Source organism: Saccostrea cucullata, unplaced genomic scaffold (genome assembly GCF_032062105.1).
Source record: "Saccostrea cucullata isolate Sc308-1 unplaced genomic scaffold, CSIRO_AGI_Scuc_v1 ctg365, whole genome shotgun sequence".
Taxonomy (NCBI): Eukaryota; Metazoa; Mollusca; class Bivalvia; order Ostreida; family Ostreidae; genus Saccostrea; species Saccostrea cuccullata.
In genome coordinates this window covers 96,801-158,218 of record NW_026936150.1, presented here as the reverse complement: position 1 = coordinate 158,218, position 61,418 = coordinate 96,801, and the positions used below count along the sequence as shown (strand labels likewise).

Below are 61,418 nucleotides of genomic sequence, written 5' to 3'. Positions count from 1 at the left end.
CATCTTAATTTAAGAGAATTTTCGGTCGGAGACTGTGTGTGTACATGCTCGACAACAGCCCATTGTTCCCTTTAGGTACAAAACCGTCTCAATTCACATAGAATATACAAAAAATACACAGTGACAGGTGTCTTCGCGGCACGTGTCTCCACCTGATATGGCACGTGAGGACAGGTGTCCCTAATTACACAGGCCGACCATAGTGACTTTTTGAAAAGCGTTTTTTTTTTGGGGGGGGGGGGGGCTTCTCAAGAAAAAAAATAAAAAGCAACCCACCCACCCCAATAATAAAAACAATGATTTAATAAATTAAAAAAGACAATATTCATTATTAATAGTAAAATACTAGCATGATAATACTCAGCCCCAAGCCAATTCGATGAATGATTCTTATCTGACCAGTTTATATTAATATATTAATTCATATTAAAACAAAATCTTTATCAATTTCTAAACTTGTATTTAAAAACTTGAAACACTAAAAATGTAATTTTGACAAACCAATTGAAGTATTTTTTTCCTGACCAATTACCCCGGTATATAAGAAATGCCAACCTCTGGTATCTAACACAAATGCCTGGTAAGGTACCTTGATGTCTTGTGAATACATGTAATTATGTAAAAATAATTCTTCAATGTCAATTGCAAAATATTGGAAAAAAATTAATTATTTTATTGAGGAACGTCTCACCTGTCCTTAATCAGTAATCGTAACTTGACATATTTCTTTATTTACTTTTTAATCGATCTTTTTAGTAAACCTTTTCTGTAAATAATTTCATTAAATGTACCCTTCCTTAGCTCTTCCATTTTTTTCAAAGGAACATTCATCATAGTCAGCTTCAAGAAAGTGGGATCGGAATGATTGATTTCTACATAACTGCATGCACTTACTTTTTCCTATTCCACTTCACGCATTCTACACGAGTTTACCAAAACTTATGTGATAAATCAAATTCAAAATTAAATTAAATTAAATAAAATTCAGTTAAATAAAATTAAATTAAAATTGAATTGCGTTCACGGTGCTGAAATATTAAATTAATCACACAGAAATACACATCTAGTTATTTTAACTGTTTGAAGTTAATTATTTTGATACAGCATGTAAACACTTTTGAAATATTTCTATAATTGGTAAAAATATGGTAACATAATTAGATACTTAACTTTTTGTAAAATAAAAGGTAGGTTGGTTAGTATTGAGATATACTTTCAAAGTTTCCCTGCCTGGGAAACATGGGGAAAACTATACATTGGTGGCTTCCATGTCGGGAATCTGTATGGAAACCACTAAGGCATGTTTACATGGTTTCCTATCTTGGGAAACTTACGGGAAACCACAGGTTGGTTGTTTCCATATCGGGAATCTATATGGAAACCACCGGGGCATGTTTCCATGGTTTCCTATCTTGGGAAACTTACGGGAAACCACAGGTTGATTGTTTCCATGTCGGGAATCTATGTGGAAACCACTATGTGGTTTCCATAAAATGGAAACTATATGGAAACTACAGATGTCACGATTCCCATATGTTTCCATCGGGTTTCCAAATTTGGGAAACCTGGCTTTTCATCCTGTGTGCCCTTCTTTGATCTCTTTTTCTTTTCAAATCCAAGAAAAATAGGAAGACAATTTAACCAAACTTACACAACATCAAAAACCTTTTTTTATTTTGAAAAATATATGCACATTGTAAGATAAAGGCTACATCAATTGTCAAAAATGGAAAAAATTGTAACAACTTCATTAACATGCTACAAAATATTTAATAACAGACTGCCGCAATCAAAAGCAAGAATACATTTAATTAGATTTAAAAAAAGAATTAAGGCCATGGCAACCACAGAGTGTATGACACAGGGGGAGCTATTTCTGTCTGGATCATAAAAACAAAATAAATACACATAAACAACCCACAGATAATGTGAAAAATATAACTAAATAATATCTACACTGAACAGTCCAGAAAACAAAGATACAGCAAAAGCCTGGTAAAACTGGTGTAAAGCAGATATTTCACAGCTATAGGACAACTTCACAAACCTGATTTCACAAGTTTGCTTGCATGTTATTTAGCTTATCTTCTTTCATATCAAAACTTAATGGTGATATAAGTTAATTCTTGATTTGGAGCATGGTAAAGCTAGGTGTAATGTGCTGTGGCTTTTTTACTACAAGGAACAAGTTTGATTACTGCAGAGGAAATAATTGTTGTCAAAAAAAAATTCTGTGAGAAATACATGGGTGTAATTCATAGGTTTGTGTGAGAGGCTTGTTCTAGTCCCAACATGCCTCTCTGTGATCCAGATATTGCATGGATGATGATGTTTGGTACAAGATCAATTGTTTGATAAACTGCATTTCAGCAAAACCTTGGAACACTGTTGTAAAATGTACGGTATATTTTTCAAATGCTACCAACACTTAACAATATTCTTAATTACCATAGGCAGTAGGTGAGATTCTCTTACATGGATATTGCCCTCAAAAACACTCCATATTTTTTTTTACACATCTGTACTGAAACGGGAAAAAAGCACAAGGCAAACGAGAGTTGTCGTTGACATGAACAGTTTCAAGACAAAATCAAGGATTGGTGATAATATGTGTAACAAAATAAAACAGGAAATGTGAGACAGGACAAAACCTTGCTAAATACTATACTTATCATACAATGAAATAAATAATATGTCAGCTTTTAAAAATATATTTGACAAGAACAAAACAGGGTAATGAAATACATGTTCATGGCTTAATCTTGATTCAAAAGTTAATTTATACATGATTTTATTTCAATGAATTGGTGAATAATGTTAAAAAGGAATTAGGTCATGGATAAGACAATTGACTAGCAGTGATTAAAATAAATTGTTCCTCTTACAACTGTGAAACCAGCAGATACAAGTCAAAATAAAGTCATCTAGTACCCTGGAATACTTATACATACACACTGGAAGATATATTTACAATCTGCCTACCTCAGGACTATTGCAATACTGAACACATTTAGTCGACAAGTAATCAAGGATTTATTGCCTATTGTAAATATCAACTTCTTCAAAATTGATGGATAATAACAATCAATTGCAGTTGTCTGCCCTTAGACCAATAAACATTTGAATCCAAGCTGGTGCTCCGAGTCCAACACAACAATTGGATTTCTAACTGAATGATTTCTCAAGTAAACAGAATAAGAACCTACAGGTGTACATAATATCAGAAACCAGTATGTTCTCAATTCATGGATTCTCAATTCCCAAAATATCTTGATGTTTCAAAATGGACACAAGAAAATATGTACAAAGTGGAATTTTTAGCCGATACTTTTCTTTGGAATGTTGACATTTTTACAGAGATGAGAGACAACAAGATTCTTACCAGACAAGCACTAACAAGTGTAATTTTAATGCTGCTCAATAAATGTATGATGTTTAATTGAGACATACATCATAAAAATTGTAAAATTAACTAAAACAAACACAAAAACAAAAATAATTCATCATCATACACTAGAAAATTTAAAAAAAAAAGTGTGAGCCAGCCACTAGACACTTATAATTCAACATGACAATGCATCTTACAATTTAACATCATGCTTTATAAAACTGAGGACTTTTCCCAGTCTATTTATAGATCTGTGACCTGGTACCGGGTGGCCCCTGACTTCGTGGATGGGACTTGTGGTCCAGGTTGAGGATGGTAGGAACTTCCGTCGTATCGATTGGAATAATTATAATTCCCTCCTCCATTCATCATCGCGGGAGAGGCGGGGCCCGGAGAGGGGGAATCTGATTTAGACAGGGGAGGGGCCCGGGAGGGGGGTACATTCTGGGGATAGGACTCTAGAGAGGCGGGTGTGACAGCTATGCTGTTGCGTTGTTTGCCGTCTTTGGTGACTCTATTCTGGATGTTCTTGGTCACCGGGTCATAGAAAAAGTGCTCATCTGGGAACTGACTCTTAAGTCTGGTGATGTGACATCCGTGACAAAACAGGTGATTATCCAGTGGATAACAGCGCTTATCCGCTTCATCCGTCAGCTGTAGACCGCAGTCCTGTCAACAAAAACAACCACTTATATGTTAGATGTAAAACTCAGAGCTCTGTTTTAAATTGTGCAACTATCAAGTCCTAATTATAATATACATCATCAAAGTGCCCTCTACATTTCACTATCACCAAAGCAAACCAATTTCTCCACGTAAAAAGACAGTATTTCATTTTTCCATTCAAGCTTTTCTGTATAGCCTACTATTATCTATTTCGTATGTGTTAAAAATTTATTTTCCTAACATGCAAACCATTTTAGAACCAATCAGGTCAAACACACAGATGGCATGCTGAAGTTTGACAAAGGTTTTTTTAACAGAGAATATGTATTTATCATTTTTGCATGTTTTTCTTTCTGCTATAAAATATTTCCATCCTGCCCGTATCACTTTTTGTGGAGCAGATGTAATATTTATGAGTATTTTTCTAAAGCATCATGAATTTCTTAAAAAGCAAAACATTTTGTTATTCCTTGCACACTTACAAATGCAAAAATTTAGTAAAGAGATGTTATTTTCCATAATCTTTTGATTAACGCAACAGTTTCTCAATGTGTGAACACTGTTCATGAGAATGGAATTCAATTACATGTATAAGTAAGCCTTAAACTTGCTTTTTTTTTCTCTCTCTCTCTCTCTCTGCAGCAAGTTGAGCTTTAGTCACACAAGTTAAAGTTTAAAGCCAAGATGATTGGTCAAAAGCGGAACCGCCCATGCTGTTCTGTGTTCGTCTACACTACATGCATCATCAGTACTCTACTTACAACAATGAACAATGTGTTAAAAAATCTAACCCCCACCCCCACCCCATTTTTTTATGGGAAAAAAAACTATAACAAAGAAATATACAGCAGGAAACATAGGTTTCTATTTTTTGTGGAATATTAAAAACATGGAAAAGTTAAAATGCCTTTATGAAAAATCACAACAATTAAAAATGAAATTACATATATACTACATTAATCACAAATTAAAAATGTGTCAAACCACTGCAACCAACCAAAAAAAAAAGGAGCGAGTATGATGATGCAAAAACAAATATAAATTCACTGAAAGCTTAAAAATGAAGATGCTTACTCCTCAATGTTTCTGTTTTACCATGTCTATGTCTCTGATTGCTAAAATTTAAAAAATTTCACCATGGCAACCATTTGCTACATTTAAATGTATTCATGCACCAATTTAAATAATTGTACCGCATACTGAAAGCACTGAATAAAAGCTGGGGTAATAGTATAGAATAATACTGGTTTTGTTGACAACAAGTATCTTTGACTCTTAAATACCAAATATTTACTTTGATAAAGGGAGGTAAGTCAGACAGTCTTGTTTACCTCACAATGGTAACAGTCCACGTGGAAGTCTTTGTCCATTGATACAACTCGGACTGTCTCCTCTGTTCCCTGTCAAATACAAAATAAAAAACGCTAGAAGATAACACATTCACTGAGAAAAATGTAAATGGTACATTACAGAGTATGTGATGTACAAAAACATATTTTTTTATACAAGTGAAGTCAGAGTCAATTCAAGTCTATAGCTTGAAAGAACAGACTGAAGAAGTCATTTAAGTGATAACTGCTTTTTTTTTAAATTATTATTTTCCACATTATTTAAGCCCATTATTTTAGAAAACTTCAGTGTTTGGTTTACAATACAGATGCCGGTTTAAGAATTCTTTCAGCAAATGATTTTTTTCACATTTATAATGATAATCATCTCAATGAATTATTTATTTACTACTACATAGAAAAAAGTCTTTCATTTCTTTGAGAACTATTACATGTAGTATTTTGACTGGTAGATTTATTGTTCTAAATTTTACACTATTTTTTTTTTTTTTTTACATTTAGATGATAACAGAGATAAGTATTTTTTTTTTACTTTTGTAACTTTCCTGTTCAGTTTAACAAAAAGTTTTTGTTTAAGGGATTTTTTTCTTTTTTTTATCTAAACAATTTTCAAATATATGTGTCAAGAGAACAGGATACAATGTCAGAATATCTCTTTGAACTCAGTGGTATGAAATTGTCTTTACATTTTCTCTCGCAACAGATATTGAATATTTTGTTTTTGTTCAGATCAATCGTTTCTGCTTGATTGGCTTATCAATCACAAACAATGAGAGGAATTCTTTTAAGTGTTACTGGGAGACTATTTCACATCTGAACATTATGGAATACTTATATCTGACATGGTTTAATGTAACACTTTTTAGCAAGATCTTGACAGGACATGCTGACATTCCTCTCATGTTTTGTATCCTAGTTGTGTATTGTCTTATTGGCGGGGTCTCGTTAGAGACCTGAATGAATGAAAGTAGACAATGAGGAGAAAGGGAAGTCCCAGCATTCCTCAGTCAAGTACCAAAAAAAAGACTTCCTTTTTACAGGGCCAAGGTTAATGTACCACGGAGGTTAACTGCAATGGATAAATACTAACTCAACATTCATTTCAAATGAATGTCTCTCTAATTTCCATGTGACAGACCATGTGACCAATTGCTTAAGGATCATGGGACTTCTTGTCTGAAGTTCCTCATTTCAAATCCTTAATCTTTTTTCTTCCTATCAATCCTTACAAGTTAATTTGTTAAATGTAATTTTTTTTAACAATTATATCAGTACAGTTGTAATTCATTATCCATTTCTCTAATTTTCCCACCATTCCACCCTGCAGAATTTTAGATCCTCCGACTTACCTCTACTGGGGTGATTGCCTGGCCACATGCGGCACACTTGGGAGCATACACTCTGAAAAATAAATAATCACGTTCAATTCCAAGCACGTGTTACAGGAGAAACTCTATATCTTCATCATAAAAAAAGCTTCATGCCATTTTACTTTTTCTGTGGAATGCCATTCTCACTCTCTCACAGGAAATGAAAGACACAGGGAAATCTGGTCTTCATCAAACAACTTTTTTTAAACCCTCTGTTTATGAAGACACATACCCCAATTTTTCCCTTCTTGTTTTTAAATGAAGCACTTTTTGACACTAAATCTGTTTTTAATTAATATTAACTGCTTGAGTATTACAACAAAAAATTTAAAAACATTAATTTCGTTTCAATGATGTCAAGATAAAAGTTCTCTTTCTCAGTATATGACTAATGGTATCTCATGCATTTCTGCTATAAAACTCTCTTCACGGTTTTGTAATCTGATAGGTAATTGTGCAGTGACAAATTCATGATCACCGTAAATTTCTTTGATGACGGGCTCTTATCTACCTGAGCACTGTTTTTTTTAGTGATTGTGTCACAGCGCAGAGATCCTATTACTAACCACAATATAACATTTTTGACACTAGAAGAAGACTGTCAAGGCTAAAGGGTCAACGTTTCCATATTAAGTATAATATTAACATGTCTCTTCAAACCACAAAATCATCATTCAAACAGCTCTAATTAAGTGGAACTAAAAAATAAAATTCCGTTCAACTACATTCCACCCGATTGACTTGACATGATATATGCAGTAATATTTGATTTTTAGTGTGTAATCTCATTGCATGCATGTACAGGTCCTCTTATTTTTATATCATGTAGTAAGCATTAAAATTTTATCAGGATAAATTGAATATTACAATAACAGTTAATTTTTAAGACGTGGCTTTAAATGAGCAAATTAAAACTTTTCAAGTAAGTACAATGAAATGATGCCAGACAAGCCTCCTAGAATTGTCGCCAGTGTGTTAGGTGGTACTTAACCTAATGGGCCACGACAGCAAGCATCAACTCAGAATTACTCTGATCATTAGCCGCTTTATGAAAAACTGCTGAATTATTGCAATTGAGAGCTCTTGGCGTCAGTTTATTTGAATTCGGTCAACTTCGACATAAAAAATAACAGATCACATAAGAAAATAACAGATTGAAAGTCTCGCATGACTTCTCTACTTCCCAAAAATATTCATCATCCTATAAATTTCTAAAATTATTTCAACCCCAAATCACTGTATATTTATCACAAGGCTATATGTAATTTAGGGAAAATTCTTGACACACCTATTTTTTAACAATATATCTTGTATCAGTGCACACATCACACTACTCTGTGGTATGACTATACAGTGTGTATCTATATGATCTGAGATGTCATCTCGTTTCCCCATGCAGAAATGACTAAGAGGGAACATACATCTCTGTTTATACTACTGTCAGTGGAGTTATACTGACTACCTGCCATACCTGTATAAAGCCTTACCTGTGTCAGGTGTAATAGACTTGATCTTTACAAGTCACAGCCTCGGATAATTTAATGACCGGCCTAGCGGAGCTTGCCGTCTCTCACACTTTTTTATCATTCATAAAGAGCCTACAATTATCTTTTATAAATCAGAGAGCTTGAAAAAATGGCCCCAAAATGTATTGACACTTAGCCCTGTTCATCATTGATTGCTCTTATTTCCCATTAACCTGTCTGCCCCTGTGTATAATTGTATCCTCTCAGAAAATCAGGTATTTATAGTATGCATCATTTAATATAATAACTAGACTCTGTTATTTTTTATGAGTATAATGAGTTAACTTCGCCAAGAATCTTATTCTCCTCGGATGACATCAGTGTTTATTTATAAACAGTCAAAACAACACGCGTTGTGATTGGTTGTTTATTTCAATGTCAAGGTTCTTTGCCATCTTGCATACACATCCTAACATTTAAACATGGCATACACATGTGGAAGGAAAAACAAATCAAACTGTGGGAATACTTGTTTTGAATGTTTCAAATGTTTGAAACATCATCGTTTGGGCTATAAACTTATTTTATTTTACATTTATTACCATTTAACAAGCTTGTTCTGTGCATGAATAAAATATATATGTTAATGTGTCTTAAAAATAGTACTTTCAACAATGACTTTAATCATATCATACCTTGTATATATAAAGTTGTTTTATAAATTCCACACTGAAGCACTAATTAAAACTAAAGGAGATTTCTCAAATGTTTGTGAGAAAATTCTCTAGATTTCAACCGATATACGGGTGCATGTAATATAATCGTGCACGTTATTTTTTATGAGTATAATGAGTTAACAAAAAGATGACCTTGGCCCATAATTTACTTCTGAGTTGACAGTTAATAACCACTATCAATATAAATTCATCTGTCAGTCGTAGACAACAACTGTCAAAATTCAAAAAACTAAGAAAAAGTTTACAATTACTGTCAATACTAAACTATCATCACCGAGATGATATTAAAAATTTATGTGTAAGACCTAAGTACAACCACTGAATAATTAACCATGACTCTCCAAAATATAGATCTACAGTGACTAGTTTCTTGTTATTGTATGCAGAAATCATGTAAACCAGGGAAGAGCTTTCCTCCTTTCCTCCAAGACATTTGGTTTATATCTTTTCTATCTATTGGCAAGATTGAGGACCCACCCAATACTACTCAGCCTCTCTGGTAGGACTGAGTTTTATTTAGTGTATAGATTGGAATGTACCTGTGATAGTCAGCTATAGATCTAGTTTTAGTTAGTGTATAGATTGGAATTTACCTGTGATAATCAGCTATAGATCTAGTTAGTGTATATATTGGAATGTACCTGTGATAATCAGCTATAGATCTAGTTAGTGTATATATTGGAATGTACCTGTGATAATCAGCTATAGATCTAGTTAGTGTATATATTGGAATGTACCTGTGATAGTCAGCTATAGATCTAGTTAGTGTATACATTGGAATGTACCTGTGATAGTCAGCTATACAGTAGATTTTGTTGTCCACATCGATGGTAAATGGCACTCCATCCAGACATTCGTTACACACACAACACCTGAAGCAGCCCGGGTGATAGGCTTTCCCCATCGCTTGTAATATCTAAATAAAAAAAAAACATAAAATCATCAGAGAATTCATTAAACTATAAATTTAACATATTTTATATTTGGATTTGAAAAATTCTTTGAAGTGCAAAGAAAGTTTTAACTAAGCTTTAAGAATGTTTTTTATTAAAGGGAGCAAGAACACAACAATGTCCAGCTCTTGAAACCTTGTAATTTTGACTTTTTTGGGCGGCATGAATGCAGTTATTATGATCTGGGGTGTCAAGCTTTGAATCTAAATACAAACACAATTAATATCACAAATATCTCAAGTCTGTAGCCCGGGATTATTTCTGAAAAGTAAATATGCTCAGGTGATTAAAAATGCCGTTTTACATTTACTAAATTGAACAATTTGTTATCCTCGTTCCTTATATCTTGACCCCACTCTTCATGAAGTTGTCGATGTTTGCTTTTTTTAAGAACACCTGGAGAATCTTGGCAGCTATTGAACATGATAGAGGGTAATACATCGCCGACGAGAATCAATTTCTGCACAGTTTTATATAAGACGTAAAACAGTTAAACACCCACCATCTCCATGATCAAGTGGCCACAGACACAACACTTCTCCGCAGTTTGTTGGAAACCAGAATACTGAAAAAGATAGACATTCATACAACTCAGGATTAATGGAGTTACTTTATTTATAATAATCACAAGAAATTCTTTAACCAAATGTAAAATGTTTCTTTCTTTATATACATTCTAAAGTGTTCCAACTTTTGGCTCAGTGGACTCTTACAAGATTGAAGAGGTTACTTCTGAATTACACATGAGCTCAATTGTAAATCAGTTATTTAAAAATACACACTTATAAATCTTTATATGGAATGTTTTTATCTCCTGTAATGTTGAAAGCTAATTTTTATTTAATTGTACTCTTTAGGAATGAATAAGAAACCCCATTTTCCTAGATAATTTATTCTCCACATGGATAAAATTATGCAATATCATGTTGACAAAATTCAATGCATCCATCACTTATTTCACAGATGATAACTATGTTTAGCAAATTAAAAAGGGCTGATTGTAGGAATGCAGTAGAATTTTTGGACTACTGGAATTTGACCCTGTAAATCCATCACAATGCTGAGCTGGATCAGCACTGACTGTGTAATTATAAGCTGTTGTCTCTACTGCTATGAAGTTATCACCTTTATAGGTGACATTAGGTAACAATGGCAGCATTGTGGTCCACACACAAGATAGCATCACATATAGACACAATCAGCCAGTTCAAAACCCTCTTTGTGAAATTTAATGTCCAGGGTGTACTTTTAAACCTTTTGTAGCTTGAGATTTGTGGAGCAATGGATTACAGAAATCTCAGACAAGAGATTACAGTTCTACGATGTATCTGATAAGTCAGATATGTTATCGGCACAATTACAGACCTATACTGAAAGACTTCAGATAGGAAATAACTAAGTAATTAACACTGGGGAATTCTAATCAGTTCCTTGACACGTTTTATAAAGAGGTTATGGTTGATATGTAAACAGCCATCTTCTGCCTGCTGCACCTGAAAGGTGAAGCTGTCAGGGTCACTCGAGTGTTTGATTTGTCTTCCACCGACCCTTTGATGCGCTTTGTCTTGAAGGACTGAGGTGTCAATATCACAATTAAAACCCTTCAACGTTAGATTTGTCTAACGCCTGCCATTAATTCCGCAACATAACCTCCCTATTCAGATAATCACATAGCATGGGTGCATTTTCTAAATACTTTTAAAATATTTTCACGTTCAACATCCAATAATTAAATCTCTCCATGAAAGTCATCAGAGACTTCAACTAGTTCATTTTAAAAATTGTACTTCTTGGGGAATAGATTTGCAATATAAAAAGAAAAAACTTTGTTCTCGAGTTTGACCATGGATGACATTTGTTAATAAAATATAGTTCAATTTCAATATTTAAAACAATGAATAAATTCTCTAATACGTTGTTCCAAGAACAGAAGAAGAAGACCTTGGACTGAACAACAGTTTGTTATGGTCCCTACATGAGATGCATGTTAGATGGTCATGGCGAGATACTTTTGACTTTGCACCGCGATGTATATAGATACTTTTGACTTCTCGTAGGGATGTAATCAGAGGGGTTTGTACTTTGTGGAGTAACAGAACTGACTTACCAGATAGTCCTCTTCACAGTACACCTTCCCGTGGACATTGTAGAAGGCCTTCCCCCTCAGCGTCCGTCCTACAATAACCAAATCACATGTTAACTAGGAGCCAATATTACTCTTATAGCCTAACAATCAGTAATTACCTTTTTAAAGTGATGCAGAGGAAATATTACACTTGGGATCCTCAATCATTTCATGTTGGGCTCAATTTTCTTACTAAAAGCTTTAAAATCAGGTTATTTAATACATCAAATATCTCAATTATTGCTGTTTTTTTCGGTCAATAATGCTTTGTTCAATATTCACCAAGCCCGAAGGGCGAGGTGAATATGTACTTCGAAGATGGCTAAGACCTTGTATTGACTGAAAAAACAGCAATAATTGTTTTATTACATGATTCACTGATAAAATGATACAGCTCATTGCTTGTTTGCATTTTATTAAATCCTAGCCAAATACAAGAGAGAAGCACAATTAAAATGTGAATAAACCTTACCAGTCGTATCAATTTGGAATGTTTTTTTATCAATTTTCGTTGCCATGAAAAATATATAATGTGAGTCTTTTTTATAGGATAGATTTTGAAAGGAAGGAGTATTATCAAGGAAAACTGACTGCCAAAAAGTAAAAAGAAAATTGTTGTTCAGTAAAATTAAGTGTTGGAGGGGGTTTCCTGCATCCCCTCTTACCACACTCACCTAAAATATATAAATTCGCTTATGTTTTGTTCACATGAAAAAACAAATCATAGTCGTTTAAATAGCTTTCCAAAACAATTTGTATCAATTTGGAATTTCCCAATCTATTTTTAGATCAATGTAGAGGAAATAAATCCTTGTATTGACCTGGAACATCACGTGCAGGTCAATACAACGTAGTATTTTTCTAACATAGTTGGATCTCAGCCAATCAGAGAGATGGAAATTATTCAATCATGTAATAAAATCAATTATTAAGATTTCAGTACATGTAATATCATCTGTGTTTCACTAGCACTGCACAGAGACTCCCATGACAAAAAAACACTTTCAAAATTGCCTTGTTACAAATTTTTGCAAACTGTAGTTATGTTCCCCAAACGAAGTTGGGGAACATATTGTGTATTATTATTATTATTATTATTTTTCTTCTTCCTGGGAAAATCTTTTCTGATCTTGTAAACTACACGTCCGGAAACCTTTTTAGGGTCATTGTTATGTAGATTTGCGAACGGCGCGCACGTGCTTGCAAGAGCGCGCACGTGCAACGCGTGAAATGACCAAAATAATAGATACAGCCGTAATTTTTCTATTTTTTGATTAAATGCTTTGATACTCATAATATAACCATATTATCACATGTTAAAATAGGAGTGCCAATATTAATATCTTTCTTGTTTTTCCATAATCCTTTGAAATTTTGAACTTAGTCACACAATATGAAGATCTACAGCTTGATATATAATAATTTTCATGAAAGCACGTACATGCGCGTAAGAGCGCGCACGTACCTTTACCAAGATAATGGATAAAGTGAACTTTTCTATTTCTTGCCCACAATGCATGAATATAGTAGTAGTATGGACAAGATGACATGGTCAAAATTGCAATCATTTCATGTGCGCTTTGCAGTGATTGGCTGAAACTAAAAGAAATTTTGAACTTTAAAATCATGAAGTTATTTAAAGCACATAAATCCACATCAAATATATCTTTCTTGTTTCTCATCAATTAAGATTTCAGTACAAAATTGTAATATCATCATGTGTTTCGTTAATGGTTTAGACAACATTTCATGATCACCTTGCATGTGCATGACGCTCGAACAATGTGTTAAATGACAAAAAGTTGATATCACTTTCAAAATTGCCTTTTTACAAATTTTTACAAACTGTAGTTAGTGTAGGACATTGCAAGGACATTACAAGCTTTGGACTTGATATTACCACCAGGCTTCAAATGATAACTCTTATATACACCCAATCAACATCAATTCAAATCATTTTATCTGTTTTACATTTAAGCTTCGGTTATAATTGAGTTATGTTTTAGGATACTGTCCATTAGGTACAGACGTACGATAAGGCTGAGCTGACCACTTTAGTACAGGATAGTACACTTAAGACAATGACTCTGTGGTAAGTAGGGAAGACACGGTGTACAAGGACGTACTTAGGGAGTCAGATAGGGATGTCCTGTCGTCTCCGCATTTCCCAAAAGTTTGACAGAATACCAACAGACAATGGTCTAAAGAGGATCACAAGGATGTACTTAGAACCGGATCTGGTACTACACTCACCCCCCTTACTGCTGAATAACTACAGCGTGAATCACAGTCCTCCACTTCTAACAGAGAATGGAGGAACTTTGTATACACACAACAAGGTTTTCTGCTCCATGAAAGTATTCTTGTGTATGATCAACTTGTGTTTGTACAATCAAAATGGGTGAGAGAATTTAAACTGTGCACACTACTTATATTTTATCTTTACTTCTAGCATTTGAGCCGAGTTGAGGAAAAATCCGAAAATTTCACGAGGTTAACATATAATTTGTCATCAGCATGATTGATTGTTCTATCATACAAAGACAAATGCCAAGCATTTTTTCTCCTTTTAATCAAGTCCTTTGATATTTATTTTTTTTTAAAAAACTCATATTTGTTTATCAATGTGCAATCCCCATGGATGAACTCAACTAAAAGGTGCCTTGCTAACTCTCGTCATGGCTTATGGAGACAGAAATTGAAACTTTTATCTTTAGTATAAATCAATTTTAAAATGCAGTTATTTATTTGAAAACTTGTTTTAATAGTCTATAAAGTTGCATTTACAGTAAATTGCTTTTAAATCCAGCTTAACTCTGCAGTGAAAATAACTGGCAGCCAATGATGCATACATTGAACCTGCCTCGAGCGTTCTCCCTTTGTGTTCCTATGGGATAAGATATTGTACCTCCAGAACAGATTTGATCCCAAGTGCCACTATCAATAAATAACCCATTCCTTTATTATTTTTTGCTCTGGTGTGAGTCACAGAATAAGAATTTTTGGGGTACACTGCAAAAAGCTACCTGTTCTGTTGTGTGATGTTTGCTTTTATGCCATGATAAAGTGCGCTGTTTATTCTATAGCATTGTGGAATGCCTGGGTCTTCATTTGAATATTCCAAGCAACAGTTGGGAACAAAGAAATTCGGGGTTTATCACCCCACCATACACAGGAAGCCAAACTGAATCACCAATCAAACTGGGACTACTTTTTTGAAGGAAGACAATTTGTCGACCACAAAAAGGACGGAGCTCGTATAACCCCACAATTTCTCCACAACTGACTGCACAGCAAAACACCACCATCTAAAATAATTATCACATTTATATCTTTTTTAGTATTTTTTCTTCTTTTTTTTTTTAACATTAATCAATCTGGCTGTGAAGTACGGCATTTAACAGATGTATACATTTATCTCTTTTTATTTACTTCTCAACTTAATGTCAACTGATTCCGTTAAAATGGTTCTTGAACCTTGCAGGTTAAATTTACCAAATAGTCCACTACATGTAAACTGTCTCCTGTATAGTTGTGTACATGAAGTCTGTCTTGTCCATCTGTCTGTCTGTTTGTCTGCTTACAACAATTTCTCCTCTTCAACATTAAGCTGTATCTAATTACTTGGTCTCCTGACCTTAGGAAGCTGGTACATGTACTATCTATCTTTTAAGTAGTGAGACTACTCTAGACATTCCAATGGCCCGAAGATCACTTTATTTTGCTACTCGAACTTATTATTTGCAAGATAGTTATTTAGTATTTATAAGTGAGATAAAATTCTGTTAACTCTGTTTTTTGTTGCATATAATTCTAAATTATAGAATATAGACATAAGAATAAAATTTTTTGCTAACAAGAATACTCATGTTATTACTAGAAAATAAAGTTCTTGAGCATAAGACACGTAAAAAGTGATTTATAGTATTACCGGTAAGCACAATTCCACTTTTGAATGCTTATTCTATTTAGTTACTCTAAGGAGAATCATTATATTCTTATTTGTATACATGTCAAACACTTAGAATATAAATTAAATAACTTTATTTGAAAATTCAAAACTTCCCAAATTTATATAATAAATAGAAAATTATTTATTTGCAATGAAACCAAAGCTGTGTAATATGAGATTCTCTTCAGTCATCACTGAGTTAGATCAATCAGACCCGAGCAGGGACACTGGCTTGATAATACACTAGGAGGGATTCCATACATAGCCAACTGTAGTTCTGTTGTCAAGCAAACGTCAACACATCAAGCTACACAGACTTAGGGTCAGGTTCTCTGTCCATCACTCGGTGCTCTAACCTAGATAACATAATAATTACGGGGCACGCGCTAAATAATCCTCATCTCCGATTAACAAATGTAAGTCACTGTATACATGTGTATATGTAATCAATAACTTCAAAACCGCTTTAAATGGGAATTTAAAATTGATCATGTATTGTTGGTTGACAAATTATTCTTTTAACTGTAATAGGTCTGTTGCAAAGTTTTACACCTTTTGATTGAAATAAGTTCAAAATATACTACAATATGCTTATAGGAAAACGCTTACAAAGAATTTACTTTAACCAATTCAATACTATTAGATCATGAGAAATTTGAAAGTTGCTTGGTTAAAAAGTCAAACTAACCAATATCTTTACGAACTATTTTTAAAAACATCAATACCTGGCATGCCAAATTTATTATTATTTTAAATTCACCGTATATTCTTTATTGGAATATTTTATACAGGTATTTTAATTTTTTTTAATTTGCTTTCCACTATTGGCCTTGCTCTGTATATCAGACACCTGTCACAAAAGGCGAAAACTTCATATTAAATATTTCTGTCAAAAGACTACACAAAGGGACCTCAAGTCCAACCTAAGCCCCTGCTACACAGCAAACATTCTTATAATGAAGCGGGGTATTTTAAATCTGGCATATTGTTCCCGTACATATGAAACTGTTCCCCCCACGTGTGTACTGTGGTCTCTGCGATCATTAAATTCAAATATCTTCTCAGCCAAATATGTAATTTATCATTCATTTCTTTCTATTATGACATGCACTTTGAGAAAAAATCAACTTTATCAAATATAATGTCTTTCAAGTTCTATTCAGGCTGTTTAAATGTTCCCTTTTTATGTTACCTGCCTGTCAACTGGAATTCTGCATTCCATTGCATGCTCAAATTTTTTGGAAGAATACTTATATGTAAAATATTGAAATAAATTGTCCACTGAATATATATAATACTGACACCAAGACCCACCTGAACACTTTGCAGCAAACCAGAAAATTTTACATTAAATGAATGGTAGTTTTGCATTAAAATGATGCAGGATTTTATCTATAATATTACATTTGATCATACAATTGTCTGTATTTATCACCATGTGACTGTGATAGATCTGTTGTATTAACCAAAGAGAACTTGGATTACTCCCTGCATCACAAACATTTCTGTCTTGACCTCCATGAGGTGGGTATGAACTACACTGTACACTGATACACATAGTGGTTCACCAGACCTGTGTATCCTTAAAAAATCCCTCAGTAGAAGCAGTGTCTAGAAAACCACAGACTGACACTGACTTTAATGACTAACATCAAAGAAGCAGAGATGTTACTTGGCATGAGCTAGGTCCAGTATTCAGATAGGCAGTACTTACTGGAATGTAAGTCAGCTGAGAGCCCAGTGTTTAGTAATACATGTACCACTTACCACAGGAGCAGCAGACAAAACACTTGGTGTGATAGAGATTGCCCATAGCTTGACACGCTTCTGTAGCACCAGACACCCTCTCCCCACAGGTAAAGCACTGACCTACAAAACATACACAGACAGGTTAATTACTGACTTACAAAACATACATCAGTAAATACTGACCTAAAACCTACACATACCTGCTAATTACTGACTAACAAAACATTTTTTTTACAGTAAGTACTGACCTACAAAACATACCCACACATGTTAATTACTGACCTATAAAACATACATATCAGTTAGTGATGACCTTCAATACAAACATATCTGTTAGCACTGGCCTACAAAACATACACATAACAGTTAACTACTGACCCACATAACATACACATATCAGTTAATAACTGACCAACAAAAACATACATATCAAATAATAACTGACCTCCAAAACACACACATTAGTAAGTTGCTGACTTACAGTACATACACATATCATTTAATTACTAACCTACAAAAACATACAAAATCAATTAAATACTGTCCTACAAAATAAACACATCAGTAAATACTGACATACAATACATACACATATCTATTAATAACTGACCTTAAAAACATACATATCAGTTAATTACTGCACTAAATAACACACATACCACTTAATTACTGACCTAAGATACATATACATATCAGTTAGTCATTGATGTACAAATCATAGATATCAGTAAGCACTGACATACAATACATACACATACTGGATTTATTAACTGATTATCCCAAAATGAGACTAAAAAGCTTATACAGTGAAACACGCTTATAGAGAACATGCTTATAATGAATTGAAGCTTACAGAGAAGTGATTTTCATTCCCCTCGACTTTTAAATCAGGCCTCTCACACCACTTTTTGGGACTGGGGCCGGGGCCGTTCAAATTGGGAAAATTACCATCCTTTTGGGAAAAGTTGGATAACCAATATTCATTTATTGGTTATTGATTTAAAAAATCCTCAAATTTTGCTTTTCTAGCATTTTGTCATCTGTTTAACTCTGGTTTTGAATACAGATCAAACACGGGTACGTAGGCTATTTATGAAAGTACATTAGCTTTGTCATTACTATCTTTGAGTGTTGCTATTGCAGTTATCTGTCTTTCTGAGTGACAGTCGCTGGTCACATTGTCCCGAATTTCCTCGATCACATGGACAAAGTTGCTTACCAATACAGCGCGAGACTGATCATGCCGAAGCGTGCATGGGTATGTTTCTACGTGCAGCTTACTAATATATAAGTGAAATGTCTTTTTTTTGAAACCAAAAAAATGTTTTAATTTCGTCAGATAAAGACATGATAAACAATGCATAGTATACTCTGAACTCATAAATTGTATACATTTTTATTTAAATGTTATCTGTTCAGAGGGCTAAAAAATCAACTTTAATGGAATGAAAACCATTCAACCATTAAATAACTGGTTTGGCAACTAATAAAGTAGTGGTACAGTTTCACTTTCATTTTCAAGTGTGTTTTGTTTGGGTTTTTTTTTTAAATAACACACATAAGTTTCATGGACTTTTATTTTTTAATTAATATTTTGCTATGAAAATTACTGGAAATTTACACCTTTCTTATTAACTGAAAAAATGGTACCTTTTTTACAGTGAAACACAAGCTTATAGAGAACACGCTTATAATGAATTGACACTTATATTGAAGTGATTTTCATTCCCCTCGACTTTTAAATAAATTGTAAACTTGACAAATATCAGTTTCTGATTGTGAAGGTTTTGGGACTGAGAGAGGGCATCAACATCTTAAAGTTGAATAATTCTCAATGTGAACTACATGTATTAAATTACCCTAAACACACTCTATATGTACAGAGGTTTTGGTGTGAAAAAAAAGTTAATAGTTAAGCATGGAGAAAAACATGAGCCTCAGGGTGTAACCAATATACAACAGGTGACCTTAGACCTTTAGACAAATAATTATGTAACCATGAGCACTAAGTTCCCATATATACCTCATTTAAAAACATACATGTATCTGACAATGTATTATGAGTGTATTGCTTAGAGTCAAATCTAAGGTATGTTAAGTATACACACAAATATCTTTTTTTATCACAAGTAAACTACTTTATATGTGTATTTATCTGCAGTTATCTTCAATGTATGCAGGAAATGTGTCAAATTCAAGTGTCTTATCAATCCATTGATTATATAAGTCAAATACCTGTCTGTAATGTCTATCTTATGAGTACCTATCTCACTGCAGTGTATACTTGACAGAACCTTGACTAGTGTAGGAATCCTTGAGATTCAATTGTATAAAGATTTGAAAGCCAAGTTTGTATGTGAACATTTAATGACATTTGTGTTTATTACACTGCATTGTGACAATAGAAAATCACTATGATCAAAAACTCGAATATTGTCAAGGCAAACTAAAATGTACCCATTGCCCACTGATCTACTTATTGTACAGGGTTATTAACTAGCAGGTAAAGTGGGAATGGGAAACTGCTCGACATTATATTACATAAATATTGGTCCAAGGGCATCCCCCCTCCCCCTCCCTCTCCCTTTTCCATAACTAAAACTGAGTTTTCATTTTATTTTTCCTAAGGGAAAAGTATCAATTACCAGCAGTTAAGACAGACCTTTGACTTTGACACTCAACTATGCCAACTTCTGACACAATGAGACTGCTACCTCTAAACTGAAAGAGATTCAAATAGACCATGCTGAAGACACACAAAATAACTAAAAGAGTAAATTATTGATTTCTAATCATGTTAATATCTATGAGGTGGTAGAAGGTGAAAATCAAAATGATATACTGTGTGGAGAATAATTTGATATTAGGTGGAGTACATGAATTATTGTAAAGAATAAGGAAATATTGACCTGGCAGTTTTACCCGATAACAGTATTTCAACATTTTTAATGATAATTTGGTTTAATCACTGCTTTTAAACATTTCACTTTTAATCTCCTTGAACATGAGGAATTCCTGTGTCTCTGTGACAAGAAAGCACTCTATCTGAAGTGAGTCATAAAATACAGTGTATCATAGGCTCAGTTACAACAAAGCACCTGACGCGATGTCTTAATCCAGTGATCTATATACACCAGGAGTCTGTCATTACAACTACAGGTCTACTAAGGTCTCAAAGCCCGGCTTTTACAAATATTTAGTTAAATCTGACCAGATATATACCTGGTTACCTTAATATGATACATAAACTACAACGGGATGTGTCATGTCTGTAAACCACATCAAGTGGAATTCTCAGCTTTAAACGTTTTGGTGAGGTCATCAGATTTTGGTTTTTTGAGACTAATCTGGTGTCAATTTAAAATTCCTGTCATCAGCTAGCAGACTAAAGATTGCCTTGTACATGAGTAAACTCTGAACAAAAAGAATCCAGCAAGCCACAACTATGTCTGTCATCCTTGGGTTTATTTTACCTCTGAACTTTAAGTTTGATGTAAGGCTTCAAGTTCTATTTAAACTGCAATCTCTGCTAAAGGATATATTTCTTTAACATTTACTCTTTAAATACCTCATTATTTGCACTGAATTTGACCTGAAACATAAGTACCATATGGGAGTGTTTATTTGTGTCTTTTATGGTACAATGTGTTTGGTCAACAGTTACAAAATTCATAACAAATAAAGTCAAATCACACACCACCAAAGGTACAAATTCTAGCACAGTTAATGTTTTGTGCTTGCTTTCTTACAGACTTTATAAATTTCATCCAACAATTATTTCACAGTCAATAATGATGGCCAAGATAATACGTACATAATACATTTAATACAACTACATTTGCCCTTACTAGGTGAATGTTAACTACATGTATTCCTTCCTTGTTATTCATCTTAACAAGACACCATGACATTAGGGACATTAAATGAAGAGTATGTAAAAAGATGAAAACATTAAGTAGCCATTTCCTGTGGAGAACTCCTCCTTATACGGACTGGACTAGGATTCTCCGCGGTTGTCAGGTGTACAGACTTGGTCAGGCCTGACCAATCTCTCTGATGGGCAGCAGTAACCTGCTGGGAAGTCAAACCCTTCACAGCTGACCTCCTGACCACAGTGAATCTCAAAGAGAGCCGTGAATGGGTAGCAAAGAAATCAAGGGCCTCAGAATATCAGAGCACAAGATGAAAGGTTGACAAAGAAATCCAGAAAAGGGGTTCTCAAAAATCAAAGTGCAAGGTGAACGGGTAGCAAACAAATAAAGACGTGTAAAAAATGGACCTACTAGTCTTCCCCTCCTAAGGTGCAGAGAGTTGATGACAAAGTTCCCCCCCCCAAAAAATGATTTTCTCCTCTCATACTCTTTTTTAATGTCCAAATGTTTTCAGTTGTTAACTCTTATGTACATTTAAATGAAAAAAAAATTATTTCTGTTTTCAAATTTCAGATGCTTTGCAATGAGATGAAGTGTAAATTTTAATGGGGTGGGGGAGGTACAGAGTGAGAGAAATAGAGATCAAGCGGCGGCCTACACAGGGATACCGGGTAACTTTGTAAACACCGCAAGAAAAGACAGAGAAATATCTGCACATGTTCAGACAAATATATCTCTGGATTTCCAAACAAAAACTTTTAAGTCTTTAAACTTTTAAAAACTTATCAATTCTCAAAAGAAATTCAAAGATTGTCAAAGTATTTTAATCCATTAGGAAAACTGCTTTTAAAAAACATTTAAAATACATGAATCCCTCTGGGCTGCACATTTTTATACAAAAGCACAGACTTTCCTGTTTATATTTCTGTTACGGATAATCGAAATTTGTTATTCTATAGCTAATAAATCCCGAGAGTCCTAACAAAGGACTAGACTCGACTGGGATAAAACTGTCGTGATCTATACAAAACTATAACTAACCTCCTGATCAGTTTTATGATATAATAATAAAACCTATAAAATTCATTTCGTTATGCTGTTCATGTGTGTGTGTGTGGGGCATGCTGGATAAAACCTGTGATGTAAACACCTTCAACATAACACACACTGCAGGCAGCTAATCCTTTGTGTGAAGGCAGAGAGCAGCTGATGCTCTCCATAAATAAAGCTCTTATTGATGCCTGGCAAATTAACATCAAACCGGGGATTAAAGCAGCATTCCTAGAATACCTGACAATTAATATGCCAGGTCAAAGAATCAATAAACACAAGACTGTTGCAGAAAATCTATCAATGGTCTGATGCCTGCAAGGTTTGTCTGCCACTACCCACCCTTCATTACTCATCAATCATCAATAGATCAGTGATTGATAGGTAAATGCAGGGTTTTAATATCTATGTCAAATTTGATTATTTACTTCACTTTTTGCAATAAAATGTCGAAGACAAAAGTGCAGGTTTACACTGTATTTCATAAAATGTGAACAATTAAATGCCTGCTGTGTAAATCTGATAATATGTCAAACACAAACCTCCACAATCATGACAATATGGCTTAATACTTTTCAATTCAATTTCATACCACTGTGAAATGATATCACTAAGTATACTAAGTATCTCAATGTTTATTAATTGATCATTTAGTTAAAATGGTATAAATGCCCCTTATGTGGGCCTTTGATTGGTGAGTAAACCATAAATATATCTACACTTAGTGTTTACTAATACACTAGTGGTAGCCTTACCAAAATATTCTCCTTGCGGAGATTTTTCCATGTCATCCTCTAGCTGTTGGGTGAGAGCCGCCACTTTTTGTTCGATGCTGTCGGCGACAGATTTTCCGGGATGTGTTGTGATATGGAATGGCATCTGTGCCTGGGGCCTGACGGCCACGGAGGGGGGATTTTTCCCCGGGGCGGGGACAGTGGAGGTGACAAATCCAGCAGTGGACGTCAGAGGCTGCTGGTGATGCTGGCAGGTCTGGATAAGGTTAGGACTCGCCGTCGTGTATCGTGGATTTCTGGGTGGTAAACTAGGGACAGGTTCAGTTTTATGGGGACCATGATAAGGGGGAGGGGGTGGTTTGTGAACAGTCTGATCCGCTGGAAAGTTCTGAGATCCAGCCATTTTCATGCTGTCTTCTAATTGCTGTGTTAACACGGCTAACTCCATTTCAAAGTTTTTATTGCTACTAGGTGTCTGATTGAGAGGGATTCTGGCAGGGATAGCTGGAGGTGCTCCCTGAGACCCAGGTAAGCTGTTCAGGCTTCCAGACATTGAATTCAATTTACCATTCATCTGCTTGTGAAACTGAGATCCATTGAGATTTTGATTATTCATTTGAGACACACTTACTGGGGTAACATGCATTCTCAGTCTCGGATCTGAGTATGCAGGGGGTGCATGTGGAGCAGGTTCATTAAAGCGACTGTCATTCAATAGATAGAAATTTTTTGTAGGTCCCAAACTGACATTTGAATGATATTGTCCATAGTTGTCTAGAACCATACTGTTTCTGGGACTTGGTGGAAATTTGTCCAGCATTACACCTGACACACCCACTAGACTTGTTCTGGGACTAGACAGTTTGGATTCATATGATGTACCAGATATACTTGACCTCGGACTCGCCATGCTTGAACGAGGACTGCCAAACCTCTGGTCATAAGGAGGGGGAGGTGGCGGGTTTGTAAGACTTGTTCTGGGACTTGAACCCTTGGAATCTCCCCCACTGCCCACACTTGAACGAGGACTAGAGTAATTTGATCCAGGCTTGACAAGCATGCCCGAGTACATGCTGCTGCCTCCCATTATCATCTGGGAGTTCCCTATCTGATGAGACATTTGGACATGTGATATTGACTGGTTTAACATAGAACCTCCAGGAGCAGGATAAGAGGTCCGTCCTATCATGATGTTCCGATTTTCACTCATGTTATATCCCAAAGTGCAGAAATTCCGAATCCGTTACGTTTTCGACGACTCCTGTTGTCCGCCTAAGTTTATGCCTTTTCTTGGAGACATACAACTCACACGAAACACGTACAACTTTTCCTCTTAGGGTTTCTTTCTATCAGTGTGTTAGAATCTTATGTTACCTCAATTTTCCCCCGAGTAACGGGATAAAAATTCCACTTGTTTTACTGAATTTTTCAGGTAAACAGAATTTTGGCTTAAAGACATATACTCTATCACATTTGTAGAGCTTAAACATGTGGAAATCATGGTCACTTAATAAACGACATATTTAAAGAATCACAATGAATCCTTGAATTCACGAAATACGTTCACTCAACCATCGCATCACCGTTGTTTTCTGTTGTGTTTGCAATGGCGGGTTGCGCGTAGGGATTTCATTGTTCAGATGAGACCATGACAGTACGTGGTCTTTTAACACAGATCGTACGCAAAAATCATTCTAAATGTGCATTTTAAATTTTTAAACATTTTAAATAATACCTACGATCAATTTTAATTATATCGTGACTCATAAGAACTATGTGGTTTGTAGCAGAACAGAAACATCGTAATTCGCCGGATATTGATTCAATATATTGACAAGGCTGGTGCGCGGATCCAATATCCAGCAAGACTACTGTCTTGCCCATTCGCAATGTTTACTGCTTTATATCTGTTTCGGTTTCCCTCTAAAATTTTGATTTATTTAATAACTAGCAAGTTGAATTGCAATTCAAAATCAAAAGATGATTTGAGGTTTTAACTTAAAAAAAAAGGGGGGGTCAGGAATGCATTCCGAAAAATCTAAGTGAACCAGAGCCCCTCCCCAACCACACTTCCCCAAAATCAAAACAAAGTCAAGTATACAATACTGGCGAGTGTGTGTACTGGTATTATATAGATATTTTTTAAATGGTTTATAAACTTGTACAGATGGCAATATTAATGCACAAGGGAGAGACAAGCACAGCAACCTACAAATTCTAAAATCAGTGGTTTAGATTGCCTCAATTGTCAAATTATAAACCCTATGCTCAGTGTTACCAAATAAGATTAAATAAACCACAAGTTTGTCTTAAATGTTCATACAAATATAAAAAAAAAATATATCCGACTTTTTATCGTCTTTAAAGAATCTTTACTTAACATTGTGAAGGGGGGGGTTCTCATACAAGTTTACAAATTTACATACCGGGTATACCTTAAATAGTCATCATATTTTGTAATTTTTAGAGATGTTATACCTATAAGTGTACAAAAATGAGCTTTTGAATTCAGCAATTCGAAAAATCAAATACGCGCATAAAATTTAATTGCTGAATGACATACACATGTATACTATTATATATAATAGTACCTTCTGTCCTTGAATATATATATAAAAAAAAACTGTTACTTCGTTGGAACATTATCAAAGAGCTTACGTGCAATGGCCTATATTTATTATTTACTTTGGTAGATCTTCGAATTTATAACTGTATTTTTCACTGCACAAACAATACCATTTAAAGCAACTCGAACTGAAGTCATGTTGTCAAGTAAATTTTATATTAACTGCATGCCTCCCGGTTAATTCAAAATTTACATCTCTCTCTCTCTCTCTCTCTCTCTCTCTCTCTCTCTCTCTCTCAGATTTTCTTTTGAAATCACCTCACCAGACACCAAAAAGAAGCAAACTTAGTTTTTACGAGGTGAGTTAAATTAACCGCATCTTCTACGCGTTACCGACTCGATATCTAGCTGAAGTTACGACTGGATTTTCTAGATTTCAGGAAGCAGAAACTACTATGGTAAGACATTTTTGAATATTTTTATTTACTTCAAATATTGTTTATTCAAATGTTTTTCATGCGTAATAAATAAAAAGTGTAACCACGAGGGTTGTTCGAAAAGTTCGTGGACACCTGTCATATCTTTTTTATTTAACGTCATGTACTAACCAAATTTGGTAGAAATGTTTTAACAATAAATCCAGATTATTCGTATTAAAAAAAATTAAATTATCATGATTTATTTCAAAACTATCCAGAATAAAATCTGCAAAAATCGGATCGCGGAGCAGGTCAAAATTTAGTAATTTACAAACAACACATGAAATAAATATGACAATGTCTGTGGTCATATTCTCTGTAAAATGGAACAAAAACGAAAAAAAAATCCTAAACTTTTTAAATTAAGAACTGTTCCATTGATTCGTATTCCAAATTATGGCTTAATATCTTCATTCGTTGAAAAGAAATCAACTTGGGAAGTTAGGTAGTCCTCATTGAGAGCGACAAAACCGATGACGTTGTTAACGTCACAGAGCAGCAGATAACGATGCAATTTTGTGTCATACTCGGGAAAAATCCTGAATAAAATCTAAAATGTAAAAGGAATCAAAAATTATGTTACAATTAAGTCGTGTATGTGTTTATAAATGGTACAGACGGTATTTGAGAGACAGAGGCTCTGTATCGGACGAGGACAATCTGTGAAGAAAAGGTTTATCTGATAAAATGTTATCAAAAACTTTAAAAATTTGGAACGTCATGGAAAGACATCTAGGCGCTTCCGAGTTGCTGATTTTGTGAAAGCATCTAAGTGCTAAAAGAAAGAAAACATTGACGAAGGAAATTATATAACGAGAACAATTGTTAGAAAAAAAGAATTTCAAGTGCTAGAAAAAGCTTTTTACTAAGTATTTATTAAACTAAACTGTTGAAATGTATAGCCTGGATAGTATTTTTAAGAAATTCTTGACGCTATGTTTTTGACGTTATATTGTCGTTAAGCATGCTCCGCGGGTACAAACATGTTGATTTTAAAATGAAGTAAATTGAATTCTATGAAATCGAATAAAATTAAACTGAACACTTCAACAAACCAAATATTTTTTACCAGACTTAGAGCTTTTTTTCTGGATACTACTGGCAGAAGTACAAGAAATACAAAATAACTGGTACGTGAAACAGTATATAGATAGGCAAGCTTGCTCCGAAAATCAAGGACCAAAAAGGAGTCTTAATATTCTCCATCGTCCTTCTTTATAATAGAATTTTTAAACATACTATCCAGTCATGCTGTAGCTTCAGAACCGTGGCGTTTTAATTTTTATATGTTATAGTCTAAAACTTAAAATATTTAGAAATAAAACGCTACATTTCTGCAGCTTGATATATTGCAGAGTTTATACGATAAATTCTTTCTGAAAGGACAATATCAAAAACCACGTATGGCGCAGTAGTAAAATCGATAATACGCTTACATTTCGAACACCCTTGAGTGTTAATGAAGAAAAGCTTGCAAGGTTTCAAGATGATAAACATCAACGTAGTTTATTTGATAACATTAAAAATATGTCATTTTCAGAAATTTATTACCTTCGCCAGTGTGTTGTTGTTGGCAACAGTGATTGAGAACGAAGCTAGATTCAAGAACATCCCTTGCTACTCTTGTGACTATATTATGCGTTTCTGTAGCTTCCGGTGTCGTCATCAGCCGAGTTCGGCCCAGAACTACTACTGCAATGACTTCTGTGAACGGAGGAACGAGCGCTGTTACCTTGAGTGTAGGGAAGATCGCGAGGGTTACGACTGACCCACCGCCCACAGAAACCAGGCACCCGGACAATGAGCGCTGATACACCACTGACAGAAATAACAACCAACACCTCAGCTCTTATGTAAAACTTAATTCTATAGGATCAATAAATATTACACAGCTTTTTGGTACGTATTTTTGTATGTATGGAAAATACTTATGAAATACTGTTAATTTTTCAACGAATCATAAATTATTTGGAGATAACGAAGAATATATTCAATTGAAAGCTCAAAAGTCCAACAATAGCGAATCAAGCACGGACATCTAAAGCATCCAGAGGCGGGATCAAATGCCTTGGAAGAATGAACACCCCCTATTGACCATGATCAGGAAATAACGGGAAAATCCGTCGATGATTCAGTGTGTAAATGATGGCCTATCAATTAGTATGAAAAACGCCACATGGGATATATTGTATTTGTTTCATCAACTTGTTTGTCAATAAATTACCTCGTCTAAGAAGTTGTTCATACGTAGAGCATGCATGTTTTTACGTATAGAATAACTGAAAGATGGAAATCACAGGCATCTGACGTTACTTATTTTTAGGTCACCCGAGTCACTCGGGTGACCTTAATAAAATCATTCATTACTGCCAGTGTGGGATAGTGAAATTCCACCGTGAATCTTGTCCCCGAGGTGGAATTTCACTATCCCACACGAGTATGTAATGAATGATTATTTTTCTGGCAATATTTTCCATCTAATTAAAAATCTGAATACACCATCGCAAAAATTGGGTCGAGGTAAAGTGTGGCCTATCCATCCCTATTTTCTCTTCTTTATGTCAATATAGATGAAACACATGGAGATACCGAACAGTATTCAAGATCAAAACTCCATAAAACAATACAGAATAGGAGCAGGGCAAACAGGGACCTCCAAAACATCGGAGGTGGGATAGGGTGCCATGGAGGAGTGAGCATCCCTGCAACCGGTCACATCCACCGTGTGCTCTTTGTCACCATCGGGAAATAACGAAAAAAAATCCGTCGTCGATTCAGTGTATAAATAATGGACTGAAAATTTGCATGAAAAGCGTCAGTCAGCATTTGACCCAATGATAAATTGTATTTACTGACAAGGTCATTGTATCGACCATAGAACTTACGAAATGATGACTTTAAACGAGACTGCTGAAATTCTTGTTTCATCATCTTATTTGTCAATAATTAACCTAATTAATTAATTAGAGCATGCTCTTGCGTATTGTATAAACTCCGTATGAAGGTACGAGGGTTGATCCAAAAGTAATGTCACAACTTTGATAATATTGCTATAAATCGACGTAAAATAACAAAATTAAACATGATAAAAGCTTTCTTTATTTCAAATCAGACCTGAAAAATTCAAAGGAATATGATGCATACTTTACAAAATATCGGATTTTAAACAATGAGCGTTTATGGTAGTCGCCGCACCTAAATAAAACGTCATATGACGGATACGCACCGTCATACTTTTAAGCGTTTCCCTTCCGTTTTATTAAAAATATTTGTGATTCGCAAACACTTTTACCAATGCCACTTTCTTTAAGAATTCTTGGTACTATTATACACTCACTCTTTTCATAATTAAAATTAAGCCCACTGTAAAATTTTTTTGAACAGTAGCATAAGAGAAACTTAAAAATTCACATGTCACTCTATACGTTTGTTTGTTTTTGTTTATTTTTACAATGTCAGACACCATTGAAAGTTTCTGCCCGATTTCCTATCTTTCGGTCTTCTTTTCCTCTGCTGATCATTCAGTGGCCAATCAACCGCCCAAAATTGCTGAAACCATCTATTAAGATGTACGTCTCTTATTTACATTCTTTATTCTGTAAGTCTGATTAATTAACGTAATTGTCGTAAGTGATGATTCCCATATTTTGAAGCAAAAATGCATTACAACTCGTGGAGCCGTTTTTTCCCATTTCGACAATCCCTCTGGTCAAACAGAGTGAAACAACAATGTTTATGATCACAAATACCAATGCGCCGTCATTTAATTTTCAATTAAAGACTAGAAAAAGACGAGTATTGTGTCTTTTTAAAAAAATGGAAGATTAGATGCTTTTTTAGAATCTTTAAATGTGTTTGTCTTTTTTATTCTAAGAAAAAAATACACTTTAAAACGTGACGTTCCGTTGTGACGCGGTGACACCCCCTATGCTCTATGTTTTAAACATCTATGAAATAAATACAAATAAACATTTTTTAATTAAAATTTCAATGTTACTTAGATTTATATTTGTGCATCTTTTGGTATATTGTATTTGATAATATGACGCCAAATATAAAAGATATGGACACTGTGACATTACTTTTGGATCAACCCTCGTATATTGCTGCATAAGTAGGGGGAAGTTGACGATAGAAAAGTTAAAGTCATCACGTTTATCATAGAGCTTGGTTGTTAGATTATCATTAACAGTATCTAGTTTAAGCTTTGCATATGACCTTGTTCTGCTTTCAGAGTCACATAGTGGTTTACTTGAACTTGAACTTGAAGTTGAACTTTATTCTCATAACTGACAAAACAGTGAAGAGAAGATATATACAGTACAATGAACATGAAATATTACATGCATGAAGAAAGGATAACAGAGTAATATCAACCAAGAGAGCTAACTCTCACAATTATAATGTTTAACAATTTACAAATCTTGCAGAGTTGATAAGTATTGGTTACATTAAAAAGCATTTCAAATTTCAAAATATTTGGATTCAAATAAAAATATTTTGACAAATACATGACTCTTGAGTTCTTTATAGACACATCTAAGTAGTGAAATTCATCCCCAATGTCACTGCTATTACATAATTTACAAATTCTGTTTTCTCTAGGGATGTTAAACCATCTACCAGTTTCAATTGGTAATTTTGTATTCCCAGTTCTAAATAAACAATATTTCTTGGATTGTTTTGGAGGCAAATTCAACAAATAGTCTTCAAAAATTAATGATTTTTTAAAGATTCTATAGTTCAAACCTTTAGGGGAAGTTTGCACTTCACTAAACCATGTTTGTTTAAACTGATCTAAAAGAATGGTATATACTTTATTTTTAAGCCAAGATATATTAATTGAATTTTCATACCAGACATAAGTCAATCCACATTCATTTAAAATTTTCTGTACAAAGTCACACCATGGATTCTTATATAATTTCAATGCACATAAAAGCTTTGCTAATAATTTAGAGCACTGAGCATTAATGAGTTTACCCCAAAATGAGATCATTCTAACTTTGATATCAATTAATAAAGGGTGTCTACCAAGTTCTCCATACACCATAAAGTTTGGTGTTGATGTTTTCAGGCTCAGAATATGTTTACAAAATTTTAGGTGTAATTTCTCTATCAGTTTAGTATTGTGAAAACCCCATATTTCACACCCATATAAGAGTATTGGTTTGACAATTTTATCAAACATGTCTAATTTACAATCAATTGATAAGTTATGTTTTCTACATCTACCAATAACACCATACATAGCTTTAGTAGCTTTATCATATGTGACGCGCCAAGCAAAAACCTCCCTTATCTCTATTATGACGTAACGTCAAAAGACGCGTCTAAAGTCAACAAGGTAAAATCGACGTAAAAACGCCTCCTCGAAAGAATTGAGAAATTCTACCCCAGGAAAACAAGGAAATTATTTATATGCTAGAGGGAATATTTTTGGGTGTGGTTTGATGTAATTAATTCTCTAAGAAGTTAGTTTCCTTCAAGTGTCTGTGTGATCTTTCCTTTTCGCAATTAAGTGTATATTATTAAAGATGTCCAGCCATGGTTAAAAAATTCCAGTAAGACCGTTTTTAAAATGAAGTTTGTTTGCCCTCTCACTATTCGGGTTAAAATAATTGCGTCGGTATAGGTAGGTCGAAATTTTTTTTTTCGTCGGAGATTTTCAATGTTGAATAAAATTGAAGGCATGAAAAAAAAATAGTTGTTGATGGGATGAGAAAATTCCGGAATGAATACTTTGGAGGTTTTAAAAAATTTTTAGTCGGTTAATCTTAAAAGGTCAAACAGACAAGTTATTATAGATAGGTTTTTTTTTAAATTTAATATGCAGCTGTTTAATCGTTATATATGCATAAGCAAGAAAAAGTAAACAAGAGCATTATACTAAGAAAAGTTTTTTTTTAAATAGATGCGGTGAGAAATGACATGAATTACTTCTCTTTTATTTAAGGAATGAATTTGATAGCTACCCAATTTATATGATATAAACTGATTTGGGGCAGTAAACAGTGCAGTTTATATTTTTAAAAAAGTGTAAAGTGTTCCAACAAAGTTTATACCGTATAAATTGGGTAGCTATTAATTTAATTCCTTTTAATTTAGTTTTTCTTCATTTAGTGTATGAAAAAAAGTCGATTAAAAATCACTTCAAATAGTACAATATTAAAATGTAGCGTCAGGCGGATCGATATATTTTTGATGCATGTGATTGTGACATAGATAACCCAAATTATGCAATAAAAAGTAATTTCTTTATCCAACCAAATACCGCGTTATAACTAGAATTAAATTATTATATCATTTCATTTCCGTAGATGTTGTAAGTTAGAAAAATGCATCCCTGTTCATTGTTCTTTTCTGTGCAAGTAGCAAGGACTGTACATAATCTTTGATAGCTTGCCAAGGATATTGATAAATAGTTACGTTTAGTTAACAAAAATGTAATATTCTCTCTTGATACAACACAGAGTATTTGATTTGGATACTTCTTCCGAAATTAGTTTTAGCCGTTGATTTAAAATGAAAATTTTGAAGAAAGGCCTATTGAGCTTCTCAATTGATTTTGTTATTGTTGTATTGTTTAACACCTTCTTATGTTGTACACAAAAATGTAGGAAAAATCGGAACCCCCCCCCCCCTTTCTCCTGTGTCACGTGTCTGCTCTATCTCTTTGGTGACTTTCGTGCAAATTTTGTCGTGAATATACGGATGCTCGTATATTTTGTAAGTTACAGTCCCACTTTCTAAGAAATTTTATGATTGAGAATAAAGCAGATTGAACATATGTTTATTGACCTTTTTCCGTCATTTTGCTGCACTGTTAAGTATTCATAATCCGTTAGCTGAGGTTGTACACACCGATGATAATACATCGAATGAAACTGGCAAACATGATACATCGCTAAAATGTTATAATTAGATTTAATACAAATTGTTACAAATTAATACAAATTGTTTGAACACTTTTAAAACATCCCAACCTATAATTATTTTGAGCATGGTTTATCTACCAAAGAAAAAATACGGTGAAGAAATGACTTTAAAGTTCCCTGATTTCCTGTAAACAGCCTAATGTCAGCCATTTATGGAGTTGCTGAATCAAGCTGTCGCATGTAGTAACGCCGTCTCCGGTGCTCATTCAGCGCTCTGAACTTAGAACATCAACGCAGGATGAAAGTTTCAATTAAACATTGTAGAGGTTATCAATTTTCTTTTTGATGATTTTATTTTAACCTTCAATATTAAGGATTTATTTAACCTGTAATAATTATATCCCCGATAAAGATTTTACAACCAACATTTTACTACATGTATAATTAACATCTATACCTTGGACAATAGAATAATAATCTTATTTCCTTCTGTTGAACTGCGATTAAATGAATATATGCATATCAAATTATTGAAGTTTAATACCAACTAGTGCTAATTGTAACGGGGACCGTTACAGATGTTCCCCAAACGCTCCCCAACTCCCTTTTGGTGCCATATTCCCTGTAAGCTTCATTAAATAAGACAACCTCTATGCATCTGAGATTTTAACAACATTAACAAAGAAGTGTACAAAAATCATTTAAACTTTAGCATTGCACGCGTGCACATGTGAATGCATTTGCGTCATGACCATATCATCTTGTCTACATAATCTATATTTTTAATATACTGAATATTAAAGTATTTAATCCAAAATTATTTTAAAAAATACGCTCATTCAAGTGTATGTTTGATTTTACTCATTTCACGTGCACGCACGTGCATACATGAGCATGGTGACCATACTTTCTTGTAGAAGTCCATTACATCTATCTATGTTCTAAATTCCACCCCGTTTGGGTGAAAACTAAGGGAGTTATAGCTGTTTAAAGTTTCAGCCAATAAGATTGCAGCAAATGTACACGCACGTGTATGCATGTGCATGGTGACCATACCTACTTGTAGAAGTCCATTATATCCATCTATGTTCCAAATCTCATCCTGTTTGGTTGAAAACCAAGGAAGTTATAGCTGTTTAAAGTTTCAGCCAATCAGATTGCAGCGCACGTGCATGCACGTGTTTTCATGATAATTGCTTTATTTCATGTTGTAGGATATCCTAATGCATGGCTATGTTCAAAATTTCAAAGGATTTCGTCAAAAAACATTTAGAAAGATATTGAGACTTTAGTTGCAGCCAATCAGAGCGAAGTTCACGTGCATGCTCGTGAGATCTTGCTATTTTCACCATGTCGTCATGTCTATACTACTAATATGTCCTCACATTATGAGTTTCAAAGCATTTCATTTAAAAATAGAACAGTTGTGGCTATATCTATTATATTGGTCATTTCACGTGTTGCACGTGCACGCTCTTGCAAGCACGTGCGCGCAAAATGACCTTGATTCCGCTAATCTACATAACATGTCTACTAACCCTAAAAAGGTTTTACCTACATCGGACGAACAGTTTACAAGATCATTCCCGGACAAAAAAGTTCCAGGAAGAAGAAGAAAAATAATAATAATAATAATAATAACTAGATGAGATCTCGTTGCGAGCAACGAGTAGGTCTTCCGTCTCATTTATCGATTTTGACTCTCATCTTTGTTGAGAGATTACAATGATCAAGATTTCTCTCATTTAATATACATATTTTTGTTTATATAAAATTATCAAATAACTCTGAGCCCCTCCGGGACCTCTATTTAAGGGGTCACCTTTATCTTCGTATCAAATGAGAAGGCTATTTATTTAAAAGATGGTTTTATAATTAAGAGCCATTCAGAAATTTCTTTTCTGTTTCGAACTTTACAGAATAGAATTCTATAGGGACCAGTCTTTCAAGTCCTTAATTTGACATTTTTGTAAAGAAAAATTTAAAAAAAAAATGAATGATTGCATGTATTTTGTTTAGAATACAGTTTTGAATATCTCATTACTCAATACTGCTTATCAGAATATTTCACCCTTTGGATGTATAAAGAATAAAAGATTTAGCATTTTGGCCCCTAATATAATAAATATTAATCTTAATTTAACAATACATTGTTGCATATTATTAAGATAAACATTTTAATTTCAGTTATTTACATGTATATTAAAAAAAAAACCCACACACACAAAATTGAACCCTTTTGCCTTGGTCCAAATAGAATGGGGTTAGAATTATCTAAACACCGTCGAATGTAAACCGTAGAATTTAAAATATATATCTTTTCAAGAACAAAGAAGGAATTAAAAATATTACAAAATACTATTCGAACTGAATATACTGGCACTGCTTTAATGATTGCACTAAACTACAACAATGTCTCTTCTACGTCTTGGAGTTATGATCGGGCGTTGTATTCGGTATACTACGAGATGGGGGAAAGGAGATCGAATACAGTGAAAAAAAAAGTTATTTCATTCTATTTCAATTATAAAGTTGGTTATAAATTTAAAATGCTTAAATTGAAGATAGAAATTTAACGTTTTTAGTCTTCTGGTGTTCATATTACTGCAATTGTGTGATACATTTGTATTTAACGACCTGTTACGTTTTTTCTTTTATATGTTTATAGTTACAAAATTTTATTTATGTCATTCGACACACTGCTTTTCTTTAGAAATTCATCCGCAACACCATCAAGTTTTACTGGTGTGTAAATATAAATAAACAAAATGTTTGTGGTTTTCGCCAGGATTAAGGTGTTTCCACCCTGAGAATTTTAATGATTCAAAGAATAAAAACTGCATTTATTTTCATTTAATATACTTTACATATTCCAATTATTGCAAAAAATGTATAGGTCACCATATTTTTTTAGATGCAAAACATAAATATAAACAGAAAGGTATTTCAACATTAAAAAATTGCATATTTTTCATAAACAATTATGAATTATGAAAAATATGTAAAAACTGTTAAAATACATAATTTTGATGCCGAATGTTTCTAAATACTTCCTACTTATAAGATACTATTGAATTGTGAATATCATGGAAACTATTTTACATTAGAAGTACAATAAAGCGAGTGCCTGAATGAAGAGACTTTAAAAGGGGTTATTGCCCTTGTCAACTTTTTAAAATAGATTAAATAATTGATTAAAAAATGAAAATATGCATTTTTAAAATTCTTTTACTTAACAATATTTATCAGAACACCTATTGTAAAGCATTCTTCCAAAAGATATTGTTCTTTAATGTATGAATTTAAACTAATTTCAGTTTTTGCAAAAAACCTATGACATCATACCTCACTACTAGAAGCAATAAAGCATAAATATACATGGTAGACTTTTTTGACTTTTGTACTTGTATACTGTTCACTATTTCTATATATTTCATTTAGGTTTGTACGTATACCTCTTTTAAAATTATATTTAAGGTTAAAATTACAACATTCTGCTACTAGTTATGTCAAAATTTCGAGGTTAGTAACATGTTTGGAAAAATGAAGTATAAATAAAACGTTCGCTCATTCAAAAACCCATTAAAATGCCAATATCTAACAACCTTTCAGACAGACATCAGGAACCGATACTATGGATAATTTGTTGTGCTTGTTAAAACGGTTACCATTAATGCATCGTGGTAACTGTAGTATGTTGGAATTTTTTCCACTTTCGCCTGTAGAGATGTTGACAAATACACATGGTCAAGGATAGTTGCCCCTTCCGTTGTATTAAAATCAACTATTTGCCTAAAACCTTGCTGAATCATAAAGTTCTGAATAGACCCTCCACATCTGGCATCCTCATTGAAGTCTCCAAGACAAACGATGAACTTATTTACTGATTTGTAATATGCAATCGCCTTTTCAAATTGTCTCAAGAAATGTGCAATATCCAAAGAGTTTGGGCGATAGATAGTTAAAACTACCAATTCTTTTGAAACACACTTCACACATATGCCCTCGATATTCTTTACATCAAGTGAATAATGGACAATGTTTTCCTGTTCCGTTTCTTTAACGTAAACAGCCACTCCTCCACCCTTTGATCCACGCAACTGTAAAGCTTGAGCATTGCTGTCATCGTATAAATCTCCTCTAGCAGCTTGGTAAAAGTGAAACCCATTCATTTCGAATGCACTGACATTTTGTCCGGATCTTATCCAAGTTTCTGTTAGGCAAATAATATCTGCATTCCTGTATCGAACATCTTTTTGTAGACATACAAAATGTTTATTTAAACTCTGGATGTTGTGAAGGAAGATTATAATGCCTTGTTCTAATGTATCAAAACTTGGTAGTGTCAATTTTGGCATCCCTAGCAAACCTGCTTTGACTTCTGGGTCAGCGTATATTTTTTTCTGTAACGTTTCTGGATTGTTTGTTTCAATAAACAAGCCTTCTTTCGACGTTACTCTGCTCAGTGCAACATATCCTTGTCCAGGAGAAAATGTTCTGTCTAAATTTACTACAACTTTATTAACAGTCATTCCTTGTACTTTGTGAGCTGTGCACGCCCAAGACAATCGTAATGGAAACTGATGTCGCACAACATTCTTTGTTTTTTGCTCTAGTAACTCCTCCTGAACTCTGTCAATCAGAACTACGTTTCCATTTTTTGTTATCCTTCCGGACTTCTTACCAACATTGATATTGTCGAATATTACTCCTATTGCAACAATAGTTTTTGGTACGTGTTTTTCACTATACACAAAATGTGAAACATGTCCCATAACTCCATTTACAAGGCCATCATCTACATTGCAGTTTCGTGTGAGCATGACTCGTGCACTTACACCCAATAACAAACTGCTAGAAAGATTGTCTGTTCTGGGCCTTGCTGTTGGCTTACTTTTTAAGCTTAGCTTTCCTGTTGTTCGATCTTTCGTAAAGTCTTGAGCATCAATTTCAACAAGGTCGTCACAGGTTCTCTTGAGCATTTTCAAGTTATAGGCATTGACTTCCTCATTTGTTGCATAAACGTGTAGGACATCTTCTGGTCCTTCCCTCACACATTCATTCAAAATAGAATTTGTTTTTTCTTCCAGTTGTTGTTTTATTACTCTACTACGAAGTGAATTCAGTGCCGTCGCAAATGGGATGTCCTCACGTTGTCTCATAATTTTCGTTAACTCCACTACTTTGAAGAAGTCAAGCCAATAATCTACAGGATAAAGAACATTGTCTTTGTACAATCTTTCATCTTTGCGCTGTTTCACAGGAGGAAGCTGGTAAAAATCCCCAACGGCAATCACTGACACTCCTCCAAATGGTTCTTTACACTTCTTAATCTGTACAAGTCTTTCATGGACATAATATAATAATCTTTTGTACACCATTGAAATTTCATCAATAATCAAAATTTGAAGATCTCCAAGTTGAACTCTCATTTCACTCAAACTCTGTTCTCTCAGTGGTTCATATGGCAAAGGCATGTATTTTGGCAAGGAAAATAAATGATGGATAGTATTCCCTCCGATGTTAAACGCAGCTGTTCCAGTGAAAGCGGCAAGAAGCACTGTAACACTGTCAGGAGATGTTAAATTTTTCCCAAGCATTCGTGAGGCCTCATAATGTACGGCTTTAATAAGATGACTCTTGCCTGTTCCTGCTCCACCAGTTATAAAAATGTGCAATGCATCAGGTTTTTCCCCAAATATTTTCTTCAAACACCATTCTCGGACAACATAAAATAACTTCATTTGCGTCTCATTTAAATTCTGTAGGGTCTGTAATATCTCCTCTTTTGAATGTGTATTCTGTTGAACCTTGTAAAGGACATCAGAATTACTTTCTGTTTGCATATCTGGCAGTTCTTCTGTTATATTCAGATCAACACTTTTATTTCTCAAAGCAGAACATTCCTGTCTCATTAATTCTGTCTCAGGACAAAGGTTTGCCCATGCATCTTCTGGTTCTCCTATGTCTTCGAAGGTTTCTTGGGCCTCTGCAATCACATCTTCATTTTGAGCATAGTGCATTCGGTTCGTGTCAACAATGGATTTTACTAACTGCACCCTCTGTGTTCCTGTTATTCGTACATGTCCATTTTCATAAAATGTTTCATACAGATCAAATCCTGGAGGTTTTAATTGAGCATCTGTCCAGTATGGCAAGAACAGCTGTAGCAAACATCGGTAATACTTCTCTGGCATTTTATCTGCATTGAATCTAGGGTATCTTACAACGGAAGGTTTCGCACGTGTTCTCCTTTGTATATATCCCTTCGAATTCTGTAGTTCGAACACATTTTCATTCTGTGTCTTTGGTACCTGTGATTTAGCAAGTACTCTGAATTCTGAGCAAAATTCCGCCAAACACATGTTCTGAAACACCGGTTTATTGGGTCGATTTTCATACCTTTCTACCACATTTGTCATCCAAATATCATCTTCCTCATCGTCATTTTCAATATCTTCATCGTTCCTGTGATTTCTTTTCAGTTGTGACAGAGGTTTAGTCAGTCTAGTAGGATTATCACCAACAGGAACAAACACAACCTTCCTTGAGCATTCTTTCATTTTCAAGTTACATACGCGATAAACAGCTTCCTGTGCGCTCACCTCTCTATGATTCAAATAGACAGATCCTATTTTCTTTAAGGTGGAGCGTGCACTTTCATTTCCCTCTTCTGCCTCTATCTTTGTTTGTTTCAACACCATTCCCATTTCTCTCTCTGACTTTGAAATATACGAAATTATGTAGACAATGCAGCTAAATGGATCTAAAACAAACTGAATATCCATATTTGCATCCCAACACTTTAAAAGGCACGGATTGTACTGATTGATCCACAGCTCAAATGGATTTCTCCTTAGAACAACTGATCTCTTTTTAGTAAGGATTTTGTGTGCTTCCTCGTACTGCTCTTGTGTCAAACCAAGACGTTCAAAAATTTCTTCCGTTGTTTCCGTTTCTTTTTCTTCCTCTTGCACTTCTTTCCAAACTTGTATCAGTGTTTCTTTAGCAAATACACATCTCTGTTTCAATTCAGTACCCTTAGCCTCGTCATCTTTGTCTAAGTTTGGGTTTTCCTCCTCAAGTGGAGAATTGATGAATGTACATACAGAAGGTGGTCTGGGAAAGTTAAATCTACAATCTGTGCCCTTCTTTCTGCATGACTTTGAATGTTTTCTGCTGTGCTGCTGTACTGACAAAACAATATTCCTCAGTTCCAAATCTTCATTCTGAGAAGGCACGGCACAACTAACATATTTGTCAATGAAACTGCAAACAGCTTCCTCTCCGTCTTCATCAAGTTTTGGAGCATTTTCTATCCAATATAAGCAGTGCATGTGAGGTGAACCTCTTTGTTGAAATTCGACTCTTTGAAAATAATCTGATACTTTTCCAATGGGTTCTGACGGTGAAAATATCACTTCTGTCTGAAAAACATGAAATCTATGCTCAAACATTCTAGCAACTGTTACAGGATTGCTTCTCAGCACCTCATTTTTCTCAGACCAGTCCAACATGCAAGGATCTCTGTTATCATTTTGTTGTCTTAATATTGTTGCAACTGCATCATTCCATCTATGTTCTGCAGCAGAAAACGAGCAAAACCAAGTAGGTATTCCCAATTGTCGAAGCATAGCAAACAGATCCTTTTGTGCTGCTGACCAATATGCTGGTGTTCCACGTATTGGCTGCATGAATCGCAATGCCTCATCATTTTTCATCAATTTGGAGAGTACTTCAGGGTTTTGCACCATGCTTGCTGTTACATTTTGATCATTTCCCATTCTTTTGACCGATTTTCTAATCGATATCTGCGTCTTCTCTATAACCTGGTTTAAATCGGACATATACTGACTAAAGAAAACATAACTGCTATCTTTTGCAAATCTGTCGTCAGTATTCATAAGTCGATTGTTGAAGTATCGTGACAATGTTATTCGTGTATCTCTATTGTCATTCCATGAAAAACGTCCGCTCGGGAATAGGTATGGAAAGGTTTTAGCCTCATTTCCCTCTTCTTGTAACATCCGCACTGGGTTATTGCCTTCTCCTGGAGCAATATCATAGACATCATCAAAGTAATGATCAAGAACCTCCTGGGCAATATCAACTGGTTGTAAACAAGTGTCTGCTGCAATGTGTTGCTGGTCATCCTCCTCTGATATATTATCATCATTTTCCATAACTTCCTGAGAACTGTCAAAGTCCTCTGTCCAGTTTGCATCTACAGCTACATCTTCATACCACTGATTGTTCAGCTTTAAATATTTTAATGCCTCAAATATGTGCCTTGGGTCCACAAACTGGTATTCACTGTGACCTTTGTAGTTCAACTTTCTCTTCAATTTAACCCTTAATAGATCTTCTCCCGGCCTTCTTGGTAAACTTGTAACTTTCTTCAGATCTGATGGTACACATACAACTGGCCCATGGATATTTTTCTGACCACCGTGAGGAAGAGCCATAACTTTCATAAATGGTATGTGTAAAGCAATCAAATGCTTCTCTAGGGTGTTTAGTTCTTTCATTTCTTTTGGAATATCTTCAAGGGCCATATTGTTAACTGCTGCTTCTGCCGGAAGTTTACCACTCAATATTTTTCTATGACATGTATAACATATCCATAACTTTGACTTAATGCAGTTCTCAGGACATGTTTTTGTACACTGGTGGCAATATTTTTTCTGAATACACAACTCTGCAACATTTGCTGCCTGTTTATTTTTTGCATATGTCTCTGGATCACATCTTTGAACTTGATTTTGAAACAAAAGTCGATCACAACAACAACACGAATAATCAATTCCAAGCATAACCTTTTCTTTGAATACTCTTACTACCTCTTCCTCATTTTCCATTCTAACTCGCTCAGAAATTCTCTGACTCTTGACTCTCTCCTTTTTTTGTGTTTTTATTATTGCACTGGAGACATATCGTTTTTTACTAGTAGCCTTAATATTTGACCTAAAACATTCATCACTTTCATATTTTTCAGCTGCAGCTTGGAGTTTTGTTTCTCTGAAGATTTCATTCTCCCTATATCTCTTTGTAATTTCTGCATTCACTCGATTCCTGTGCATTTCATCAGACTTGTATCTCAGTTTGCTTTTTGCTTTTACATCTTCCCTGTGTTCATCATCCATTGCATATTTCTGAATACTTTTCATTTTCACATTACCCCTATGCAGTTCATCTGTAGCATATTTCTCAATACTTCTCTTTTTCACATCTTCCCTGTGATCATAATCTGTAGCATATTTCTCAATACTTCTCTTTTTCACATCTTCCCTGTGATCATAATCTGTAGAATACTTCTTAATACTTCTCTTCTTGACATCATCTTTATGGTCATCATCTATTGCATACTTGTCAATACTTTTCTTTTTGACATTTTCCTTAAAGTCATCATCTGTTGCATATCTTATGGAGGCTACTTTCAATTTCTTCTCTTTAAATTGTTCATCTTCGTGGTATCTCTTTCTTAAAGACTGTTTCCTTTTCTCTGCAGCATTCAGTTTCCCGTGTATGTTTGATGTAGATTGTCTCTTCTCCTGCATACGTGTCCGGTTTTGGTATCGTTTTTTATATTCATTGCGATTCTTACTCTGTTGCAACTGAGTCAAGTCTGATTCCTCTCCTGCGACAGAAAGTACTACATTATAATGATTCTGCTGCTTATGGTTCAAGTAAATAGCCCCATTTCTGCTTTGCACACTTGGTTCTACTTCATCAACTGAAAACCTTAACCAACATTCTTCAGAGTATGTGTATATATCAATGTTCAGTAAGTGAACCATTGCAAATATTTCAACCTCGGTGGCCCATGTACCTTCTCGTGACATTCCAGTAGACATAAGGTGGCTTTCCACAGATTGTACACCCTCTTTAAGGAATGACTGAAATAACTCTTTGTTTTCTATCATGTGCTCACAGACAAGGTTCCGCATAACATTGTGAAAATCCTCAGAGTTTGTAAGACTGTATGAAACAGCTCTAAAGAAGCAATTTCCATCTTCTAAAATTTCTTTTTCAATCACTGGTTCTGAGATAGTAGTTCCAGAACATTGACTGTCATCAGAATTGTCAATACAAATGAATGGTATGTTCAAATTTTGACACAGATGCATTTTCAAATTTGTACCCAAAGGCATAAAACTAAACTGAGACTGCTCATGACTAATGAAGATCAATTCATCATCTTTATCACCTGTTTCAGCAACAATTTCTGGGGATAAATTGGAAATTTCAGATATTTCACCAATATCTTCTTCATTTTCTAGCAAACCACTGACATTTACCATATTCATTTTGCAGGTTACGCCACTCAAATTACATTCAACATCCTTTGAATATCCCATTGACAGAGCAAGGTCTTGAAGATGTGAAAATACTTCATGTACACTTTGCAATAAAACTCTTGTACTCTTTCCAGTAACACTTAACATTCCATCAGAAGACCTAGAATGGGAGTCAAAAGCAAAATAACCACTTTCTGTTAATCCTATTAGCATAGTATTTCCACCAAAGCACACAAAACAGCCATCAGTGTCAGTAAGAGTAACACGGAGTGCATCAAACAGTGGTAGGGCATTAAAATCTGCATAGTTTAAACTATCATCTGCAATAACAACACTTGCATATGTCTCACTTGCCTGGAATTCATATGATCTATTAAAGCATTCAAAGTGTTGAGGTAATTCATCTACAAGCAAATACCTATCATTGATTGATGAACATCTTTGTAAATATGTGTACAATTCATCACCTGTCATCAAAATTCTGTCCATGTCTGTTGTTTTCCAGCTCTTTGCATTCTTAAGTTTGTGGTATGCCAAACCTGCTAAACAATTAGCAACACACTGTGTCCCAGCATTCTCTTCAAACATAGGATGAGCTTGATGAAAAGAGCCCTGAATTGAGTTAGTTATATTATAGTAACTTCCTTTAGATGATATCTGACAACATTGATCTGCATTTGTTTTCTTCATATTCTCTTCATCATTTTTCTCTGAAATAGTATATTTCTCATTCTTTTCATTCTCATTTCTATTTGTTTTCTTTTCAGATTCTGTATTGTATTCGTTCAAGTTTTCTTTTGATATTCGTTCAATTTTCCTTTTAGTATTCGTTAAAGTGCCCTCATCTTTTGATATCATACTGGTCTCCTCCTCCCTGGAGGTATCCAGCTGCGCCTGACCTGCTGGACCAGACATTTGCCCTATGTCCGATCCAGGTGCCCTCGGTGGAGCACAAACCCACGCTGGGGAGTCAGGGGACGGTGCCTTGTCCTCGTTACGGACAAACAGACGACTTCCCCGAGGAGATGGCAACCTCGGGGCAGGTGAATGCATTTTCACTCGAGGTGAGGCCTGCATCCTGGCCAGGGGTTTTTCCTCTTTAGGTGGCAACCCCATTGAACCAAGCCCCGGAAAATTACCGGGAGGAGCTATCACAGCTCCATGCTCTGTCAGTGTCTCATCTAGTGACGGATCTATAGCAGCAGGTTTCTGTCTCTCCTGCCTCTTCCTATCTCTATCTCTCTCACGTTGCCGTCTCTTATCAAAAGATCTTTTTCTCTTTGGCATCTATGAAAAAAAAAATTCATAATTAAGAACACTTGAACTGGTCTTTTCTAGTCTCACAGTTTTTACACTTCATTAATGAATAATGTGTGCTAAAAACAAGAGGCCCATAGGCCACATCGCTCACCTGAGTAGCTTTGGTGCAGTTCTTTACCAGATTTCCCCTCTACTTAAATCTAATGTGGTCCCCTATCCCCACCCCCACCCCACCCCAATCTTTATTTTAATAATTTAAAATCTACACTATCCCAGGATGCTTCCACCTAAGTTTCAGCTTTCCGGGCCCACTGGTGCTTGAGAAGAAGATTTTTCCAATATATTTCTATATAAAACTATGACTCCCTAATGAGGCCCCTCCCTACCCCTGTGGTCATGATTTTAACAATTTATAATATACAAAACCCCAGGATGTTTCCACCTAAGTTTCAGCTTTCCTGGCCCACTGGTTCTTGAGAAGAAGATTTTTTAAAAGATTTTTTTCTATATATTTCTATGTAAAATTTGGATTCCCTATTGTGGCCCCACCCTAACCCCAGGAGTCATGATTTTTACAATTTAGAATCTATACTACCATAGGATGCTTCCATGTTAATTTGAGCTTTCCTGGCCAACTGGTTCTTAAGAGGAAGATTTTTCCTATATATTTATATGTAAAAACTGGATTCCCTATTGTGGCCCTGCCCTTCCCCCAGGGGTGATGATTTTTACAATTTAGAATCTACACTACCCAAGAATGCTTCCAAATAAATTTCAGCTTTCCTGGCCCACTAGTTCTTGAGAACAAGATTTTAAGAATTTTTCCTATATATTTCTATGTAAAACTTGGATTCCCTATTGTGGCCCCACCCTACCCCCGGGGGTCATGATTTTTACAATTTAGAATCTACACTACCTCAGGATGCTTCCACATGAGTTTCAGGTTTTCTAATGACCCCACCCTATTTTTGTATTTTCTTGATTATCTCCCCTTGGAAGGGGACCTGGCCCTTTATTTTAACAATTTAAATTTCCCATCACCTAAGGATGCTTTGTACCAAGTTTGGTTAAAATTGGCCCAGTGGTTCTTGAGAAGAAGTTGAAAATGTGAAAAGTTAACTGACAGACAGACAGCTACACGGACGGATGACGTACAATGGGTGATCAGAAAAGGTCACTTGAGCTTTCAGCTCAGGTGAGCTAACAATGAAAGCCCAAGGGTAGCATTTCTCAATTAAGTCACTAAGATCCTGCTGTTCTTCAGATTTATTCCTCTACCGTATTTCTGAAAATTTTTACGTCAATTTTATTTTGCGAATCTGGTTCATATGCTATTGATTAATTTTTGTGTTTCAAAATTTTGCGAATGACCACTACTTTGTTTACATTTTCTTAATGTTGAATTATTTTTAACAAAAATATTTTTGCAAATGCAATGAACTCACAAATTTGCTAAAAATTTATCTTCAGCAAAAATTTCCAGATTTAGAGTATACTATAGTATATTCCTCTGTTTAATTGCCAAGAGTGAGTTCATCCTTCCTTCAAGGTCATGAATTGTACAATTTAAGTCAATTCTAACTTAAAATCATTTCATTCCAATGGATGTGATCAATGGATGTGATCAGAAAAGCTCAATTTGAGCCTTTGGATCAGGTGAGCTAAAAAGAGGCCCAGAGTCAACATTGCTCACCTGAGCACTGGCTATGAAAAAACAAAAAACTTGATCATTGTGGCCCACCCTTACCCAGGGGTTATGATTTGAATAATCTTGAATACACCACCTGAGGATGTTTGATATAAAAAAAAGACCAATCATAGCTATTTTTTTTCTTCAGATTAACATTATTCCTATATGTTTTTATGTAAAACTCTGAAACCATTGTAGCCCCATCCTACCCCCAAAGGTCATGATTCAAACAAACTTGAATCTACATGTACCCATGGGGTAATGATTTGAACAAACTTGAATTTACACCACATGCCATATAAAATATAAATATGTCAAATAATGGCTTTGCTGTTCTTGAGAAGAAGATTTTTAAAGATTTTCCCTGTATATTCCTATGTAAAACTTTGATCGTTTATTGTGGCCTCAACCTACCCCCGGGAATGTGGATTTTAAGAAACATTACTTTGTTGTTCTTGGCAAGAAGATTCTTAAAGATTTTTTCTATATATTGGTATGTAAAACTTTGAGTGTACATTGTGGCACCACCCTACCCCTGGGGTCATGATTTGAACAAACTTTAATCTACAGTACCTGAGGATGCCTCCATATAAATATAGTTTTATATTTCCTGGCCCAGTGGTTCTTGATTTATAAATGATGCTATTATTTTTTCACTAATTCCTAATTATCTCCTCTTGAAATAGGGTATGGCTCTTCATTAGAACAAACTTCTATCTTCTTTATGCAAGGATACTTTGTGTCAAGTTTGGTTGAAATAGGTGCAGTGGTTCTTCAGAATAAGTCGAAAATGTGAAAAGTTTACAGACAGACATACAGCTAGACAAGAGGCCCAAGGGCCTTGAATCGCTCTTCTGATAAATTGTACAATCTATCACTTCTATTAGAAGCCTCCAACTCTATTAGTATCATAAGACCCAAAATGCATAAACTTACAAAGTTTGATAATATTTAGCCAGTTAAGACTGAAGATATTATAATATAATTATAAAATACCATAAGTAGGTCACAGTGACCTACCTTTTGATTGAAATTTTCTGAGAACTCAAGATACAGTAATTGACAAAGACTGATGATTTTAATTAAATAAGTACCTGAGATATTCAAAAGTAGATCACCTTGACCCACTTTTTGTTGGACATTCAATGAAAGCCTAAGATGCCTCAACTGACAAAGATTGATGATCCCAAGCCAATGAGTACCAGAATAATTAAATATAGCCATAAAATGTCAAAAGTAGGTCACAGTGACCTACTTTTTGGTTGACGTTCTCCGAAAACCCAAGGTGCCTAAACTGACAAAGTTTGATGATTCTAAGCTAATACGTACCTGAGATATTCAAAAGTAGGTCACAGTGACCTACTTTTTTGTCGACATTCTTTGAAAACCCAAGATGCCTCAACTGACAAAGTTTGATGATTCTTAGCCAATAAGTGCCTGAGATACTTAAAAATAGCCATAAAATGTCAAAAGTAGGTCACCATGACCTACTTTTTGGTTGACAATCTCCGAAAAACCCAAGATGCCTAAACTGACAAAGTTTGATGATTTTAGGTCAATAAGTACCAGAGATACTAAATTATAGCCACAAAATGTCAAAAGTAGGTCACCATGACCTACTTTTTGGTCGTCACTCTCCAAAAACCCAAGATGCATCAAATAACAAAGTTTGATGATTTTAAGCCAATAAATACCTAAGATACTTAAATATAGCCATAAAATGTCGAAAGTAGGTCATCGTGACCTACATTTAGGTCGACATTTTTCAAAGACCCAAGATGCATCTACTGACCAAGTTTGAAGATCGTAGGTCTGAAGGTAATCAAAATATGCGTTTTAAATAATTTGAAAACAAATGTCAAACAAAATTCAAAAAGTAGGTCACAGTGACCTACTTTTTCATAAACATGTTTTAAAGTCCCAAGATGCATCAAAGTACAAGATTTGATGATTCTAAACCTCCCAGTGTCTGAAATAATGGGAATTAATGTTTTTAAAAGGATAAGTCATAAAGTTCAAAAAGTAGGTCACGGTGACCTACTTTTAAGTTGACATTGTTCGAGGACCCAAGATGCACGACTGACAAAGTTTGATGATCATAGGCCTTAAAGTGTCTAAAATATGCCTTCAAATCAATTTGAAAACATATCCCCGCAAAATTTAAAAAGTAGATCACGGTGACCTACTTTTAAGTTAACATGATGTGAAGTCATAAGATGCATCAACTAACAAGATTTGATGATCCTAGTCCTTATAGTAAGCAAAATATACACGTTTTTATTAATTGTAAATTAAAGTCAACTTTGAAGTGACCTTGAGACCACGCCCTTTGCCCCAGGGTAATTCCCCATGCAAATTTAAATCTTGGACATATCCTGATCCTTGTATGTAAGTTTGGTGAAAATCTGCCCGGTGGTTATGGAGAAGAAGATTTTTTAGCAACCAGTACTTTTGGTTTTGTTTTCCTGATTATCTCCCCTTGTTTAAGGGTCCCAACCCTTATTATACCCCCCGCTTGAAAAGCGGGAGGGTATATAGTAATCGTTAATTCCGTCCGTCTGTACGTCCGTCCGTCTGTTACGCTTTGGGGTACCCATCTCTTATCCGCAACTCTTCTCATACCACTGAATGAAATTTGATGCAACTTTCACAGAATCTTTATTACATATTGCCATTGTGCACCTCCTGTTTTACTTTTTGATCCCACATATTTTGGGTTTCCTGGCCACAGGAAAACATGGATTTTTTCACCAGTTATAACCATATGGGAGGCAGGGGGTATTATTTAGTGAGCTCATTGCTCACAGTACCTCTAGTTTTAGTATAAATGGTAGCCCTTGGGCCAAGGATACCCTGTGACAAATTTGGTACTGATTGGCCAAGGGGTTCTTGAGTTATGGCCCATATTCTAAAAAGTTTACGCACACCACACACCGCACAAATGGCCATAGCATTAGCTCTTTGAGCCTTTGACTAAACAAAAAGACGCCAGACAAAATGTGATCAGAAAAGCTCATTTGAGCTTTCAACTCAGGTGAGCTAATAATGTGTCATTATGTCAGAATAGTACTGTGTAACTAACACAGTAACACTGTATGTGCAATGCACATAGCATGGTTCACCTATAGAGCATATGTGAGTCGACACAGTTGAACTGAATGGTCCAAGACTCCAAGTGACAAGTGCAAATTACCCATTTAAATTAAAATTGATGCTCAAAAGTGAATATGAAAAAAATCACATTAAGGTACCCCAATCCTCAGCCAGGAACGATAACTCATTAATTTGAATTTAAATCAAGAAGTCTCAAAATGAAGTTTTTTCATGCAATAATTTTCATTTCATACCTCTCAATGTGCTTCAAGGTTTTGTGAAGTTCTCAAAAAGGTCTTATAAAAAGTCAAAAATTTTACACCATAAAAGCATTTTGAAATTACATATTTAAAGAAATTGCAATTCTTTTAATCTAACCATAGATAAAGATGTTAATTAATTTAATATGGAATTAGAAGTGATTTACAATGTTTTGCAATGATAGGGAAATCCTTATACACTGTGCATTGTAAAATGACCAATGTAAAATCTGCGCCAATGTCTCTTAAATATGAAGCCCACTTTTGTAAGTTCACATACAGTATGCCTCCAAAGGAATTTGAAAATGAATGCCTGCAAAATTCAAGAAATATGTAACCATTACGTACTTTTGAGTTAACATGATACAGCGTCCTAAGATGCATTAACTTACAAGATTTCATGATCTTAGTCTTTATACATGTAGTTAGCAAAATATCACCTTTTTTTAGCTCTACTGGTCAGAGACCAGAAGAGCTTATGCGATAGTAATGCGTCCGTCGTCCGTCCGTCTGTCTGTCTGTCTGTAAACAATTTTTCAAAATGCTACTCCTCCTACAGTTTTGGTCCGATTTCAATATAACTTGGCACACAAGTAGACTACACTAAGATACATAATTCTGTGCATCGGTTTTTGATTTCGATGAACGGTGTTGCCGTGGTTACTAAAAATAGAAATTTCTGTGAAATTCTTTCAAAATGCTACTCCTCCTACAGTTTTGGTCTGATTTCAATATAACTTGGCACAAAAGTAGACTACACTAAGATACATAATTCTGTGCATCATTTTTTGATTTCGATAAACGGTGTTGCCGTGGTTACTAAAAATAGAAATTTCTGTGAAATTCTTTCAAAATGCTACTCCTCCTACAGTTTTGGTCTGATTTTGATATAACTTGGCATACAAGTAGACTACACTAAGATACATAATTCTGTGCATCGGTTTTTGATTTCAATGAACAATGTTGCCATGGTTACTAAAAATAGAAATTTCTGTGAAATTCTTTCAAAATGCTACTCTTCCTGCAGTTTTGGTCTGATTTCAGTATAACTTGGCACACAAGTAGACTATACTAAGATACATAATTCTGTGCATTGGTTTTTATTTTGATGAGTGGCAAGGATCATTTTTCTATTTATTGCTGATTTAAAGTCTCAAGTCCCAACTGCTACTTTTCTCTTCCTTTGTTTTAAGTATAAACCAGTAGAGCTACAGTCTCGACAGAGACTTCTGGTTTAAAGTGTAATATTTAGTCAAATTTGAATTGACCTTGAGACCACGCCCTTTTCCCCAGGGTGATGCCTTGAACAATTTTTACTCCTCAACAAATCCTTATCCCCATATGTAAGTTTGGTGATAATCTTCCATGTGGTTCTCAAGAAGATTTATTAGCACCCAGTACATGTATAGTTCTATTTACCTAATTATCTTCCCTTGTTTAATGGTCACACCCCTAGTTTTAATACAAGAGATGTTTATAAAACCCCTCCCCCCAAATTGGAATTTTTCCAAGTCCAAAAGGGCATAACTCTGTCAAAATTGGTGCAATTGTACCAAAAAGAGAAGTTGTCCTAGATATTTATCTGATAAATCTGTACACTGATTTTCAATTCAGTACGTGTAATGGTTGCCAAGAAAATGAACAGAAACTACAAATAATTGGAATTTTTCTAAGTTAAAGGGGCATAACTCTGTCAACAAGAGGCCCATGGGCCACATCAGTCAAATGAGCACTGTAGCTTGGAAAAAAGCAGAAATCATTTTATTCTTGAAAAGTTTATACCCAAAAGTGGTCCCAATCAATCCTATATGGGGAGAGGGTATGATTTGAACAAACTTGAAAGTTGAATCTACACTAAGGTTGCTTGCATATTTCTTTGACTACCTGTGGCTTTATTGTCCTTTACTTTTGAACTTACATTGTGGATCAGCCCTACACCCAGGGGTCATGACTTGAACAAACTTTAATCTATACTACCTGAGAATGCTTCCATATGAACATGACTATAATCATGGCTTTACTGTTCTTGAAAAGAAGATCATATAAGAATTTTTCTTACATATTTCTATGTAAAACTTGAATTCCATGTTGTGGCCCCACACCTACCCCAGTGGTTATGATTTGAATAAATTAAAATCTACACTACCTAAGGATGCTTCCATATAAATATGACTAATCATGGCTTTTTTATTCTTGAAAAGATTTTTAAAGAATTTCCCTATATATTTCTATGTAAAACTTTGATCGGCCAATGTGGTCCCGCCCTATCCACAGGGTCATGATTTGAATAAATATGAATTTACACTTCCTGAGGATGCTTCCCTATAAGTTTCAGCTTTCCTGGCATAGTGGTTCTTGAGAAGAAGATTTTTAAAGCATACCACCAAATTTTCACTATTTCTAAATTATCTCCCCTTGAATTAGGGCTTGTCCCTTCATTTGAACCATTTTGAATCCCCTTTTACCTAAGGATACTTTGTGGCAAGTTTGGTTGAAATTGGCCCATTGGTTCTTGAGAAGAAGAAGAAAATGTGAAAAGTTTACAACAATGATGATGACAACAACAACAACCACAACAACAGACAACAGACAAATTTTGATCAGAAAAGCTCACTGGAACCTTCGGCTCAGGTGAGCTAAAAATGGCGCAATCATAACCAAAAGAGAACTTGACTTACATATTCATTTGATATATCTGTATACAAAATTTCATTTCAGTATGTACAACTGTTGCTGCGAAAATGAATGGAAACTGCAAATAATTGGAATTTTTCCAAGACCAAGGGGCATAACTCTGTCAAAAATAGTGCGATCATACAAAAAACAGAACTTGACCAATATTCATGTGGTATATCTGTATACCAAATAACATTTCAGTATGTGGAATGGTTGCGAAAAAAATGAACGGAAACGGGAAATAATTTGGAATTTTTCTAAGTCCAAGGGGCATAACTCTGTCAAAAATGGTGCAATCATACCCAAAAGAGAACTTGAGGCCAAAAATTAAAATTTATTTGTTTGCAGTTGCCTACCGACCCATTGAAAATGCACCTGACCTAAACCATTTTTTAAGCTATTTTGTAAAAAAATTTTGATTTGTTATCACCTACCTACCCAGTCTAAAAATTTTAGTCGACAACTGCAAACAAAGAATTTTTAAGCTTGGCCTGACCTAGATATTCATTTGATATATCTGTATACCAAATTTCATTTTAGTATGTGCAATGTTTGTGAAGAAAATGAACAGAAACAAAGTGGACCGACAGACTGACTGTCAGACAGCAGCAAAGCAATATGCCCTCTCTTCATCGAAGGGGGAAATAATTACAGGAGCCCTTGGTCCAAGGATACCAGTGTGACAACTTTGACAATGAGGGGTTCTTGAGTAATGATCCATATTCTAAACAAGAGACCTAGGGGTCACATCACTCACTTGAGTACTGTGGTTAAGAAAATACCAAAAATCAGTTTAGTATTAAAAAGCTTACATGCATGAGTGGTCCCAATCTCACCCTAAAAGACAGAATGAGTAAGGGGGAGTGGTCACGATATGATCCAAATCTTGGACCATAACTTTTGAAATGTTAAGGCCAGGGCTTTCATACTTCACATGTTTAATCCTTGTGACAGCATCTTTTATTGGTTATAAAGAACTTTGACCTTAACCTTGGAGTTTCACCTACTTTTTAAAAACTTTACCTTGGTCAGAACTTTTGAAAGGTTTATACTTCACATATGTAATACTGGCACTTGTGAGGAAGACTTTTCTTACAAAATCAACAACTTTGATTTTGACCTTGGAGTTTTATCTACCTTTCAAGAACTTCACCTGAGAAGCTTTGACCATTCTGTTTTTTACCAGATTTCTTCCTTGTAATCAAATTGTGACCCCACCCTACCCAACTGATCATAATTTAAATAATTTGAAATCTACACTACCATAGGATGCTTTGATTCAACATTGTAAAACTTTGATTCCCCATTGTGGCCCCGCCCTACCCCTGGGGTCACGATTATAACACTTTAGAATCTACACTACCCAGGATGCTTCCACATATGTTTTAGCTTTTCAGGCTCAGTGGTTGTTAAAAAGAAGATTTTTTAAGATGTTTCCTATATATTTCTATGTAAAACTTTGATTCCCTATTGTGCCCCGCCCTACCCCCGGGGGTTGTGATTTGTTCAATTTAGAATCAACACTACCCAAGGATGCTTCCACATAAGTTTCAGGTTTTCTGTCCAAGTGGTTCTTGAGAGGAAGATTTTTAAAGATTTTTCTTATATATTTCATGTAAAATTTTGATTCCCCAATGTGGCCCCGCCCTACACCCGGGGGTCATGATTTGTACAATTTAGAATCTACACTACCCCGGATGCTTCCTCATAAGTTTCAGCTTTTCTGGCTCAGTGATTCTTGAGAAGAAGATTTTTAAAGATTTTTCCTATTTAATGCAATGTAAAACTTTGATTCCATTTTGTGGCCCTGTCCTACACCCGGGGGTCATGATTTCAACAATTTAGAATCTACACTACACCAGGATGCTTTCACATAAGTTTCAGCTTTTCTGGTCCAGTGGTTCTTGAGAAGAAGATTTTTTGATTACCCCACCCTATTTTTGTCTTTTCTTGATTATCTCCCCTTGTGAGGGGACTTGGCCCTTCATTTTAACAATTTAAATTCCCTTTCACCCAAGGATACTTTGTACCAAGTTTAGTCAAAATTGGCCCAGTGGTTCTTGAGAAGAAGTGGAAAATGTAAAAAGTTTACAGACGGACAGACGGAGAGACAGCTAGACAGACGGACGACAGACAAAACGTGATCAGAAAAGGTCACTTGAGTCCTTAGCTCAGGTGAGCTAAAAATTAACTTCAGTGTAATTTCTAAAAGACATAGTCACCCGCGTGGCTCAGAGGTTACAGCCTCTGTTCTAGAGTCACGAAATAAGGAGTCAATCCTTATGTCACAGGTTTGAATCCCACTGGGGGACGAGGAGACCGGTCACAAAAGCTAAAAAATTTTACTCTCTATTTATATCTATTCCTAGATAAACAATCTTCATTTCTACCAAAGCTCATTCCGAAATTTCATATACTTCTGACTTACATGTACTTTTTTTTTTACTGGAAATTAGCTTAGGCCTCTCGTCATTCACATGTAAACAGGTGGTGTTTGAAGTGCAGTCAAGAGTTGCATAGTATTTGCAAAATCTTTCAACATTTTAAAGTTGAACTCTTACTTCAGATTGTAAAGCTATGTCTGTAATATTTCTTTTGTTAAAAATTAATTTGAAAATGTCTACATCAACAACTGCACTGTCATGTGGATTATGAATGTAAAAGAAGCCAATGTTGAACAATTTTTCCCAAAAATATATCATATACCTTTCGATTTTAAAAACAATTACACCGCTAAAATGTTGTTGGTGACTTAGTAATATCATATGATCAAATTAGAGAACATCTTGTAAAGCTCGATGCAAATGAACAAATATAATAATAAAATATTCATTGAGTATACAATAAATTCTGGGGAAAATTTGTCCCATCATTCCTTTTTAACAATTAATGTAGCTCTTCAAATGCCCAAGCTGATGTCAAGTAAAAAAATTAAGGTCAATTTGGAATTGATTTCAGAATATCTTGAGAAGTATAAGGATTTATGAAATGAACTTAATTTGGTAGTAATGGATTAATGTTTATACACTTGACAAAATTGATAACGCACCAATCTAATTAAAATTAGATGTTAGATCCGCTTGCATACTCGCTACACTAACATCTAAGAACATCCCATAGAAGGTCACGTCAGAGGTCAAAATCAGAAGAACTCTAGAATTATTCGCTTCAACAATATACGATGATTTTGCAGGTGATAATTTGACTGGCTGATAGAGTTTGAAGTATGACGTGACCCTCTATGGGATGTTGTTAGATGTTAGTATTGCGAGTATGCCAGCGGATCTAACATCTAATTTTAATTTGATTGGATTACGCACCAGTTGTTAATTCTTATTTGTGAATTGAAAATTTGCAGAATCAGTACTAGTGTATATAATATGCTATTATTCCTAAAACATTGGGATTGACAAATGTCTTGGTATCATGAAAAGGGTAACCCATGAAAAGACCCTTGAATGACCTTCTTGTCTACATATTTATATGAATATATATGGATAAAATTAAAAATTAATTTAAAAGAATTTTAAGAATGAGTTCCGTAACTTTATTTCATTTTTTTAACACCTCAATTTTTCTTTTCCTAATGGCTTGTGATCTGCAGTAACTCAAATACCCAATTCAGGTTGAACTTATTTCATGGTGTCGGGATACCGATTCACCAGGTCCAGGAAAATCACTATATTTAGCTATAAAGGTAAATCTATTATATAGCTTTATTTACCTATAAAATAAGCTATATTTAGCTACTTCAGAGTAAATTTCTGTTTTATGAAAAGCAGACAAAAAATCGCATAATGAGGCAGTATTAATTTTCAACTTTGAAATGGACTGAAAACAAAGTTCACCAAAAACCCACTTACAAAAATGTTTCTCCTTTTGTGCAATTGCAATCAAAGATCTAAAAGTTTTGGGGCTATAACAGTTAATCTGTGAGTAAGCAGCTACTTTAACAAAGATTGGTAATAATTGAGCACAATGCAAGGCAATCACACTTAGTCATGCCTCACCGCACTTCCAGCTATCCAAACAATAGAGATGCATTTTTGGTTAAAAAGTGTTTATAAGAGGCAATGTTTTTACTATCTATGCCCTAGGTTGTTTTTATCAAACCTTTTAAAAAATATATCAGCCATAATTTACATGCGACTTTTCGTTTGCTTTTCATAAAACAGAAACTTATTCCAAAATAGCTAAATATAGCTATATTTTATATGTAAATAAAGCTTTAGGCCTATAGGTAGATTTACCTATAGCTAAGACCTGTTCACCGCATTGAAAACGTCTTAGTGCTCGCATTTGCGAACACAATATGAGCACTAGTGACTAACATTTCAGATTAACTAACAATGGTTAAATATGGAACACTGAACAAATAAATTCAGAAACAATACACTGGCTCAACATGATTTATACAATACAAGACTTCTTCGATTCAATATCATGAATATGGCGATTGTTTACCATCTCAAATGAAAACTTACACTGTGCTGTGCACTTCACTGTACCAATAAATGACACTTTACACTTGCAATCAATGCCTCTACTTCTTTCTTATGCTGTTCAAAATATCTAAGCTTTCTCTAGATCCGTGGATTGCTAACTTTTTGCTGAAAACAGTCCTCAAATTCTGCGTCCTTGTGTTTACGAAGGCAGCGGTATTTCTAGTACTCCAGACTCCCAAGGCAGCGGTATAACTAGTAATCCAGACTCCCAAATGTCCCGGATTTTGTTTTTGTTTTGCTTTATTTGGATATCTTTTTTATCGATGCACAGAAATTCTTTAAAATTTTCAGAAACTTTTTGTATAATGAAATAAATTTTTCAATATGCATTTTTTATTTTAAAAATTTCAAAAAAATTACGTATATGACAGTGAAAAATTAAAATTAACCTCGTCCCCTAAAATTAACCTCGTCCCCGGACTAAGTGCTGGGTGATTCATTAATCAATCTAGTCTTCGTTTTAACATGTTTGATAGTATTTGCAAATTGTAAAGTGAATACGTTATCTTCTGAATCAATGTGATTCTTATAACTGTATAATTAAATAGTGCATTGCTTTTTTTCTATCTGATATAAACATCAGTAGACGTAAAGGTCAATTAACCAATTTAATCATTGTTAAATAAATTACTTTGTCTTTTGTGAACACGTACAAAGCTTTCAAAATTAGAAAGAAGCTCTATACTATGATGATGGTTAATAGTTCAGAGATTTAGAGAAATTAAAAATATTTACAAATTTAAAAAAAGGAAACCATTAATCAATAATTTAAAAAAAAGAATTGAACATTTTAAAAAGAAAAAATAATAAAGAATAAGGAGAACTATGTATAAAGTAGAACCATGTCCATGTCCTAGAATCACTTTCCGTTGTAGAGATGTCTTGAATGGGAAAATTTTTGGGTCACCCCTGCAAGACCTTATTTGGACCATTTCACAAAAAATAAAAGTATGCACAATATTTAAAACATGATTTTAACTATCTATTATTGAAAATTGCTTATCAAAGTATTCCCTTTTTTCGACATATAAGGCGTCAAAGATTTAATTAGTACCCCTTCTGCATGACCCCTGGTGACCCTTAATTACATAACACATGATATAAATTTTATAATATATTGTTGCAAATTGTTAAAAATATATATCTTTGCTTTATTAATGTATGATAAGATACTGATCATTTAAGAGTTAACAATAAGAGACTTTTGGACCATCCCATATTAGCCCCTGATTAGAGGGATCAGTCCCTTTCTCTTGATACGAAATGAAACGTTGTAATTTATACGACATTTTGTTCAACGCCTACTCAGAGATTTCTTTTCGTCGTATAGATATCCTGAATAGATATATTTAATGGCCACCCTACAAGTCCTTAATGGGGACATTATACGAATATTAAAAGTATGCATATTGTTTAGAACATTATTCTGATCATCTTTTGTTCAATATTGCTTATCAAAATATTCACGCTTTTCGAGATTTAAAGCGTCAAAAAATTAGCATTCTAGCCCTTTGTGACCCCTTATTACCTAACATACGATCACAATTTTATCATGTGTAGTTGCAAATCGTTAGGATGAATATCTTTGCCTCAGAAATGAATTATAAAATATTGATCATTGAAGACTTTAAGATGAGAGAATTTTGGCCCCTCTAAGCCCATAATTTGAAGGGTTCACCCCATTTTCTTGATATCAAATGACAGATCTTGTTATTCTTCACATTTTTGATTATATATGTCTTAACAAAATATTAATACGTAAAAAGATGTAAAAGACAATGTGTCAAATTTTGCAAGATGCTTGTAGGCATTTTTTTTTTAGCCCAGACGAGCGTAAAAGACTTTAACCCTGGAAAGATCTATATGCAAAATGTCAAATCTACAATCCTTTCTCTATCTATCCTGAAAATCTCATCTCAATATCTTAAGTCGTTTAGGAGGAGATCTCAGGACAAGCCGACCCTATAAAAATCAGAAAATCGTCCATATCTCACGACCGAATGTGATGTCATCGACGACAAAAATTTTCGACAAGGTTCAGATGAATATCTATCAGATCTGAAAGTTTGGTGGAAATCGAGCAAGCCGTTTCTGAGAAATCGCGTGCATAAAATCAGTAAAAGAAAGTGTCGATGGAAAATACTCATTTTTAGACAACTTTCGGTTTGAACGAACCGTACTTCCGGTGGAAATATTGAAATGCTACGCATTCTTTAAATCTCTATAATGAACAATAAAATTCATTAGAAAATGGGGAAAAAAATTGATATACATGTATTTAAACTACATGTACTTCCGGTTTACAACGGAAGTGTCGACGGAAAAAATGAGAAATTAAAAAGTTAAAAGTATGCATATTGTTGGGAACATTATTTTGACCATCTTTTGTTCAATATTGCTTATCAGAATATTCACGCTTTTCGAGATATAAAGCGTCAAAGATTTAGCAGTCTAGCCCCCTGTGACCCTTTATTACGTAACATATGATCAAATTTTTAGTATATATTGTTGCAAATTGTTAAGTTGAATATCTTTGCTTCAGTAATGTATCACAAAATATTGACCATTAAAGGGTTAAAGCCGAGAGAATTTTGGCCCCTCTATGCCCCTAATTTGAAGGGCTAACCCCATTTACTTAATATCAAATGAAAGGTCTTACTATATTGCACATTTTTTATTATATATGTCTTAACAAAATATTAACAAGTAAAAAGATATAAAAGAAAACGTATCATTTTTTGCGAGATGCATATGAGTCTATTTTTCGAGCCCAGGCGAGCGTCGATGCCTTTTTACCTGGAAAGCTCTATATGCAAAATGTCACATCTACTATCCTTCCTCTACCTTCACTGAAAATCTCAAGTCGATATCTTAAGTCGTTTAGGAGGAGATCTCAGGACAAGCCGACCCTCTAAAAATCAGAAAATCGTCCATATCTCACGACCGGAAGTGACGTCATCGACGACAAAAATTTCCGACAAGGTTCAGATGAATATCTATCAGATCTGAAAGTTTGGTGAAAATCTGGCGAGCCGTTTCCGAGAAATCGCGTGCACAAAATCGGTAAGAAAAATAATAATAATAATAATAGAGAAAAAGAAACCGAACGAAAACAATAAGGTCTTCCGTTGGAGACGGAAGACCTTAATAATAATAAGAAACAGAGTAAAAACAATATGTTCCCCAACTTCGTTTGGGGAACATAATTACACGAAATTTGATACAATAAAGGCATATATGTAACAAACTAAAACAATTTCAATATTTTTTCCTGCAAAAGTGATCGGCTTTGTTCTTGTTTAACTAGTTCAGATAATTGATTAAGCGTGGATGTCTATAGCCGAGACACCCCCCCCCCCCGTTTAGGATAATGGAAGAATACTAAGAGTGTTTTACCCATTCTATTTCTGTTGCGATATGAACAGGCATGCAGTGACGTTGCATCGTTTTTGAAAAAGGGGGGGGGGGGCAGCCAGAGAAATTTTTGTTTACTTTCCTGAAAAAGTTGACTAACAAAAAAAAATTCCCAAACTCGAAAATCCTATTTCGTGGGAAAGGGGGGGGGGCATTTTTCCAATGGTTACTTCCTTCAGTACGAATTTTTAGGTACACAATGCTAAGAAGTTCGGGGGCAACCAACATTTCATGGAACATTTTCAACAATAAAAGTAATGTTGGGATAAAAAGTGGGGTGAAGGCCCCCCTACCCCCTCTTTTTGTTGCTATACGTGCCTGGCATGTTTTAACCTATACTAAAAAGCAAATAGTATTTGATATGATTAAAATAAATCATAATGTGTGCATGTTCTTTCTCAGGAATGTAAAAATGAAGCTTAGATTAGGCCTCATATTCTACGGGTTGTAATTTTCCAAAAGTAATTACAATCATATGGGCCTTCTTGCGAATTAAGGACTGATTTTATAACGACACCATAAGAAGAAAAGGAACGAACTGCACTACAAGAGACAAATAAAATTTATTAGAGAATATTATCAATAAGCCATAAAGGCTTTAAAGATTAGTTCGTAATTCTGCATACATTTTCCCCGCATTAAAACATTTGAAACTAAAACAGGTAAATAGTATAAACTTGTGGTAAAAGAAATGTTATGGTAGCCTTTAGATAAAAAAAAACAAACTATTGCACTCTTTAAAAACTCAGGTACATGTATTTAAAACGAAAACTATGACAATACATGTACTTTCTTTTTATTCAGTGTATTGAACAGACTTTTAATGTCCGGGGGGAGGAGGTGGTAAGGTCTGTCTGGAAACTTTTTAAGATACTACTTTGATAATGT

At 34.6% G+C, this 61,418-nt stretch overlaps 1 protein-coding gene and 1 long non-coding RNA gene across 3 annotated transcripts; one reads left to right on the top strand and one right to left on the bottom strand.

Annotated features, from left to right (window-relative positions):
- Nucleotides 1-2,280: 2,280 nt before the first annotated feature.
- Nucleotides 2,281-25,019, bottom strand: LOC134244906 (LIM domain-containing protein jub-like). Of its 2 annotated transcripts, XM_062727140.1 has the most exons (9): nucleotides 23,433-25,019; nucleotides 17,774-17,875; nucleotides 12,037-12,104; nucleotides 10,432-10,494; nucleotides 9,762-9,892; nucleotides 6,753-6,804; nucleotides 5,386-5,454; nucleotides 5,129-5,169; nucleotides 3,929-4,057 (listed from the first exon to the last, which is right to left on the bottom strand). In XM_062727140.1, exons 1-8 carry the CDS (start codon nucleotides 24,619-24,621, stop codon nucleotides 5,155-5,157), a joined length of 1,689 nt encoding a protein of 562 aa, XP_062583124.1. In that variant the 5' UTR covers nucleotides 24,622-25,019; the 3' UTR covers nucleotides 3,929-4,057; nucleotides 5,129-5,154. The 2 variants fall into 2 exon arrangements, with proteins under 2 accessions (XP_062583123.1, XP_062583124.1); XM_062727139.1 differs by lacking the exon at nucleotides 5,129-5,169 and having other exon boundaries at nucleotides 2,281-4,057.
- A 1,290-nt stretch (nucleotides 25,020-26,309) lies between these two features.
- Nucleotides 26,310-28,352, top strand: LOC134244877 (uncharacterized). The gene is made up of 2 exons (XR_009987307.1): nucleotides 26,310-26,435; nucleotides 27,997-28,352. It is a non-coding gene; the product is annotated as an uncharacterized LOC134244877 (long non-coding RNA).
- The last annotated feature ends 33,066 nt before the right edge of the window (nucleotides 28,353-61,418 follow it).

Excerpts from the sequence above, each read along its gene's own strand:
- LOC134244906 (XM_062727139.1), bottom strand. The coding sequence starts at position 24,621 with ATGAGTGAAAATCGGAACATCATGATAGGACGGACCTCTTATCCTGCT. Across the intron at positions 17,876-23,432 it reads TCCGCAAGGAGAATATTTTG|GTCAGTGCTTTACCTGTGGG; the intron begins GTAAGGCTACCA and ends TATGTTTTGTAG. Across the intron at positions 5,455-6,752 it reads AGGCAATCACCCCAGTAGAG|GGAACAGAGGAGACAGTCCG; the intron begins GTAAGTCGGAGG and ends TGTATTTGACAG.